This window comes from Cygnus olor, chromosome 17, assembly GCF_009769625.2.
Source record: "Cygnus olor isolate bCygOlo1 chromosome 17, bCygOlo1.pri.v2, whole genome shotgun sequence".
Classification (NCBI taxonomy): domain Eukaryota; kingdom Metazoa; phylum Chordata; class Aves; order Anseriformes; family Anatidae; genus Cygnus; species Cygnus olor.
Genome location: NC_049185.1, coordinates 944,122 through 1,015,318, shown reverse-complemented (window position 1 = coordinate 1,015,318; position 71,197 = coordinate 944,122). Strand labels below are relative to the sequence as shown.

The 71,197-nt window shown below is 44.7% G+C and overlaps 6 long non-coding RNA genes across 16 annotated transcripts in view; 2 read left to right on the top strand and 4 right to left on the bottom strand.

Annotated features, from left to right (window-relative positions):
* The window catches only part of LOC121079587, a 14,644-nt gene extending 5,353 nt beyond the window's left edge, over nt 1-9,291 (bottom strand). Inside the window, exon 1 of the long non-coding RNA XR_005825103.1 lies at nt 9,031-9,291. This is a non-coding gene — a long non-coding RNA (uncharacterized LOC121079587). The remainder of the gene's footprint in view (nt 1-9,030) is intronic.
* Nucleotides 3,254-5,228, bottom strand: LOC121079582. Of its 2 annotated transcripts, none has more exons than XR_005825096.1 (2): nt 4,374-5,228; nt 3,254-3,292 (listed from the first exon to the last, which is right to left on the bottom strand). It is a non-coding gene; the product is annotated as an uncharacterized LOC121079582 (long non-coding RNA). The 2 variants fall into 2 exon arrangements; XR_005825097.1 differs by lacking the exon at nt 4,374-5,228 and adding an exon at nt 3,553-4,122.
* On the bottom strand, nt 6,206-8,577 carry LOC121079583. Of its 2 annotated transcripts, none has more exons than XR_005825098.1 (2): nt 7,707-8,577; nt 6,206-6,624 (listed from the first exon to the last, which is right to left on the bottom strand). It is a non-coding gene; the product is annotated as an uncharacterized LOC121079583 (long non-coding RNA). The 2 variants fall into 2 exon arrangements; XR_005825099.1 differs by lacking the exon at nt 7,707-8,577 and adding an exon at nt 6,885-7,396.
* A 9,239-nt stretch (nt 9,292-18,530) lies between the features above and the next one.
* On the top strand, nt 18,531-23,768 carry LOC121079634. The gene is made up of 3 exons (XR_005825114.1): nt 18,531-18,666; nt 18,787-18,960; nt 23,455-23,768. It is a non-coding gene; the product is annotated as an uncharacterized LOC121079634 (long non-coding RNA).
* A 1,977-nt stretch (nt 23,769-25,745) lies between these two features.
* Nucleotides 25,746-55,664, top strand: LOC121079518. Of its 9 annotated transcripts, none has more exons than XR_005825059.1 (6): nt 25,746-26,801; nt 29,643-30,222; nt 30,575-30,691; nt 31,250-31,358; nt 42,730-42,896; nt 44,339-47,794. It is a non-coding gene; the product is annotated as an uncharacterized LOC121079518 (long non-coding RNA). The 9 variants fall into 9 exon arrangements; XR_005825057.1 differs by having other exon boundaries at nt 25,746-29,733; nt 30,100-30,222; XR_005825058.1 differs by having other exon boundaries at nt 25,746-30,222; nt 42,730-42,844.
* Nucleotides 33,175-35,121, bottom strand: LOC121079519. Its single transcript, XR_005825061.1, has 2 exons — nt 34,891-35,121; nt 33,175-34,035 (listed from the first exon to the last, which is right to left on the bottom strand). It is a non-coding gene; the product is annotated as an uncharacterized LOC121079519 (long non-coding RNA).
* Nucleotides 55,665-71,197: the final 15,533 nt, after the last annotated feature.

Here is a 71,197-nt window from a genome sequence, read left to right as displayed (position 1 = left end):
CCTCTACTTTGGAGGCAGCTGCATGCCTGCTACCTACCATTGCCTCCTCCAGGGAAGCTTCGGAAAATGTTTGGGATTCTTCTTGCGACACATTTAGCTCTGGGGACCAGCTGAAAAGCCCTTCAGGGCAGGGACACCACAACTTTGGACAAGTTCTCAGGGAAGTGTATGCCTGGTAGCTACCCTTGCCTTCTCACCTCGGCATGCTTCCATAAAAAAAGATTTGGCTTCCGCCAAGAGGGATCTGTTCTTTGTGGATCCTAACTCGGATCCCTCTAGGCTAGGTAACAGAGAATTTTGCCTAATTTGGACGTGGGCACATGCCCGCTAGCTACCTTTGCCTCCACCACATTGTACTTAGGAAAAATTCTGCGTTACCTGCGCAAGTTCTGGAAAAGCAGCATACCCGTATGGGGTATCTACCTGAAGTTTGGCCAAATTCAGAACTACGTGCATGCCCAGTAGCTACCCGTTCCTCCTCCCAGGCATACTTGGTAAAATGTTTTGGCCTCTTCCAGAGACACAGGGACTTGTGGATTCAGTCCGCAGAACCATTCAGGCTAGGTACCTGAGAACTTGGGCCAATTTTGGAGGGAGGTGCATGCCAAGAGGCTTCTCTTGCCTCTAGCTGATCTTGTTTGCCAAAACTTTGTGGCTACCTCCACATACGGATTTAGTTTGGGATCCTGTCCTCAGATCGCTTCAGGCTAGGTACCCGAGAACTTGGGCCAGTTTTGGAGGGAGGTGCCTGCCTGGGTACATTCACTTCCCTTCGCTCATCTTGTTTTTCAAAACTTTTGGGCTAGCTCCAAATAGAGAACTCCTCGTAAATACGAACTGAAGACCCCTCCGCACTAAGTCCCTCACAATTTGGCCTCTACTTTGGAGGTAGCTGCATGCCTGCTAGCTACCATTGCCTCCTCCAGGGAAGCTTCGGAAAATGTTTGGGATTCTTCTTGCGACACATTTAGCTCTGGGGACCAGCTGAAAAGCCCTTCAGGGCAGGGACACCACAACTTTGGACAAGTTCTCAGGGAAGTGTATGCCTGGTAGCTACCCTTGCCTTCTCACCTCGGCATGCTTCCATAAAAAAAAGATTTGGATTCCTCCAAGAGGGATCTGTTCTTTGTGGATCCTAATCTCGGATCCCTCTAGGCTAGGTAACAGAGAATTTTGCCTAATTTGGACGTGGGCACATGCCCGCTAGCTACCTTGGCCTCCACCACATTGTACTTAGGAAAAATTCTGCGTTACCTGCGCAAGTTCTGGAAAAGCAGCATACCCGTATGGGGTATCTACCTGAAGTTTGGCCAAATTCAGAACTACGTGCATGCCCAGTAGCTACCCGTTCCTCCTCCCAGGCATACTTGGTAAAATGTTTTGGCCTCTTCCAGAGACACAGGGACTTGTGGATTCGGTCCGCAGAACCCTTCAGGCTAGGTACCCTAGAACTTGGGCCAATTTTGGAGGGAGGTGCATCCCAAAAGGCTTCTCCTGCCTCTCGCTGATCTTGTTTGCCAGAACTTTGTGGCTACCTCCACGTACGGATTTAGTTTGGGATCCTGTCCTCAGATCGCTTCAGGCTAGGTACCTGAGAACTTGGCCAATTTTGGAGGGAGGTGCCTGCCTGGGTACATTCACTTCCCTTCGCTCATCTTGTTTTTCAAAACTTTTGGGCTAGCTCCAAATAGAGAACTCCTCGTAAATACGAACTGAAGACCCCTCCGCACTAAGTCCCTCACAATTTGGCCTCTACTTTGGAGGCAGCTGCATGCCGGCTACCTACCATTGCCTCCTCCAGGGAAGCTTCGGAAAATGTTTGGGATTCTTCTTGCGACACATTTAGCTCTGGGGACCAGCTGAAAAGCCCTTCAGGGCAGGGACACCACAACTTTGGACAAGTTCTCAGGGAAGTGTATGCCTGGTAGCTACCCTTGCCTTCTCACCTCGGCATGCTTCCATAAAAAAAGATTTGGCTTCCGCCAAGAGGGATCTGTTCTTTGTGGATCCTAATCTCGGATTCCTCTAGGCTAGGTAACAGAGAATTTTGCCTAATTTGGACGTGGGCACATGCCCGCTAGCTACCTTTGCCTCCACCACATTGTACTTAGGAAAAATTCTGCGTTACCTGCGCAAGTTCTGGAAAAGCAGCATACCCGTATGGGGTATCTACCTGAAGTTTGGCCAAATTCAGAACTACGTGCATGCCCAGTAGCTACCCGTTCCTCCTCCCAGGCATACTTGGTAAAATGTTTTGGCCTCTTCCAGAGACACAGGGACTTCTGGATTCAGTCCGCAGAACCATTCAGGCTAGGTACCTGAGAACTTGGGCCAATTTTGGAGGGAGGTGCATGCCAAGAGGCTTCTCTTGCCTCTAGCTGATCTTGTTTGCCAAAACTTTGTGGCTACCTCCACATACCGATTTAGTTTGGGATCCTGTCCTCAGATCGCTTCAGGGTATGTACCCGAGAACTTTGGCCAATTTTGGAGGGAGGTGCCTGCCTGGGTACTTTCACTTCCCTTCGCTCATCTTGTTTTGAAAAACTTTTGGGCTAGCTCCAAATAGAGAACTCCTCGTAAATACGAACTGAAGACCCCTCCGCACTAAGTCCCTCACAATTTGGCCTCTACTTTGGAGGTAGCTGCATGCCTGCTAGCTACCATTGCCTCCTCCAGGGAAGCTTCGGGAAATGTTTGGGATTCTTCTTGCGACACATTTAGCTCTGGGGACCAGCTGAAAAGCCCTTCAGGGCAGGGACACCACAACTTTGGACAAGTTCTCAGGGAAGTGTATGCCTGGTAGCTACCCTTGCCTTCTCACCTCGGCATGCTTCCATAAAAAAAGATTTGGCTTCCGCCAAGAGGGATCTGTTCTTTGTGGATCCTAAACTCGGATCCCTCTAGGCTAGGTAACAGAGAATTTTGCCTAATTTGGACGTGGGCACATGCCCGCTAGCTACCTTTGCCTCCACCACATTGTACTTAGGAAAAATTTTGCCTTACCCGCGTTAGTTCTGGAAAAGCAGCATACCCGTCTCTTATTTGTTACCTGCCTGTGTCTGCATGTCCTGTAGCTCTCTCGGATTAGCTCAAATTGCACGGAGGTTCCCCAGTTTTTTCTCCATTTGTTGAGGTCTGGTTCTGTTTGCCCCTTAAGGCTCTTTCCAAGCATCTCTTTGAGCCTTTCCTTTTGGCATTCTCTGAACACAGCTGAAACCTTGGGTTGCTGCCTCAAACTCCTCCAAGGCTGTTGCTCTAATTCGTTTGTGTCCATCGGTGTACGTTCCCAACCCTGCAACAATGGAATAGACAGTTTTTGTTTGATTTTGTTTTGTTTGGTTCTTTCTTTTCATTATGACCTTTTCTTTCTTTGGTCTTTCCTTCAATCCTACCACTTTTGTTACTTTGAATCCTCCTCTTAGTTTTGTTGTTTCTTTGCTTTTTTCAGACATCAGCAACCGACCCCGTTTTCCTTGTGCACTGCCTCCCTCACAGAATCCTACAATGGCTGGGGTTGGAAGGGCCCTTAAAGACCATCCAGCTCGAGCCCACCTGCACTGGTGCCCCAGGACCCTGTTGGGAGCCGCAGGGCTGGGCTGGGGCCAGCTCTGGCTTGTGGGTGACTGAGGCTGTGCCTGTCAGCCCTGCACTGGGACATGGCGGTTGCCTAGCACCACTGTGGGTCACAATATGCGCTGCCCCTGACAGCACAGGGCTGCCATGTGCTCACGGTCCCTGTCCTTGGCTTCCCAACGAGCTGGGTCCCCATGCTTGGTCCTGAGCGAGGTGGTGCATGTGCCAGTCCATGAGTCCCCAAGTGCCACAGGGCGGACTTCTCACTCTTTCCCGTGGAGATGAACACTCTCTTTTGGTTCCACCATACCTGTGCCCCTCAGAAGCTCCACATCCATGACGTCCATGGCACAGCTCTCTTGAGCTCACGGCTGGGCTGTCCTGCCCCAGGGGGTCCTGACAGCTGCCTGGAGCACACTGGAAAAGTTTGGCCTACATGCCTTAGTTCTGAACAAAAGCAGCATACCCACGGTGTGCCAAACCCTCTTTGGGCATCAGAACAGAATCTTGAAGTCTGCGGTGCCCAAAGTGAAACCTTTTTCTTCATTCTTTATAAAATGAACATTAAAGTTAACTCTTAATAAGATAATGACATTAAGGAAGTACATGCTAAACATAGAAGACTATAATACTCAACTTTTTGCCCAAGTTATGCTCATTGTCATCCCAGGGTGGGACAGATGAGCTTAGGATAGAAAAGTGTTAGGAGGTAGTGGTAAAAAAATTAATGATAGGAAAACCCTAGAGTGAGGAAAAAAGGGAGAGCTGGGGGGGGGAGGGGAGAAGAAAAAATTGAAAACCTAGAAGAGGCAGTCGATGTTCTGTGCTCCTTCTCCACCAAGACAGGGACACCTCCTTGGTAAGCTCTGCACCTTCACCTTCACTTTGGTGAGGAATACCTGCGATAGCATTTATACCTTAAATAAACGTATTAACTGCCTATTGGATTAGTGGCATAGATTCATTTTAGCTGCCTATCGGGTCAGTGGAATAGACCCACAAGAAAGAGGAGAATCCCTTGTCATGAAGACCTCGGGGTTCTCCGATTTGGCTGCATCTCTTCAAAAACCAGCCTGCATACAAGCGATGCAGGAAAAGGATCTGTTACGGAGATCCCTAAAGCTAGCCCTGATTGATCTGGCAAGGACAACTCCCCCTTATTTGTGGCCTCCCAGACACCATAAAGACACATGTAGCTACTCTCCAAGACCACATACAAACTGCCTGTGCTATAAATGCTGCCCTGGATGCCACACAGCTGGCTGATCTTGTTTGCCAAAACTTTGTGGCTACCTCCACAGACAGATTTAGTTTGGGATCCTGTCCTCAGATCATTTCAGGGTAGGTACCTGAGAACTCTGGCCAATTTTGGAGGGAGGTGCCTGCATGGGTACATTCACTTCCCTTCGCTCATCTTGTTTTTCAAAACTTTAGGGCTAGCTCCAAATACAGGATTGTTTGTCAATACCAGCTGAAGAGCCCTCCGTGTTAAGTCCCTCACAATTTGGCCTCTACTTTGGAGGTAGCTGCATGCCTGCTAGCTACCATTGCCTCCTCCAGGGAAGCTTCGGGAAATGTTTGGGATTCTTCTTGCGACACATTTAGCTCTGGGGACCAGCTGAAAAGCCCTTCAGGGCAGGGACACCACAACTTTGGACAAGTTCTCAGGGAAGTCTATGCCTGGTAGCTACCCTTGCCTTCTCACCTCGGCATGCTTCCATAAAAAAAGATTTGGCTTCCGCCAAGAGGGATCTGTTCTTTGTGGATCCTAATCTCGGATCCCTCTAGGCTAGGTAACAGAGAATTTTGCCTAATTTGGACGTGGGCACATGCCCGCTAGCTACCTTTGCCTCCACCACATTGTACTTAGGAAAAATTCTGCGTTACCTGCGCAAGTTCTGGAAAAGCAGCATACCCGTATGGGGTATCTACCTGAAGTTTGGCCAAATTCAGAACTACGTGCATGCCCAGTAGCTACCCGTTCCTCCTCCCAGGCATACTTGGTAAAATGTTTTGGCCTCTTCCAGAGACACAGGGACTTCTGGATTCAGTCCGCAGAACCATTCAGGCTAGGTACCTGAGAACTTGGGCCAATTTTGGAGGGAGGTGCATGCCAAGAGGCTTCTCTTGCCTCTAGCTGATCTTGTTTGCCAAAACTTTGTGGCTACCTCCACATACGGATTTAGTTTGGGATCCTGTCCTCAGATCGCTTCAGGGTATGTACCCGAGAACTTTGGCCAATTTTGGAGGGAGGTGCCTGCCTGGGTACTTTCACTTCCCTTCGCTCATCTTGTTTTGAAAAACTTTTGAGCTAGCTCCAAATAGAGAACTCCTCGTAAATACGAACTGAAGACCCCTCCGCACTAAGTCCCTCACAATTTGGCCTCTACTTTGGAGGCAGCTGCATGCCTGCTAGCTACCATTGCCTCCTCCAGGGAAGCTTCGGAAAATGTTTGGGATTCTTCTTGCGACACATTTAGCTCTGGGGACCAGCTGAAAAGCCCTTCAGGGCAGGGACACCACAACTTTGGACAAGTTCTCAGGGAAGTGTATGCCTGGTAGCTACCCTTGCCTTCTCACCTCGGCATGCTTCCATAAAAAAAGATTTGGCTTCCGCCAAGAGGGATCTGTTCTTTGTGGATCCTAAACTCGGATCCCTCTAGGCTAGGTAACAGAGAATTTTGCCTAATTTGGACGTGGGCACATGCCCGCTAGCTACCTTTGCCTCCACCACATTGTACTTATGAAAAATTTTGCCTTACCTGCGTTAGTTCTGGAAAAGCAGCATACCCGTCTCTTATTTGTTACCTGCCTGTGTCTGCATGTCCTGTAGCTCTCACGGATTAGCTCAAATTGCACGGAGGTTCCCCAGTTTTTTCTCCATTTGTTGAGGTCTGGTTCTGTTTGCCCCTTAAGGCTCTTTCCAAGCATCTCTTTGAGCCTTTCCTTTTGGCATTCTCTGAACACAGCTGAAACCTTGGGTTGCTGCCTCAAACTCCTCCAAGGCTGTTGCTCTAATTCGTTTGTGTCCATCGGTGTACGTTCCCAACCCTGCAACAATGGAATAGACAGTTTTTGTTTGATTTTGTTTTGTTTGGTTCTTTCTTTTCATTATGACCTTTTCTTTCTTTGGTCTTTCCTTCAATCCTACCACTTTTGTTACTTTGAATCCTCCTCTTAGTTTTGTTGTTTCTTTGCTTTTTTCAGACATCAGCAACCGACCCCGTTTTCCTTGTGCACTGCCTCCCTCACAGAATCCTACAATGGCTGGGGTTGGAAGGGCCCTTAAAGACCATCCAGCTCGAGCCCACCTGCACTGGTGCCCCAGGACCCTGTTGGGAGCCGCAGGGCTGGGCTGGGGCCAGCTCTGGCTTGTGGGTGACTGAGGCTGTGCCTGTCAGCCCTGCACTGGGACATGGCGGTTGCCTAGCACCACTGTGGGTCACAATATGCGCTGCCCCTGACAGCACAGGGCTGTCATGTGCTCACGGTCCCTGTCCTTGGCTTCCCAACGAGCTGGGTCCCCATGCTTGGTCCTGAGCGAGGTGGTGCATGTGCCAGTCCATGAGTCCCCAAGTGCCACAGGGCGGACTTCTCACTCTTTCCCGTGGAGATGAACACTCTCTTTTGGTTCCACCATACCTGTGCCCCTCAGAAGCTCCACATCCATGACGTCCATGGCACAGCTCTCTTGAGCTCACGGCTGGGCTGTCCTGCCCCAGGGGGTCCTGACAGCTGCCTGGAGCACACTGGAAAAGTTTGGCCTACATGCCTTAGTTCTGAACAAAAGCAGCATACCCACGGTGTGCCAAACCCTCTTTGGGCATCAAACAGAATCTTGAAGTCTGCGGTGCCCAAAGTGAAACCTTTTTCTTCATTCTTTATAAAATGAACATTAAAGTTAACTCTTAATAAGATAATGACATTAAGGAAGTACATGCTAAACATAGAAGACTATAATACTCAACTTTTTGCCCAAGTTATGCTCATTGTCATCCCAGGGTGGGACAGATGAGCTTAGGATATAAAAGTGTTAGGAGGTAGCGGTAAAAAAAATTAATGATAGGAAAACCCTAGAGTGAGGAAAAAAGGGAGAGCTGCGGGGGGGGAGGGGAGAAGAAAAAATTGGAAACCTAGAAGAGGCAGTCGATGTTCTGTGCTCCTTCTCCACCAAGACAGGGACACCTCCTTGGTAAGCTCTGCACCTTCACCTTCACTTTGGTGAGGAATACCTGCGATAGCATTTATACCTTAAATAAACGTATTAACTGCCTATTGGATTAGTGGCATAGATTCATTTTAGCTGCCTATCGGGTCAGTGGAATAGACCCACAAGAAAGAGGAGAATCCCTTGTCATGAAGACCTCGGGGTTCTCCGATTTGGCTGCATCTCTTCAAAAACCAGCCTGCATACAAGCGATGCAGGAGAAGGATCTGTTACGGAGATCCCTAAAGCTAGCCCTGATTGATCCGGCAAGCTTAACTCCCCCTTATTTGTGGCCTCCCAGACACCATAAAGACACATGTAGCTACTCTCCAAGACCACATACAAATTGCCTGTGCTATGAATGCTGCCCTGGATGCCACACGACTTTCACAGAAGCAGGTCCCTGTAACTACCCGGAGTGACTTTTTGCAAGATATTGTGAATTACGGGTCTTGTATGGGCTGGGTCGGAATCGACCACTGGGAAAGCACCCAAGCCTCCCCAATGGCTTTTCCAGCTCCAGACCACTGAGCCCAAGCCAGAGTTCAAACCAAAATTCTACAAGGAGTATAATGACCTGGGGTGTACAGCCTTGGCTACAGCAGGGTCTCAAACGCCATATCTCCCACAAGATCTCTTCTTTGTTCATGAGCAGCAGGTCTAGTGGGGCATCCCCCCAGTAGGCTCACTAACCAGCTGAGTCAGAAAGCTCTCTTCCACGCACTCCAGGAACCTCCTAGACTGCTTCCTCGGGACTGTATCAAAATTCCAGCATATGTCCGGAAAGTTGACTTCACCCACAACAAGTGCTGGCGATTGTGCGACTTCCACCACTGCTTATAGAATCACAGAATTGTAGGCGTCGGAAGGGACCTCCAGAAATCATCAGGTCCAACCCACCTGCCAAGGTAGGTTCCTTAGAGCAGGTTGCACAGGTAGGCGTCCAGACAGCTCTTGAATATCTCCAGAGAAGGAGACTCCACAACCTCCGTGGGCAGCCTGTTGCAGTGCTCCATCACCCTCACTATGAAGAAGTTCTTTCGCATATTGGTGCGGAACTCCCTGTGCACCATTTTATGGACATTGCCCCTTGTCTTTTGGCTACTTGAATTTTGGCCGAATTGGGAATTATGTACATGCCCAGTAGCTACCCGTTCCTCCTCCCAGGCATACTTTCTGAAATTTTTTGGCCTCTTCCAGTGAGAGAGTCACTTGTGGATTCAGTCTGCAGACCCCTTCAGGCTAGGTACCTGAGAACTTTGGCCAATTTTGGAGGGAGGTGCATGCCAAGAGGCTTCTCTTGCCTCTGGCTGATTTTTTTTTTTGCTCATTTTGCTCACTTGTAAAACAGACGTAAGGATGCTGATTTTTGCTTCTACAGCTCTGTGAGAGACTTGAAAGAGTGACTAAGGGCTGCCATTACTGTAACAAATATTAAAACCGACTTGTAGAGCTGGAGCATTGGAGATGGGCAAGAACAAAAGATGGAAAGGTGGGCATGGTACCCTGGTGCTCCCAGGGAACTGAGGAATCTTGCCTGAAACCCTGGCCTCTGAGCATCTCCAAATGAGGATGATTACTATTTCCTGAGGACTTTTGCTATTCATTTCCGCCCTTCCCTTGCTCATTACCATGGGACAGCTCAGACTCCAATCCAGCAGCAACTCAGTTTTTTTAAAAAGGATTTGGCCAAACGTAAGGAAAAGTGTTTACAGCTCATGGGCTTGCTTTGAGTTTGGGCTCCAATGTCTGGTATTTAGAAGGCTTTCAACTATTTCTGAGGTTGGGCCTCCTCCCTTTAGAGTCTGAGAGTTTCATCAATGTAATTATCCCCACCAAGTTGTCTGTAACCAGCAGGCAGAGCTTGATCGGGCTTGTTAGCTGCTTGTTAGCTGGCTTGTTAGCCAGCAGAGAGAAGGGACAGAACTCTCAAATCAATTAACATCTAGATCAAATTGGTAAGTAATATTATTGCCTTCTCCTTCCTAGGAGTTGGGCCTGGGCAAGGTAGGGTCTCCCTGTCATACACAATTACTTCAAGGCTGAGAGCTGCAAGTCAAATTATTAATTTGTCTCCTCTCTTTGCCAAAAAGATCCCAACATTTTTGGGCTTGCATTTGGGATTGGCTGACAGCTTACAAAATGAAAGCAAGGAAAACTGCAGTTATTTTGGACACTTCTCTGATGACAGTACTAGCTCAGCGGGATGCAGTGAACATCACTGAAGGCTGCTGATGTGTGGCTGCTGAGCTATACCTCTGCAGCACGAGAAGGCAGCACAACAGACAATACTTCAGTGAGCAAAGCAATGGTATTTCTGGGGGTATGCAGGCAGTTGGGTGTCTCCTGTACGTATAGTTTCCTTGCTGTAATTCCAGACAGAATGAGGGTGGTAGGCAGAAACTATGGGCAAAGAGTTATGGAAAAAAATTCAGCAGATTATCAGCTGTGACTGGAGCCTTGCATGAATCAGAGCTCCGTTAGATAGACCTTGACAGAGCCAATGTTTGGCAAAAGCCAGCCCATATCTCTGCAAACCAGGCAGTGTTGCATGTTCCCTGTTCAACTGCAGACGTTTCAGAAATCCTAAGTCACTCCTGCAAACTGGAGCCAGGAAAGGCAAATCACTTTTTGAAAGTGCAGGGCAAGCTTTACCCATTTCAATGCATGTAGCTGAATTAAGTCTGAATGAGTAATAGTGAAAAACACAGTTGCTTTTTTGCTTTGGGAATATAAGAAAAAAGGTGGTAAATCCTTCAGATGTGTCCGTTAGTGAAAATTATTCCACAGATTCCTCACCTCCTCTTAAGTCCTATCTGCAGCAGTCTGAACCTCATCTGAACCTTCTTGAAAAGCAAACAGCAGGACCTGGCACACCTCCCAGTACTGGAATTACCTGCAGAAATGCTCGGCAATAGCTTCACATATCTTCTTAGTTTAAGGATGGCAGGTGAAGGCATTCTGGGATCCTTGGGTCTCAATGCTTTGTGCACCTCTCTCCTTGCCATCCTGGGGGCTTGTTCCTACTACAAAAAAAATCTCCATTGCAAGGAATGGAGACCCATCAGTACCCAGGACCTAACAGGAAGTTGCAGCCCTTTGAGCTTTTCAGCCTCTGGCCACTACTCATAAATTGACTTGAACCAGAAATACCCCACACTGAGGGGAGATTTCAGGTCCATGTTTGTGTTTTAGGATCAGGGTGCTGCAGTGTGTGCCAGAAAGGGGCTATGGTTTTCCAGACTGCTTTCTTGTGTTACTTGGAAAGGGCAAATTAAGACATAGACTTAGTTCCATTGTTCAGTCAAAGTGGAGAGTATGCAAATTATCATTCTAATTAGTATAATTACTTCAGAGAGAGCAGAGTTTTCCCCAAGAACCTTTGCTCAGTAGCTTGGCAAAGTAAACATGTGGCTAATTCAGGTGTCGGTGGCAGAGGAGCTGGGCGAGTGTGTCCCCAGGAGATGCTGGGAGGACCATGGGGAGCAAGACAGCCTCCTGTCCATGCGTATCCAGCACTGTGACACCGTTTGCCATGGGCCTTGTGCTTGTAACCTTTCAACTGAAATTGTGAAGCCTGGCCAAGGAAGGAAGCCAGCCAGCATGTGGTCAAGACCATTCAATTCTTCCCCTCTCCAACAAGGGTATTTAAACTAAGGGGGATTTAAATCAAGAGTTCAATCAAGTTTTAAATCAAGATTGATCAAAATCAATAAATTATTTCTTCAGAAAGGGTGGCAACAATCAAATACCTGCATGCCTGATGGATCAGCAGTGGCTAACAGTGCTGCCCTAGCACCAGTCATCCAGCCCTACTCCCTTGTCTATGTGCACTTTGCAGAGGGACCAGTCCATGCCCTCCTTCCCTGCTGTGCTTTGCTAGCTCTTTGCAGGCCCCTGGGGAGTTAGGCTCTTGGTTTCTTCTCCTTACAGGATGTTCCCAAGGGCTTTCCAACCTGTCTTTGCTGAGGGTCAGCCTGAAGCACCACCCATCATCAGGCAAAGCAGGGCTGGCTCCAGCCCCTGCTCACAGCAGTCTTAACACAGCCAGCCTTCACCAGCTGCAGCGCTGTTGTGAATCCACTGCTGCTGGCTGTCCTGCAAAGCTTGTCCTTCCAGCAGTCCATGTTCACAGAGTCACTCAGCAAACATAAAACTATTGCCTTGTGTTTACTGCAAGAGAGAAAAACACGGTGACATCTCTTTCCTTTCTCCTATTCTTGATGGCCCTTTCCCCATCCCTGCTGCCGGAGGGGTTCATAATCTCATACACCTTAAGCAGCTCTTCAGCCTCTCATGGCTACACGTAAGTCCCTCTGAACCAACTTTTAGCAGTATTTCATCAAAAGATGAGACTTCCAAAATGCATCTCACGTTGTGTGCAGATGTTCCCATCTGCCCTCCACCAGGTAGCAGGAAAACTCCTCTTATGTCCACCTGGGCAGTCAAAGTCATGTTTCTGAGCTGCAGATCTGCCTGGCTTCACCACAGCACTGTAGCCATGGGCAGAATCTGATTTTCCTTCCCCTTCCCTACTAGGGGGAATGGGAACCACACAGAACAACTCTTGCTCCTGGCTGGCCAGAGAGCTCTGCGGAATGCAAGAACATATTTGTAAGAAAGCAGGAATCAGCAGTTGTTTCTCCCTTGAGAAGTCTGGGCTAGACCCATTTTTTCACTGTCACCTTTTTCAACAGGACATACTTTCAACATGTACCACATTGGTTTAAGATTTTTCTTCTTTTTTTTTCCTTCTGTTTCATGAAGAATATTAAGCATGGTTTTTGCCCTTTTTGCACCTTTTCTACTGTGTAACTTTACAAATGTTTTCAATTCATGAAAGTGACACTGTGACAAATTCACTTTTATTTTTCAGCTCCATCACTTTTCCAAAGTTGAGAAAGTTTCAAGAATCTTCAGGTTTAAAAAAAGAGGGAAATGGAAGAGAAAAGAAAAAATACTGATTTTTCTTGTATTCATCTGTAAAGACAAGAAAAGGAAATCTGCCTGTCTCGGCACAACTCGATGTTTGAGGTTGGTGGGAGAGAAGCCCTTCTGAACACCTGATCTGGGACTGCTGAGGTTACGTTTCACCTTGGCCAGCTCCCTTAGCCTTTATTGCTACTTGCTGCTGCTGCGCTCAGATCAATGTACCACTGGCACTCAGCAGGGAAGCAGCAGCCCAGAGCTGGAAGGAGGAAAGAAGCAGCTTCTCATCTCCCTGCAGCTAGCCCTGACCCAGTGAGCAAACAGAGTCAGCGGGGCCAATCAGCCATTTATTCTCTGCACTTATTTCCACTCTGCATTTATTTCCCTTACACCTTCAAACGTCTCCATTATTCTGCTCCAATACAAAATCAACCAAGTTGCCTGAAATCACTGATGACTGGAGCAGATTAGGAACATGCATGGGGTCAGGAACTGCTGAGATGCAGTTAAAAAAGCTCCTTATCACCTCTCAGCTCTTTTTTTTTGCTGGCTGCCCAAGCAGCATAGAGGTGGCAGCACCAACTTGCCTGGAGGTTCTGACTCTCCGCTGTTTGTATGTTCCTGAGTGGCTTCCAGATGTACCGGAAGGGCTCCAACAGGAAGACCTGCCAGACATCCCACAGATTTGAGACCACAGCCTGACAGAGGGCACAGATATACTCTGTCATGGTGTAAATCCCTGCAGGGCTGCCTCCCTGTGTCTAGAGACGTTTCCCTTGCACTGTTGTGCAGCCATTCTCCCCTCTGAAATGCTGCCAGTTTGGGGCTGTCATTGTGACAATTTCTTCATCATGCAAATAGGTCCCCTTGCCTGCCTGTCATTCCTGTCTCTCTCATTCAGCTGCCTGCTGTATCTATGCACTGGAGACTCTTGCAGAGAAACCCTCTACACCCACCAGTTTAATAATCCCCTTGAATATGGAGTGGATTCTGCCTGTGCAGCCTTGCAGATCTGCTTATGAATAAATTAGCTCTGCTTTGTGAGACTAAATACAGCCGCATACTCTGGAAGCATCTGCAATTACATTTGAAATGTAATCATATGTTAGATGGGAGTGTGTTTGTTGCTGTTATTTTTCTCTTTTTCACACGCACACACAAAAAAATATTTTTTTTCTATTCTGTCCAAGTTGATGATCAGTAGTGGGAGTCTCACTGGTGTTTGGCAAGATGATGATGGTTCCTGGACAAGGGTGTCCTTCAGATGTGCCCATTACTGAAAATTATTCCACAGATTCCTCACCTCCTAAGTCCTATCTGCAGCAGTCTTCCAGACTACTTGCTGCTCTGAGCCATGTTGGCAAGCTGTGGTTGGCCAGGTAAGCTTGCTGAAAACAATGCTCACTCATCATTCTCACTCTGCTGAGAACTGTTCATGCTGGGATTTGCACTGCTCAATGCAAAACTTCCTGGGGTCTCCTGACTGTGGGGTGATGCCAGTGGCTCTCTGTTGCACAGTAAGTCCAGCCTCGCCTGTCAAACCCTTCAGTCCCTGTTTGTATCTTCCACTTGTCCTCTGCAAAGGTGAGTCCAGATCTGGCAGGAAGGGATTGCTTCCAGTCACTTTACTTCATAAAAGGTTCTTTGCTTTCTGCCCTGCTGACTTGCTCCTGATGGTTTGTGATACCAAGGAGCAGCATCTTATGCTGATTCCTACTTTGGACCTAGCTGTTTTGTTTCTGCTTCAGAGATTCATGAGCTCTCTTTGAGTCCCAGTAATTGTGAGGATCTGGCCTTGCAGGCTTTCTAATCTGCATGAATGCCCTCACTACTGTGTCATTAGTAATTCCACAATAGAAACTTCTCCCAGTGCAAAAATGCCATCCTAGACCTGAGAAAACAAAGACAATTTCTTCCGAAGCTAATAAACCTCCAACCTGGAGTTGGACTCAATGATCCTTGTGGGTCCCTTTCAACTCAGGATATTCTACGATTCTATGAACCTCCAAAAATGTTAATTTAAAGAAATGAGCATTATCCAGTGGAGGAATGTTCCAACATCCATTTTTATGTATGCACTTCAGGGCAGCATATTCACACCCTGCACGTCAGACCTACTGCTGCCCTATTGCAGCTGCTCACCTGCAGTTGTTATCACTGAGTGTCCTCCAGACCACAGCACCCAGATCCAGGGTCATGCCCAAGTGGTTCCCACTTCTAGGACTGGACAAGTCTGCTCAGGTGATTTCCATGTGCCCAGCTGACAGTTCATGGACTGCAAAGTCTCTCATGCCACGCAGTATCTTTCCAAGTTTGCACGCACTGCAGCATTCATTACCTGTTTAGCCTGTGCTTCTGCTGGGAATCCCCCTCTGCATGGTGACTTCCCTGTCTGTCTCAGCCTCACAGCACAGTGCTGCAGTTTCAGTAATGTGCTGCAGTCACTTGGGTGCACTTAGCAATTTCCTCTCCATGGTGTTTCCTACTGACTTATAATCAGTGCTTTTCCCAAAGGCAACTCAGGAAATAGCTCTGCTCCAAGGAGGGGGAGAGGTTTCCTTGCCTAGCAGAGCACAGCTTTCTTTTGAGTTTGCTTAAGGAGCAAATGATGCAGCCTGCCTTAGTGCTGCCATGCTGGCTTCTGCTGAGATACTATGTAGCTGGCACTGCTCCCCAGGCCTGTATTTAGGGATGTTGTCCCAAGTGGGGTTGTCCCAAGTGGGGTTTTCTTTACTATACATGGGCTTTTGTCCATCTCATGAAGTGTCTTGGACGCTGACTGTTAAGATCTCACAAACATCAGAACATATGTACAGAGCGTGGGGAATGGACCACACATATTGTTGGGATGTCTGTGTGCTCTTGCTTTAGGCATTTTGTCAGCAGTTTTTAACTTCTAAGAGAGCTTAGGTGTATTAATGCACTTTCAGTCTACCTGCACCCGGCCTGACGTCCCAGTCCAGTTACTAGTCCTGGCATTGTTACACTTTTGACTCAGCCTTGGGTGGCACTTATGTGCATTGCTGTTCCTGCAGTACAGCTCTTCGACATCAGTCCCACTGCTGCAGACCTGCACTGTGCAAGACGAGCTCAGCACTCCAGCATTACCAGGTAGGAAGTGACCACCCTAGCCACATGGCTTTCTTAAATCTTTGTCCTGTAATTCCTTGCTCTCATTTTATTTTTGGCACTGGTGATAGCTGCAACCAATATGAGCTCCAGTTAAGTTATTTTTCTCTGGGACAAAGTAGAGAAGACATCTTTCATCTTTATCTACAAGATTAATTTTACTGAAGAAATGCTAGAAATGGTTCTGGAATTATGCCTGCTTAATTGAAAAAAAAAAAAAGAAAGAAAGAAAAAAAAAAAAGAACCACTCCTTGATGCAAGGAGAAGAGTCTAACAGATTCTTTTTGGCATGGAAAGGTGTCCAGTTTTCTCTCTTGCAATTCTGTAGATATTGTTTTTTCTATAAGCTTCTGCTCTAGCCTTGGTGGAGCACTAGTGTGAGGGGTAAAACAGACTTTGAATCAAGACCCCACTGAGCACAGCTGACTCCAAGGGAGTCACTCTGGCCAATGGATGTGGTCAGAACTGTGGGCTCTGGAACTCATCCTAGAGGAGGCATACGAAGCAGTTGCCTCACATCCTAAAAATGCCTATTTCCCTCCTTGGATCTCAAAGCATTCAATAAAGACCAGTTTAGCTGTAGGTGTCTTCATAGTAGACAAATTAGGAGAAATTAATTCCATTTTGAGTGCCCATGATACAGATTATTTTCTCTGTCTCTATCCAACATGAAATCTCTTATATGTTCTCTTTCCACATCAAATATTGATGATCCCAGGCTTTTCCACATCTCATAAACAAAGCCTCTGAGTACTGGAGACCCAGTTACTCACCTGCAATATGCATCCTGTTAGTCTGAACCACTCTGCTGAGGCATGCTGCTGGGTGGTTCCTGCCCATCAGTTCCTGGTAGGTGTGTTGGAAGAACTGCATCCCTCTGTCCAGCCTGCCAACATCACCACTGGATGGCTTCCTTACCCTTGGATCACTGCAGGCTCCTATTCTTCTCTGCCAGTTGTGCTTGGGTTTATAAAGTCTATACTCACTTTCAGATGCTAAACACCAGATTACAATCACAGTTTGAATCCTCTGTAGGGCAGTTACTCTTGCACCAGATTAGATCACCACTGAGCCACAAGCAAAGAGAATCACTGTAAGGAAAACACTTTAAAAATAAATAAATAAAAATAAAAAAGATTGTAATAAAGAAACACACCAAACCATTTTAATTTATCAAAAGCAAATATGTTTGTTCTCCTGTTTGTTGAAGCAGGTCAGGAATTATGATTGGAAAACAGACAAGCACAGCAACTAAAGGCACATTAGTTGTTCTTTCATTTCTATTTATGAATGTGTATTGGAAGAGAAACATGACAGGAAAAATAATGAATATGTGATATTTTTCTTTTTTAAATTAATGGTTATGGATTTCAGTGTGGCTCTAGATAAAGATCATCTATTTGAGTCTGGCCTACTGGGTGCAGGAGCTGGAACCTAACAGTGAAACTTCCACTGCTCAACCATGGCAAAGCTATAAAGCTTGTTTCCATGGAACAGGAAGCTGAGCCACAGTAATGTTAAGGGCTGTACCCCTTTTACTTCATTTTACACTTTTAGCAACTTGGCAGCTAGGTCAGACTATTTGCTCACACTCCTCTCTGGTCTCTGGAAATAAGGTTCTTATAATGAGTCCTGCTTGAATCTCTCTCTCCAGGGTTATAGGAAATATTTTTGATGTGGACAAGAAGCACACTCAGGCTGCTGACTATGATGCTAATTTTGTAACCACAGGAACATCTTCCCCCACACATCACATCAAGGAAAACGAGCCCCTGTAGAGGTGTGTTTCTGTAACAGGCGGCTGCGAACATGTCTCTGTGCTGGTAGGTGGAGACGTGGGGCTGAGGGTGACAGGGCATTGCCAAGCTGACATGAACCAGCATGTGGATGTTTGGGGAACCTGGTCTGAGGAGCCAAATGCAAAGAGCACCAAGCTGACAGTGTTGAGGTGGCCTGCTGGCTTGTGACTGAAACAGGAAGAGGTGGAGGGGCGGCTTTTGCTGCCACCTCTGTGGGCTGTGGGAAGGCTCTGCCTGCAGGCCCCTGAGACTGACTTCAAGTCGTCCTGGCAGAGTAATACCTTGTGAAGGTGTCCTAGTTTCAGTTAGGACAGAGTTAATTTTCCTCCTAGTAGCTGGTAGGATGCTATGTTTTGGATTAGGATGAGAAGAGTGCTGATAACATGCTGATGTTTTAATTGTTGCAGTGCAGTGCTTACACCAAGCCAAGGACTTTTCAGCTTCTCGCTCTGTCCTGCCAGCGGGCAGGCTAGGGGTGCAGCAAGAGCTGGGAGGGGACAGACCCAGGACAGCTGACCCAAACTGGCCAAAGGGGTATTCCATACCATCTGACGTCATGCTAAACAATATATAGGGGTGGCTAGCCTGGGGGGGGGCGGCTGCTCGGGGATAGGCTGGGCATCGGTCAGCGGGTGGTGAGCAATTGCATTGTGCATCACTTGTTTCGTACACATTATTATTATTATTATTATTATTATTGTTGTTGTTGTTGTTGTTGTTGTTGTTATTATTATTTTCCTGTCTTAATAGATTGTCTTTATCTTAACTCACAGGCTTCACTTTCCTGTTTCTCTCCCCCATCCCAGAGAGGGAGGGGGGAGGGTGAGCGAATGGCTGTGTGGTGTTTAACTGCCGGCGGGGTTAAACCACAACAGAAGGCTCTTGTTTTTTGATTAGCAAAGCCACCTGCAGGATCCACCTGCCACACCCAAGTCTAGACAGTTGCTGCTGGAAGCCTTCTGGTGGAATCCACAGGGGGAGGCCATTGAGCACAGGGCATGGGCCTAGCAGCTCAGCAAGGAAAGACAGGTAGAAGTGAGTTGGCAGAACATCTGGAGGGAGGAAGGGCAGGAGATCTGTACACACGTAAGGCCTTCAAAGGATCGGGAGGAAGAATCACCTTGCCTCTTTATTTGTGCTTAATACCAGGGTCTCTTCCTACATCTTTAATGCAGCCAAGGACCCTACCATCAATGCCGCTCCATCACAGAGATTTCCAGATGGGATCAGGTGGCAGTCAGGAAGAAGTGGATTCAGCAGTGTGGGCTTGAATGGTAACTACAGAGGATCAGAAGGGAAAGGAGGAAGGCGATGAAGAATGGGGTAAGAACTGGGAGATCCGCAAGCACACAATGGAGAACACGGGAAAAGACAGAAAGGAGAGAGGAGGGGAAATGCAGAAGGCAGAGAGGATTCTTGCTTTTCTGACTGCACGTTAGACATGTAGGAGGATGAGTAATGTGCCATGGTGTGGTAATGCGGGGGCTTAATGCAAAGTTGAAGTGCAAATACAATAATGACAAAAGTTATAGGCAAAATAGAGTTTTTCATGTAAAACTGATGTTTCTTCATAAACCTTTATTTATCTTAAAAAATGAAGAGCAATCCCTGAGACATGTAAGAACATTTATCACCTTGGAAGGGAAAGGCAGGAGAGTGTGCAGTTCTCTGGCTGGTTATTCGTGTAAATTGCATTCAGATTAGTACTGAGCATACCTAATGTCTTAGTTCTACAATCCAAACAAGCACTAGGCTTGCACTTGTTTTAAAAATGAGCATATCCTGAAGCTGTGATGCTACAGAGCTACAGAGAAAAAAAAAATCAGTCTTATAGCCTGTCAGGCTTTGTGTACTCTTGGAAGACTGGACTTTATATATGTTTAAGACAAAAAGCAAATTTGTTTGTGATTGAGAATTTTGGTGGTTCTGTGCTATGATTCTGGTGGCTTTCAAGCCTCTGTTTTTCACTGATGCTGGACTAGGATGGTCAGATAAGTTATCCATATTTAATACAGAGAATAAGATCACCCCTCTGTGTGACCTATGTCATTCTCTTGTCCAATTTTATATACTCCCCAGCCAGCTCAAGTTTTTGAGCTGCCCTTCAGGTCCCAGCTAGGGATTACCTGTCTCTGCTACCATCTGTAAAACAGGTGTCTGATGCCTACTGAAAAAATAAAAAATAAACAAAACAAAACAGGGAAATAGCATTAAAAAAAGACTAGCATCATTTTAATAATCCATTTTCAAGGTCACAAAGTCAAGTACTCAAAAATTAGGAAATGTCAGACTTAAGGATACCTGCAAATTTTTCATTTAGTGTCCCAGTGTGCATGCATTGTCCTAAATACAGTCCTAAATACAGTCCTAAATATGTGATCACTTCTTCTCTTTAGACAGAATCCCTTCTGCACAGAATAGACTTGCTTGCTGAAAGAGCAACTCTTCAATATTTCATTTAGTCTCATCGTTCAGCGTGTGGCTCAATGCATTATTTACTGCATACAGCACTGAATACAGAATTATTAATTTCTTACGGGGCTTTTCTCTGGTGCTTCGCCATAAAATCTCTCTTTACAAAGTTTAATGAATATATTTTCAAAGTATAGCTGATGGTTGAACTTGACGGTAATGCCTTCATTTTACCCAGGGGTAAATGATGCACAGAAAATTATTGAAGTCAAAATAAGCCAAATTTTCAAATAGCTTTTGGTTTACGTTTTGATACTTTGACCTGACTTTCCTGAGCACTTTGATGTTTTTAGTTATGTGTGTGCTTCCAGAGAAGGTCATGCTAAAGTTTTTCATAGCTGTGTGGTCACTGCTTCTCCGCATCCAGAAGTACCAACCTACATAGGATTAATCTTACTTTTAAGCGCTTGTAAGTCAGCAGAGAGCTAGTTAATAGAGTCAGTGGAGTTTAGGGTAGGATTCATCTTAACACAAAATAGATATCAAAACCAGATCCTACTATCTTTCCCTTAACATGCCTTCTTCATGTGGAATAAGGGAGCCCAAAATAAATAGCTGAGAGTTTGGCAACTAATTTTAGGTTCACTCTTACAGGTGAATCCCATACTTCTGTAAAATAAATAAACAAAAAATCCCAAGCAATTCTACAGCCTTATATTTGCAGAAGCTTAAAGTTGGGAGAGTCAATGAGACAAACAGTGGACAATTTTAGGTCCTTCAGAATTCCCAGGCAGTGCTCAGGGAACATGCCTTAACCTTTTATTATGCTTTCTTTCAGTGCCCACTTTCTATGAAAGTTGCCTCTTGCTTTAAACATATGTAGATCAGCTGAGTCTTGATCACCACAGGCTCCCTTCACAGCCAGTGACGGATTCATTTAGCTAATTCTATATACATTCTGGCTTTAGAGCGTACTAGTCTTAGCTCCATTTTATGTAAGATGATCAAGGGATATTTCCACAAAGTCAAAGTATATGGCAGAAGATATTTTTGGCTGAAAGAAATGTTTATTTCCCATAGAACTGCTTTTGACTCATTTAATATGAATTTATATTTCCCTTTTATACTACAGGTTCATATGGTGGTATAGTGTGCAGTTCTTTATTCTGCCCCTTAAGGTGTGCTGCACAGAGGACAATACAGCCTCCACACGACAGAAAATTAAGTTAATGTTGAACTGGATAATGACATTTTTTTAATATATATAGTTCAACCAAATGGAAAAAAGTAGTCCGCAGCAGGTGTGCTGGAAAGTTTACTTTCATCAGACACATCCAATATGTTTCTGCATTTAAGGTTCATGTGATTCTGCAGTGTTTCATTCAACACAAACTTTCCTTTTAAAACTTCATCCCCAAGTGAGATAAAACAGAAGATGAAATACTAGAATTTCCCACTGGGCAGAAACTGAAGATGCTGCCAGAGGAGCAGGCAGTGGCAGGCTTTAAGCTATTTGGCCCTGACTCACTCCAAGGGCAGCAAACCTGTCACTGCCCTCAAAGTTAAGTAAAATGTTTGGGGAAAAAAGCAAGAGTATGGGAAAGAAACAACGGAGTGATCATGTTGCTAAAGCTCATGCATGTGCTCAGGAGGACTGAGGTGATGTTGCAGAGAATATTTTTCCATTTCTGGCATTTTCTAAATGCTCTATGCTTGAAGTAGCTGTGTTAGTATTCCTTCAGGATAACATTTGGATCTAAAATGCATAGCTTTTACCTTGCAAGCAATGGGATTGAAAGAACCCTTATAATAGTCTGATTTTTTGTATTGAAAGATTTTGGTCCAGTTGGCTGTGGAATGAGCATGATAGCTTATGTTTAACCAAACCATCATCCAGAACAGCATCCAGGTTTTATTCAGTGGAGTCTGTAATTCTGACCCATCAGGAGGCTCTCCCAGTTGCTAATACTGTTATTTCTAATTGGAATTTGTTCAGCTTTACCTTCTGACTGATGGTCACTTCTTCTGGTGCTTTTCATATTTTCATATTTTAATTTCCTGTGTTCTCTCCTTTAAGACGCTATTTTCACACCATATAGCAAACAATTTCTGAATCTTTTTCTTTGGTAGTCAGAAGGTATTGAACACATTCAGTGTTTCATGAAAAGTCATTTTCCAGCCTTCAGATAATAGTATCACTGTTCATTGTGCTATCTTCAATTTTTCACTTGACTAAATGTACTGTTCCTACATTAGTCCCACCAATGCCTTGTATGCCTTGTATAGATGTACAATAACTCACTAATCCCTTGTTTATCTATCTGCAGATCACACAGAAATCATTTTATCTTTGCACTGGGTAGACTGTGTCAAAATGCTCTCTGTTAAGTGGGGAAAGGGTATTTTTTTGCATCGAGTACTCATTCAGCAGCTAGCACAGAGGGTTGTACTCCTTGGCAAGGGCTCCAGTGTAACCTCACAAAACTGCACCCCTTGCTGGTAGGGTAGCAGCAATGCTGATGGGCCGCTGTGATGGTTTGTTGTTATGTTGTGAAGAGGTTTGTCACAGGTGCCTGACTTCACTTCATGTTTGCCAAAAACTGTGATGTATCTTCTTTTTTTTTTTCATACCTTTCCATTTTTCTTCGTGCTGAAATACTGAAATACTTAATGATGAAATAAGACATCTACCACTGGGACACGCTAGGGCTGCTACAGTGGCAGCAATTGCCAGAAATGTCCCAGTCTCAACAGAAAAATCCCAGTCAAGATTACCAGTATTGTTTGTAGGGTTTTAATATGCAATTTGTATTGTATTTTAATCTCTTGATTTATAAATTCTTCTTCATTAGGAATTCTTGTAGGAGTTAAACGGATAAAATGATCAGCAGATACTAATACATCTTTAATGATCACATAACTCAGAACAAGAGCTTCCATTGATCTGCTCTCTCTGGTACTGCTCTCTTTGTTGGCTGAAACCAGGGTTGGCTGAAACCTGGTTCAAAGGGCCAGCTCAGGCATCCATGTGGTGGTTCAGAATGATCCTCAGCATGCTTCGGTCGCATAGTCCTTCAAACGCCATGTAACATTGTCCAGTACTTCAAAGCAGGGAAACACAAGCCACAGCTAATTAGTCCCCTGCTGCAGCTTGGAAACTCTTATGAACTGTTTTCATATGATCCTTAAATTTGGACTGCAGCCTACAGATCAGGACAAAGGGGAGAAAAAAAAAAAAAAAGTGTCCAGAATTAAAATCTTAAGGAAAATTCCCAAAAGCTCTATATATGATGATGATTTTAACCCTGAACCTAAGAGCGAGAAACACTGAACTTGAATCTAAAGATGTTAAGGCTACTCTTAATGTGATCCCTTATGTACTTGCATGTCTCTCTCTCTGCCTAGCCTTCAGTGCTTCAGAAGAAGGGAGGAGAAAAGCATACATTCTCAGGAGCCAGGTTATGAATGAAGAGATCACTCCTTCCTGAAATTGGCAGGCAACCAAAGGAAGTTCTGAAGTAGAAGACTCATACAATAAAGTTAGTCCATCACAGCTGATGGAGATTTCTGTGGTGTAATGTAGCCATTTACTCTCTGTGGACTCCCAGATGGTACGGGTAATTTTACCTTAGAGGAGTTGAGAGCATCATAAATAAATTCGACTCAAATGTCTTGATCTAAAGCTTTTTCTCCTCCTTATTATGGAAGACATCAATGAAGGTTTACAGTATGTTGTTAAACTAATAACCATTTGGAGGATTTGTCTCCAAGCAGAATTTTACTGCAAGTCTGTAAAGGACTTTCTGGAGTTCCTTTAATATGTTTATTGATGACTTGGATGAGGGAACTGAGTGCACCCTCAGTAAGTTTGCAGGTGACACCAAGTTGGGGGAAGTGTTGATCTGCCAAAGGGTAGGAAGTCCCTGCAGAGGGACCTGGACAGGTTGGATCGATGGGCAGAGACCAATGGCGTGAGATTCAACATGGCTAAGTGGTGGGTCCTGCACTTTGGTCACAACAACCCCATGCAACACTACAGGTTTTGGGGCAGAGTGGCTGGAAAACTGTGCAGAGGAAAAGGATCTGGGGGTGTTGGCCAATGCTCGCCTGAACATGAGCCGTCAGTGTGCCCAGGTGGCCAAGAAGGCCAACGGCATCCTGCCTTGTGTCAGGAATAGTGAAGGCAGCAAGACCAGGGAGGTGATCGTCCCCCTGTACCCAGATCTGGTGAGGCCGCACCTCGAGTACTGTGTTCAGTTTTGGGCCCCTCACTACAAGAAGGACATCGAGGCCCTGAAATGTGTCCAGAGAAGGGCTGCGAAACTGTTGAAGGGTCTGGGACACAAGTCTTATGAGGAGTGGCTGAGGGAACTGGGGTTTAGTCTGGCGGAGGCTCAGGGGAGACCTTATTTCCCTCTACAACTACCTGAAAGGAAGTTGTGGGAGCTGGGGATCGGCCTCTTCTTACAGATTACTAGTGATAGGACAAGCGGGAATGGCCTCAAGTTGCACCAGGGGAGGTTCAGGTTGGAAATTGGGAGACATTTCTTCTCAGAAAGAGTGGTCAGGCGTTGGAAAGGGTTGCCTATGGAGGTGGTTGAGTCACCATCCCTGGGGGGGGCTGTTTAAGGAAAGGTTGGATGTGGTGCTTAGGGACATGGTTTAGTGGGTGACATTTATAGCAGGGTGATGGTTGGACCAGATGATCTTGAAGGTCTCTTCCAACCTTAATGATTCTATGATTCTATGAATCTTTGTGATGATGAGACTGTTGAAGAAAGGTGTGATTAGCAAGGCTGTTGCAAGACATTTTCTCAGAGTTTTGCTAAATGTTTACACTGCTAGGCACCCCCCTCTCCAGTGTGCACAAAACTGCTTGAACTCCTCAGCTTGTTGGATAATAATAGGTAGTGTCCAAAACCTTGACCCACAAAAGACAGCAAATAGATAACAGCAGTACAAATACCTGGTTGCAGACAATTTTGACAGTCATGACAGATAAATCTGCTCTGAAAAGCACCTATTGCTGCTGATAATCACCTAACACAAAGATGTGAGTGTTTCAGAATGGTCTGAATGGTGAGTGCATACTTTCCAAGTGGGGTTACGATTGATGCTAAGGAACAGGTATGAGTGGAGCAAGCCTCTCCTTACCTGTGGCTCTAGAACTACTGAGACCAAAGAGGTACCGAGTATTTCACAGACCTCATTGGAGCATGAACCTGCCCAGTCTCATTTTGAATACAAGTAGACTTTCTGTCTTGCACAATTACCTGTGGCAGATTCCACAAGGTACCTCTGTGTTGCACTGAGAACCTCCCTCAAACCTTTTGTTTGTTTTGAATCTGCCATCTGATAGCTGAGAAATTATTCCTTAGGTGGCCATTCCCTTCCTCTCATGCTTTTATAGATATCTATCTCATCTCTCCCTTCTGCCTCCTCCTGTCCAGATATCTTTCAGGATGAAGAATTATAGTGTATGTAGCTGTTCTGTGAATAGAAATCACTTTGAACATTTCATCACATTTACTGCGTTTTTTTTTTTTCCAAGTTCTGGTTTATCCTTTTTGAGTTGGGGATCACAGAGGTCCACTGGTAATTGCATCATGCTTGTTGACACAGTGACACTCTGTCTTTTGTTATCATAATTTCTGTTTGTTTTTGTTTGTTTGTTTGTTTTTGTTTGTTTGTTTTCACAGTTAATTTCACTAGGAATCACCATCACCTATGAAAGTTGGTCATTTAATTACCAACACGTTTTGTATACTTTAAACAATTTTTATGAGGACCTTCCCCCTGTTTCCATGATATCTTAATTTCTTTTTTTTTTTTTTGTAACTTTTTAAAACACCTTTAGAAATGAAAATACACTATCAGCTGGATCCACCTTACCCCTCTTTCTGTTGACTCCTTCAAAGAACTATACCAGGCTGTAAAGTATGATTTCCCTTTACAAAATGTCATGGACTCTTTCCCATTATATTTTATTTATCCATGGATTCTCTTTTCTATTACAATTTCTATCAATTAGCCTAGTACAGATGGGCTACCAGCCTGTAGTTTCTGAATCTAGCGTGGTATCCTCTTTAAAAAAATGAGACCACATTAGCTATCTTCAAGTGTCTTGACATTGAGACAGTTTTACATTTCAGCTTGCACACCAATTGTTAATTCAACAGTTTCACAGTGGAGTTTCTCAGGTGCTCTTGGGAGAATATCCTTTGGTCTTGGTGATTTCTTATAATACCTTTTGATATACTTCATGACCTCCTTCAATATAAGAGAGATCCTCTGATGTGTCCCCTGTGCTGGAGTCTCCTCGACTTCTTCCATAGTAAAAACAGCTGCAAAAATTGTATTATTTTTTCTGCAATGCACTTATTTTTCTAAACCTTGATTGTCCCTTTGTATTTTTAGTACTCTTTTTGCCTCTGTGTTTAGTCATGCTGGCTTCCCTTGGTCTTTCTGAAATGCTTTTGGCTAGTGGTATGCATTTGTTCAAAGCCCCAATGTGGTATCTTGAGTTTTTACACCATACCCAAGGATTTTACTTTTCTAACCTTCTTTTATTCTCTCTTTAAACAGGAGAGATAATAAAGAAGAATTTTAATTTAGTGCCCCTTTTTGAAGCTAAACATACTGCAGTAAATTTCTTTTTTTTTCTTTTTTTCTGAAAGTCCAACATAGGTGCTGAATATGAGCACTTCATGACAACTATTACAGATGGCTTTCTACAATAACATTTCAGTCAGGTACTGTGCATTGGTTGTGCTGGATGCAACCAAGTTAAGAATTGGTTTTACTCTTGCAGATTCTTTGAGTAATTTTTCTGTTTGACATGGCATCGTGCTGTAATGTGACATTTATCCAATACACTTGAGTGAATAAAGCTGAAAGAGAACAGTACCAATATCAGTTTATTGGTTTCTTTGAGTCTAATGCCATTCACTGTGAGGCTAGCTTAGAATAAGAAGAAAATGACCTCTGGCTTCTGATAATAAGACATGCTTGTGGCTGTGAAAAAAATAGGGCCTTCTAGCATGTAGCAGTTGCCATTAGCAAACAGGTACTTCTTTTTCATGATCCAGGAAAGCTATGGCCAGCATTCCTGAGGATTGAAAGCTGAACAAAATAGTTACAAGTCCGTAAGTCCTTGTCTGATTCCATTTTTGACATAAAATTCCTTTGAAATAAATCCTTTTTCCATTACACAAGCTTGACTGTTATGAAAAGAGTAGGTGGGGTTACAAAAATATCTGTCAGGACAGCTCAGTGCAGAATAAATATGAAACAAATAAATACAATCAGCAAAATAAAAACAACAAGCAAGACAGCTTCCATACTCCATTTTCCTCCAGTAGAGTGGCAAGTGAGTCATGTAAGAACTCATATTGCCCATTTCATTTATTACTCTAGGCTGACCCATATACTGCTTTACAAGCTTTCCTATTTATTTATTTATTTATTTATTTATTTTACTTTAAGCTCCTTGCCCTTACTGTACTGTTTGGAAAGTCACTCCATGAGATAATGCCTTAGATGTTTTAGTTTGTTTCTGCCTTACAGTCTAAATTTATTTATGACAGCTTCAATCTTATTATTCTCTAGCTTACATATTCTTGTATAGCTTGTTATTTACTTACCCAGTATATTTTAAAGAATCATATCAATTCTGAGCCATCGTTTTGCTAGGTTAAATAGGTCTAGGAACTTTTTAAGTCATTGGAGCCAGAGCCAACACAGCAATGTCTAAAAGCGAGTGGGATTTTTATTCTGCTGTATGTCACAGAAGTGGTATCAGACCACTGAACTTCATATAGGAGTCACATGGCTAACAGTCTAAATAATAGCAATTCTGTACTGGTTCTTTATTATCCTTGAGTGTCCTCCAGTTATGCATTAAAAAATGGGACCCACAATTTCTAACCCTTTGTTTTATAATTCTATCAAAAAGGACTTGATGTTATTTAATTGATTTGTTTTCCTGTGAAAATCAAGTGTCATTACCTTTAATGTCATTTATAGTGATAGATGGCAGACAGCCCTGCTTACAATCGGTATCTTGAGACAGTAATTTAACCATTAGGTGCTGTACAGACATAAAAGATGGCATTGCCTCTGCCTTGGGTGTTTGCACAGTTATACATCCTCCCTCTGCCACTGCAGGCTGACCCTTCTGCTATGGCTGAAGGGTCTTAAAGCTGAGATACTGCTCTCCTGTTCTTGTACCTGAGACCAAATAATTCATTTAGCTGTAAGTCAGTCTAACAATTCATTTCTTGCTGTAAAGCTTCCTGGGAGATGAGTGCACCTCTGAGTGCTCAGGAATTCTTTGTGTCCTGGGAGATTCCATTTCAAATGAGCCTTTGCAAGGCTCAGAATGAGTTCAGCCTGCAGTCTGGCATGAACTGTGGATACATTTAAAGCTCAAAGCATCACACAAATAAAGAAGGAAAATGGGATTTTGATACTACCAGCACAAGGAGGATCCCTGAATTCCTAATTTCTGTGGTGTCCTAGCATCCCTTTTTTATTCCTACCATCTCTTCCTCCTCTCTTTCCCCTACTCCTCTGCCCACCCTTCCTCCCCTTGCTACAGTCTGGATGGGATGCTGTCCATCAGGCAGAATTATTTATGAGAGTTCTGCAAATGTAGATGTACTGTTTCCAGCTAATAGAACTCAAATCACTTGCACTGCACCATTAGAGAGGAAACCTACCCAAGTAAATTATATACAGGCCATAAATGGAAGCAGTTGTAGTGTTTTTATGAGTCTATAAAACTCTGGAAGTTTATTGCTATTGAACAAACATGTAATCTGATTCTTAAAGCTGAATATTAGAAACCAATAAGGTCCAAAACCTTCATTTACCTTCAGATCTATTACCATGCTGATCATACCATGGAAATTATTTTTCAGTAGCAAGTTTTGAGAACCATTAATAAATCCAGGACTACTTTCTAGAATATCTATCAGCTGCCCAAAACATGGGGCAATATCAAAATTCAGTGGAGCAAAGAAGTTGCTCCAGCTTAGTATGCTCTTGTCTCTAAAGAGGTCCTTTGAGGACTTCAGTGAAGAGCTGAAAAGCAATTGAAAGGTATTTTGAACTTCTTAAATTCAGTCTTCTGCAGACTGCTGCCTGTGAAGAAGTGAAAGCACAAAGTTTTTTTTTTTTCTGTTTCATGAAGAACATGCTGATAAAACATGGCATAAACAAGCAAACCCAGGCCAAGATGGAATATTTGAAATTGGGGTTGTTGACCTGACTTGCAAGTGTTTGTAAGCCATTGTCAGTGCAGCTGATTTTTCTAAGTTTTGGTGAGATTCATCTGAATAAAAATGTATGCGCAGCTGTGCACTGAGCTGAGCTATGCCCTGTGGTGATTAGTGGTTCATCAGTTCTGTGGAGGCAGGAAAGTTATGTGTGATCAAACCTCTGATTCATGATTTCTTTTCTTCATGCTTCTGCCCCATATTGTTATTTTTACATGCACTGTTTCCATTTGAAGACAGTCTGGCCTTTCAGTAGGGTGAGCTAGTAGGAAGATGTTTGAACTGCTCCATGTCTCTGTTTTCTCTCTTTTTCAGGGATATTCAAGGCTTGTGACACTTTGTTTTTGTTCTCATGGCCTACAGTTTTGTGCCAGCAAGGCTGCATCTCTGGGAGCAGAGGGAGCAGGTACAGCTCTCAGGGAGCATCTCTGAAGGTTTAGAGGAGAACCTCTGGGCTGCCAGCTGTGGATAATGTCCCCTCTGTCAGACCAGTTCTTTGTGTCTGGGAAACTTTGCTCCTGTAGTGCCCCACTGCTCTGGAACCAGCATACCTTTCCAGATGCATCTTGCTTTGGTAGGACAAATGCATATCAGCCAAGGGAATGAGAATAAATCATTGCAAACCCTTGCTGGGGGAGGATTCAGAAAAGAAAGGGTAGGGACAGCCTTCCTGCGCTGTTCCAGCGTCTGTTCTGGAGGGATCGGAACACCCTAAGCCCTTTGTTCAATCATGAAGAGCAGGGGGGGCCAAAATTTGGTTTTCTGGTTACAGGTTTATTCCTAAGGCCTTCCTACAGCAGCCTGGACGCCTGGTGAATATATGGAAAAGCTGAATGTCTGCTGTGACGTGGCCCTTTACACAAAGTGTGCTGGAGTGATGGTTGGCATGAACAAGGTGACATGCATAAGGGAAGGGCCTGGAGCAGGAGGATGGAGTGGGTTGTGGTTTAGTGCTTGCACCCCTGTGTGTGCCAGATGAAGCCCAGTATGCTGGTAACTGGTGGAGCCCCTAAGGCCATGGGTGGATCTAATAGCGGCAGTCTAGACATATCTGACATCAAGTAACATTTTTCCTGTTTCCTTTGGAGAAAGAGTTATTTTCCTGGTTAAATGCTGAGATAGATAATATATGGAGGACACTTCAAGTACTTTGAGATATTTTTATAAATGTTTGGTGGTTTCTTACACTCCAGCAAGGGCAACAACAGACTCCTGAAGGCCATTTAACTGTCTCCATTTGCTATTAGATGCATCCTGGAGAACCCTCCAAGCTCCCCTGCAGAGCTGACTCTGTGGCTGGCCACTTGCATCTGTATCTGGAGAGTCAAAAATCTCTCTCAAGATGAAAAATTTCTAACTCATTGGTACTAACAGCAATCTATAATAATTTAGTAGTAACAACAGCAACAGTAGGTAAAGCACTGTGGTGGTGATGATAAGGGAGAATCAAAAACAAGGAAGCCTGTTTTTCTAGCTAAGGGAAATATTTCAGTGACCAAAGATCAACTCCCCACTGTTAGCTGAGTTGGAAAATCATTTCAAGTTTAGCTGTCACGAATAATTAGCCCCAAATATATCATTGAAGAGAGAGTCAAATTAACGGATAAGAAGTTGGAGAATTTGTTCCAGCGAGGCATCTTCAGTATACATGTTTTGAGGGGGCATCAGCGATTCCCCAGTCAAAAGTGTGCTCCCATGGCCCTGTGATGGTGTGTGGAGCAGGTCAGCAGGACTCAGACCTCACATCCAGCTGGAGAGGGGCAACAGCTTGCAGGAGCTGAATGCTGCAGTCGTTCTGCAAATGGCCAGTTCTATCCTGCAGCTCCTAGTCATGGTTTCAGAGTCTCTATAGATGTTTTTCTTACTGAAGAACCAGTTTAATTTTAGGAACACTTTTTTTTTTTTTTTTTTTATGTTCCCAGTGCATTATGAAATGCACATGGCAGCAGCTGTTAAGCCTAATGAAACCCACAGCAGGGAAGAAAACAAAGTATCACCTACAAAAAGAACAAGCAGGGAATGTGGACAGATGTAAGTGGCTGAGAATGGTGGATTTCCAAACAATATAGCCTTTTTTTATAATTTCACTGTGGGGAAGAGGAGAGACGACTGGGATGAATGAGGCATGTGACTCCTAATTACCAGAGAGTTTTTTTCAGAGCAACAGATCTTTCCCTAAGGAAATACCTCCAAATAGCAAGGACAGATGAACTTTCCTCGCACAGGATTAACAGCAGGGAAAGTGTGGCTACCCTGGGTCCCTTTGTGCACCCACTAGAGCAGAACCATGATAAAGGCTCACTCTAAAGGGATGCAGGAAGCAAATTTACAGATGGATAAGGGAAAATGCAAGCATTATGATTCAGTTACTTTTGTGTGGAAAACAATAAATACAAAAGGTAGAACGAACAATGTTTGCTCTCTCAAAAGTAGGACAAGGGAATAGTGGAAGGGAGAGCTGTAAATGTTCTGGTTGTGCAGCTGCCCACAGCCTTCATAAGAAATGAAACTGATCAGTGCAGGCAGGGACTGGAGGTGTCCAGCAATGTCCAGTGAAGAATCCACAGTGTGAACTCCTTTGATCCCGGCTGTCAGGATGCCTGCAGTACAGAAGGCATCTGCCAGACATTCACTTTCTAATTCTGCAAAGCTGTCACCAACTCTGTTACCACTGAGTTGCTGAACACGTGGAAATACAAACTCAGTAATAACGGTAAGCAGCAATGTTAGACTGAAGAAAGGCGTCCCTGTACAAGGACTGTCAAGCCATCCTAACAACACTGGGCATAATTAGGCCATTGGTAAAGAAGCTATGAAGCAGAAGGTGTTATTGCCTAGGGAACAAGGGAGCTAGTATTCAGCAGGGCAATGAGGCCAAGCAGTACTGTGGCATTCCCCATGTAAAGAAATAGGGGCAGAAGCTATGCTGAGGTTTAGGCAGCATGCAAGAAGTTAGAAATAGACACTGATGCAGCCTACGTGACAGCTGGAACACGCTGCTCCATTAGTCCTGGTGGAGGAAGGACTGGTGAGTCTTTCACTAGAGTCCTCCTTTCTCCTGTGGAAAAATTTGCAGAGTGAGCAGCATCCAAACAGTAGTGAGGAAATGTCAGCAGTGAGGCTCTGCATCCAGCAGAAACTACTGAACCTTTGTGAAACATGCTTTTCATTTACTGTGCCTGGGGACCCATGCCTAGGTAAAGAAAGACCAGTCTTCTAGAGAGCATGTTCAGAAACAGTGTGAAGAGAGCTTGAAAACCATGAGACCCCTAGTTTTAACCAAGGCTTTGCAAGGCTTACCCATCCTGGAGACCCACACAAACTGCCACAGATGACACTTCTACTTCTGTGGGAGCTAGTTATTTTTCTGCTGAAAAGTTTGATCAGCCAGTTTTATGTAACACATTCTCTAAGGGAAACAAACAAACAAACAAAAAACTGTACTTTGATTGTGCAGCTGGTCAACTTATTTAACTCAGATAGTTCAGGGATAAGCTTCATGTGACACTGCGATGGGGATAGAATCTGTATTTGTATGATGTACCAGAAAAATTGAGTCAAGTGATGGTGGTCACGTTTTGAGGCTCCTGAACTCCATAGAGGCTGTGCAGGAAGACAGAAAGCATAAAGACAGGTGCAGGTACAGACATATAAATCCAGGAAGCATGTCGTGAATTGGGGTCTGGGACTCGGAAACTCAAGAGAAATAATACAGGATGATGTATGTGAACAAACTTGTTCTGCCAGGAAAGCAATCTGTGTATCTCTCTGGTGGTTGATTAAGCTCTCAGTTGTAAATATTTACCATACTTCCGTGCATTTAAGAATTGAAAGCAAGATAGCTATGACACAATTGGGTTGCGCTTGGCTTGGAAACAGAAACCAAGTACTGAGATAATAGCATGTGGAAGTGTGTAATAGAGATGCTGGCAGTGGTGCCAGGGCATGCATTAGCCTGTTGAGGTCACGGCTGCAGGAGCTGTACATGTCAGGCTGGCAGGGTGGCTGGAAGGAGATAGATGGATCTCTCCGGTGTGAGATTCCCACAGGCAAATGGGGAGAAGGGAAAGAGCACAGATAGATCTGCAAGGCTGAGACTGTCAGCTATGCGTGGGTGCTTGTGCACATGGAGGTAAGATGGCCCTGGGTGGCCACACCAGAGTGGTTATTGTCCCAGGGTGTTCCAAGGGGCAGGCAGCATGGAAGGCCACTGGGTAGGAGATGCTTTGAGACAGGGGATGGGGGTGAGGGACAGACAAGTCTATATCTAATTTCTCATCTCAACCAGGAGGGTGATATAATGCTCACTTTCCCTTGCCTATTCTCACTGCAGACTTGTCTGAAAAAGATGATGTGCAGAATAACCCACTGTGTCCTTCATCACTGTGCCTTGAGGAGACAACCATGCTAATCTGTCCCATGTTTTGACTGTCTTGGGGAGGCTGGGGGGGTGGCATCTCACTGCACCAGCTAGCTGTACTTTTGCTTTGCTCATGATGCAGTTTTTTATGCTAATATTTGGGTTTCCTGGCAAAGAGCTCAAGGATAGAGGGCTAGAAAGTGATGAGAAGAACCACGGTGACTTTCTGTGGGGCACATGCAGCTGGCCACATGCAGTCAGAAGAGCTGTCCAATATACTGCCATCATGTACTCCATGGGACTGCAGCTGTTCATTGTGTTGTTCACCTGGAGAGCAGCAGGTAACACCTGGTGGGGGAAACAGTGAAATCCGCTGTAAAACTGAAATCAAAGAATCACAGAATCACAGAATTGCAGGGGTTGGAAGGGACCTCCAGAGATCATTGGGTCCAACCCCCCTGCCAAAGCAGGTTCCCTAGAGCAAATTGCACAGGTAGGCGTCCAGATGGCTCTTGAATATCTCCAGAGAAGCAGACTCCAACACCTCCCTGGGCAGCCTGTTGCAGTGCTCCATCACCCTCACTATGAAGAAGTTCTTTCGCACGTTGGTGCGGAACTTCCTGTGCTCCATTTTGTGGCCATTGCCCCTTGTCCTGTCCCCACAAACCACTGAAGAGAGGTTGGCCATATCCTTTTGTCTCCCACACTTCAGGTATTTATAAACATTAATAAGATCCCCTCTCAGCTTTCTTTTCTCAAGGCTGAACAGACCCAGGTCTCTCAGCCTTTTCTCCTAGGGGAGATGCTCCAGGCCCTGTATCATCTTCATGGCCCTCCACTGGACTCTCTCCAGAAGACCCATCTTTTTTGTACCGGGGAGCCCAGAACTGGATACAGCCCTCTGTTCTGCAGGTGAGCAGCTGGATCAGCTACTACCCTTTGCAGGGACTTAGGAGGGGGCTGCTGGGCTTCAGTAGGGATAGGTTCACACCTCCTGTCTGTCTCCCTCAGAGACTTCCAGGAGCCCCTCAAGCTGCCGATTTCTCACTGCAGCCCAGCCATCTGCTCAAGCAGTTCCTTGAGCAGGGCACACCTGCACCCATGACAGCTCTTTCTTCCCTCAGGACCCAGGGGGGCCTCCAGATTCCAGAGCTCCCCACAGTCAACAGTCTGGACTGCCATGTCACCCCACAGGGGATCCACATGGATGCCCCCACAAGCCCAGAGAGGCTGTATCTCCTCACTTTGGGTTGCTGCCTTGGCCCAGCCACTGCGACGGGTGCCTACCATAGTGAATTAATTATACGTTATAGTAGAGTTCCCAAAGCAGAGGGAGAGGATCCTCCGTGCGCTCCTCCCTGCCCCACACATCCTGGTTGCGGCGCTCCTTGCTTGCGGCGCTCCCTAGGGCCCGCTTTTAGACAGTCGGGGTGTACTCACCTGCCTCGGCGAGTGGCTGCAAAATGGCGGCGACGCCCGACGTAAAAACGGCCTGTTGCTGCCGCTCCTGGCTTCGCGCACGGCTCGGCAGCCTCTTTCGTGAGGTCTGCCGGGGCTTGGCGGCTCCCTCGACTGCCTCAAGTGGCCTCGATGCCGGGAAAAAAGCCCTGCCCGCCTCGACCCCCCCGCTCTGCTGCAGAACGCGTCTGCACCGGAGCTGATCGCCTCAGCGAGAAATGTTGTCTCACAGAGGACTTTGCTCCCATCTCACTGAAAATCAGAGCGTCCTAATGCTGTGTTCAACTGAGAATGGGCTGTAACCTTGTCAGGTTTTTTTTTTTTTTTTTTTAACTTTGGATGGTTGCTGTTGTAGCCAGAAAACCTCTTTCTTAAATTTGGGATTCATTTTAAATCCTTAATGAAGAGCTCTCTTGGTATCAGTAGGCTTTGTGTTAGCACTTCTGTTAGAGGGAGAGATTAACAAGAGTGACAGTCATTAAAGGAGCCTGTCCCTTGCTTGTCTGTAGCCCAAAACACCACTGGCAATGACTGCACTGACCCTCAAGCAGTGACCCTTGACAGAAGAGGAAATGTAGCTGCCTTTCTTTGGGGCTGATTTTCATCCTACAGTTTATATGTCCACAAGGAGTGGCTGGCAGTGGATGAAATTTTATGACAATGATTTTTTTTTAAACAAAAAAGCTGTATGCAAAGTATCAAGGCCAGGGAGAAGTGTTGTAGATGTTACCTTAGCTTCTGTGAGGTAGACCTCTTCTTTGAAAGTGAGCACCACATCATCTTTAGAGCATTTCTTGCATGGATTAATGGTCAGCTGGCTGACAAAATAGCAGTCAGCAGGAATACGCATGCAATGATCCTCTTTCTAGTCCTCCAGTTTCTTACTTGTTGGTCTTATTCAGCACTGATTTGGGATGACAACTGTAAAATTATAGTTAATAAATTTATAGTTAACACAGTGATTGTAATAATAATATACAATGAAGATTGCAGATCATAGATACGGAACAATTAGGTTTGATTTGATGGATAGATGTAAAACACAAATACAGACAAGCACACTTAGAAGAGGAACTGTAAATATGGTGGACACAGTTACAGGGTAGGCTTGCCACTAGCATTGAGGATTGTCAAGATGGCTTTGCTGGGAAGGTCTTTCCATCTGCCACCCAGCTCCAAAGGTGGAAGAAGGGAAGGTGTCTTGATGTGGCTGTCTGTGGCCCACTGCTGCGCCTGCCAGCAGTATCACAGCCCCTGGGAAGTTGTCTTTCCAGGTCCTGAGAGCTGCTACCTTGCACCTCAGGGCCCCATACTCACTCCAAACTGCAGGAATGGAAAGGTTTGCTGTCCAAATCATTTCCAGAAGAGTATTCTCCTGCCAGTTATCTGCCATCTCTCAGCACCAGGCGATCTTAAAGAACAGTATTTGTCCTGGTAAGGAATTCAGTTCTTGATTGCAAAATTGGAAATACAGAGTCCTCTGGTGGCCTAAATCATAGTTAGACTGGCTCAGTTTGGTGTCTGGGCTCCTTTACCATCTGCAGAGAGAGGAGAGACCCTCCAGAAGGCAGTGTGCTCATCCTTGGGTACCAGTCTTAGGATAGGGTGGGCTGCTCTGGAAACACTTCTCTCTCCATTGTGTATAGAGGGAACCTGGGCAGCTCAGATGGGACATGTAGTGAAAATGAATCCAATTGAGATGGTGAAATCAATCTCACTCAAAACCAAGCAGAGGAAATGGGGTGTGAGTTTGTTCCCCCATGGCTGCTCCAGCCATGGTGGAGGTGGGGATGGGGTGTTCCCTGAGTCCTGGCCTCCTGCAAGGCCCCATCTACCCTGTGCCTCTGATCAAGATGGAGTCTGTCTCCTCTCAGCTCTTTCATTATTTATTATATTTGCCAGTAGTGCATGTATTTTATCAAATAGAGCTGTAATAACTGAATATTCTTCTACCCTCTGCTATCTGGGTTTGGAATTCCTCCTCTTTCCGTGTTTCATGGAGCTTAGTTATGAAACAGAAATACAGCAAATGAGTGTTATGCTCTTCCTGGTCCTTTGTGGATTTGATACTTTTACCCTGCTACACGATTAGTGCATTCCCTTTTACATTAACTAGCCTTTCCTGAGACTTACAACATTTCCATGGCTGTTAAGAAACTTCGTAAGTCATGTGAAAAACAAAGCATAAACTGCCCATGAACTCTTCCACAAAAGGTTCCCACTTGAAACAGTATTAACATTAGGGGTATCACACGAGATCCGACAAGCATGAATAAGGCAAGGCTGCTTTAGCTCTGTGCCGCAGGTCCAACCAGCGGCGAGGCTGAGTGTAGATTCCTAGACCAGTCCTTTTTATCCCCTTATTCCTCTATTTTCCCACAGTTATTCCTCCCCAGAACACCTAGATCCCCCTTTTCCCCACCTTTGATTCCTCTCTAAACACCCAATGTAAGTCCCACACAGTTTCCAAATGCTCTTCCCTGGTATCCTGTTAATGTGCCCCATATCCTCAGGCCCAAAGGTTCTCTGGCGTTACTCATCATGATGGCTTTCACACCTGGACGGTGTGGCTGAGGCTGGCCTGGAACAGCCCAAGGGGGTGGGGGCCTGGACAAGGGGTCCCATCCCTTGAGTCCATAATTTGGGTTCCCATCTGACTTTGTCACCCCATAGGCTCCTCTGGGCCTGTGGAAATGGGCCTTGCATGTGCTGGTGGCCCCTGTGATGGCCTGGGAGCAGCTGGGGCAGGTGATTTGGGCTCCCCCCTCATCGTATCTCTGTGCCCTTTGTGGGGGTGTAGATGAGCTTTTATTACCTAACCCAGCAATTAACACAAAGTATAATCTTGGCATCAAAGTACATTTTCCCTTCCACCCTCAGCTACCTTCTGTCAGTTTTGGAGCCCCTGCCATTACAGATAGAATTTCTGTTTTTTAATGCTACTCTTTTTAGATGGCACAGCCCCCTTTACACTGCTGTGAAGGTCTTTTTGTCTTTTTTTTTTTCTTCCTCGCAGATCTATGCATCCATTCTGCCCATGTCTCTCATCTGCTACCTTAAGGCAGGTTTCATGTCAGTTGTGTCCAACTTAACCTTTTACCTGCTCCTTTAAAATCCTTTTGCCTTGTTTCCAGCTCAGATAGAGTTGTGAAAGATGGTGGAAAAAGTGGAAGAAGGGCCCTCTGTGACCTCTGGATTCAGCATCCTCCCCTGTAGAAGGGATGTGGAAGTGCCAGAGATCTGGTAGGGCTGTGTATGGGAGTCATTAATGTTGCTCAGCTAGAAACGATGAGGAAGCTGAAGCAATTCATCCGTAAGGAGGCAATCTATTTTTGTATAGAAATAATCTATTACTGTGTGCTTAAACTAACCTCTTACCATTCATGTTCTCTTACGTGAAAAAGATCAGTACTGGGTGAGAGAGTTGGGCAGAAACTCCAGCAGGTTTGTGGTCTGAAAGGTTAGCGTTATTCTTGTGGAGATTTCTGAAGCGTGTCTGTGTAGAAGAGGACCCAGGAGACGAAGTGGGGCTGATAAAGGCAGACTGGCACAGCCATTTCTCCTGGCACTGGTACACAAGTACAACCCTGAGAGGTGTCAGGACTTACCAGCCTCCTACAGCTCAGCTGGGACCCAGCACCATCCATACCTCTGCCTTCCTCCGCCCCGTAAGCATCCAGCTGCTCCCCCTCAGCCCTCACTTGTCCTCTCCGTGTTTGCTCTCATTTTGTACCTTTGCCTACATTTTCCTTGACCTTGATTCTTCCTTTTATTTCTGCAATAGCTGAACTTAAATGTTAGTAATTCCAGGTGGCAAACAATCGCTGACCCATATCCAAGAAATTGCCACTTACTTAAAATCTTGCGGTGAAAGAGTACCAATGAAATCAGATGATGATCTGATCCCATCTCTAATAATTCCAAAGCATGATACATACCCTCAGAGTTATCACTGCCTCTTTCAGCCATCATTGCGCTGAAATGTAAGCAGTTGAGCATATAATAATGTAACACCTGACTTATGTGTTTAATAGCAAGCATGCAGCCAGGAGACAAAAAACAAGCATCAAATCTATAAATTATTAAATTTAAAAAAGGAAAGAAACATCTCTGGCCAGAAATAAGCAAAATGCCTCCTAATAAGCCTTCTGCTGAAATCTCCTGGTGTGTTCACAACTCACTGACACCCTGCCTTGAATTGTTGCTTCAATTCCTGTTTTGGTTGTCACCACTCTCAATTATTTTAAAAAAGAACCTAAAATAGATTTATGTTTCTCAGATTTTATTAGACAGTAAAAAAGAGAAGTCTGAGCTGCAGCAGTTAAATAATTTATGGCCTTTGCTAGAGGGGCACGAAGACCTAAAACAAAAATAAAATACATGTATTGGAAAGAAAGGTTTGGGATCTTATTGTTTTTCCTGCCCACTGTTTTTGCTGGATGCAATTTTAAGACACATATTTATTCAATTGAGAAGCTTCTTTGCTGTCACACGGCTACTTATTATCATCATATTCTAACCACCAATTCATAAAAGACCCATCTCGATGGAGCTGATCTCTGCTTCAATTTCATGGTGATAAAGCTGAGTTAGGAAGCAGGTGGTGGGTGTACTTTTTCACATGAAGAGATATTTATTGTAGGTAGTGTACTTAAGCATTAAGCAATATGTTTCTTTTTCACACAACCTTGAAAATCAATGTTCCCCCACAGTTCCTCCAATGCTGTCATTAGCTGTCCTGCAAAAAAGGCATTGTTAAACAGCCTTTATGCACAGCTTTTATGTAGCAGGTCTTAACTCTGCCTCATATACCCTAGTCTCTTTCTGCTGATCCACGGAGGACTTCAGTGAGGCCCTGAATTGGTTTGGACGTCTGCAAGAGACTCATAGGTGCTGCAAGTGTCAGGGGAACTTCAGTCTGTCTTAACTCTCCTTCAGGGGCCAAATTCCCAAATATAATTCAAGTTTGGCCCCTGACTGATACTATTAAAATCTGAAGATCTTTTCTTTTGTGCCCAGAAGTGCCAGTGCCAACCTCCAGCCTACAGATACCCACACAGGACTTTTATTTCTGCTCTGAGGACACAACTACAGCTAAGACAACGTAGATCTACCTGGTGACTTTTTCTGCCAGCCATGGTGAACAGCACCATATGGAATAGATGATGTCCATATTGAGCAAATGTTCAATGGCATGCTACAAAACTACATCTTTTCTCTCCATGGGACTTAATGTCTGATATAATTTGTGAGCAGGAACAATTCATTCCTCCTAAATACATATTCTATCTCATGCTCTCGTTAACACCTCTCCCTTTCTCTCTCTTCTTGATAAGTTCTTAGTCACTGACATGTCTTACAGCAATGAGTTTCACAGTTAATTATCTATTGTGGAAACCAATTACAATAAAACAAACAAAATCCTGTCGCAGCTTCTGCCCAGCTTTCCTCATTAGTCTTCAATCTGATGTGTGTCAATAAAGTGTAATTCTGGACGAGCGGAAGTCAAGACTGAGTACACCCAATTGTCCTCCAGTTTGCCTAATGTGCTCTTATTCCCCAGATTTCATCTTTTAAGCCATGTCATGAAAATCTTGTTGCTGTTTTCCAAGTCTCTAACCGTTCTGTTAGCTGTTCCTACAGTCTCTCTTACTCTCTCTTTTATAAAAGTTCACTTTCAAGCAGAGGTCAGGATAAGGTCGCCTTGCTTGTAGATGCATTGTCATTGCTGAAGTATTATTTACTTTTGTTTGTGGTTTTTTGGTTTTTTTGGCAACAACCTTGTATGATGCTAAAAAAAATTGCACAGATCATAGGACACAAGACTTAAAGGAGCCTCAGGAGATCATTTAATCTACCACTTGAACTGAAGCAGATCAGCCCTTAATAGATGTTTAATGTGGTTCTCTCCTGCTGTTGTACCAGTACAGCTGTCCCTAGCCTGTTTGCTTCTCTCTCGATGGCCAGTGGTGTGTGTGTGTTTTCTTTCTTTTTTTCTTTTTTTTTTCTTACCTTGCTGAAATCTTTTTGATGCACAATCAGGTATTCATTTTTTGCTCTTTCACCCTATGCAAGATAAAGAGCAAATTGCTGCTGCTGTCTTTGAAACTGCTCTTACATTGTGGAGGACTGCTTTGTCTTCCCTCACTTCCGCTCTTTTCTGGAGAATTTCTCCCATTTCAGGCATGGGACCTCTCTTCCTGCTTTCCCTCCAAGCTACCAGCATGATTACTAAAGTGCATTAACAAGAAAAGCCACAGCATTAAGCTTCTGGCCTCCCATCTCCTTTTGGTATATGCCTGTTGTTACTACATTCCAAAATCAAGTTTAGGTTGCTGGCTGCTGCTCATTTGTCTTGTTTTATTGTTGATTTTTGCAAAAGTATCCCATCATTGACTCAACCAAAGTAAGTTTAGATTGTGCTGCATTGCTACTAACTTGCTATTGTATTCATGGATTGATTTCTCCTTACTCAAAATATATGTGCATGAAACTTGACTTCAGCAATGGAGTTTTTCTGCTTCTGCAGTCTGGGCAGCTCATTTGTTTCTCCCTACTGCAGATCGTTTCCCCCACAGGTATGATGTTAGTTACTGTTTATAGGGCTGTGCTCTGAACCAGAACAGAGAAGTGAACTAGGTTAGATGTAACACTCTGCAAATAAGGAATAGATATTTTTATTCTGCTAAGGCAGAAGTGAGTAGATGAGAGATGAGGAAAGGGATAGAAAATTCTCAGACCAGCTTTGCTGACAAGGGTAATTTCACTTGCCTCAATCCCAATCTAAGGTGTCTGCATTTGTCTCTAGAGAATTTGATTGCATTTATTTTGGTTCATGTCTCCAATTCATCAAGATTATGTTCGGTTCCGATCCCATCCTCTAGAGTCCTTAAAAAACTTCCCAGGGTTTGTGTCTCAGAATCCCACAGTTCCTGTTTGTTACTTCCCTTATGAGCTATTGAGAGAGGCTGTGAGTGAACTCTGATGAAAGCTGAGACCACAACAGAAATCGCAACGTGGAAAAAAGTTGTGCAATTCGTATTTTTATACTGTAAAATGTTTTGTATATTTACAAAGCTTACAAGGTGTTAAGGTTACAAATCATCTGCAGAAGCAGACAGGGAACAGTTTATCCTGAAATACAAATCTTCCTGCTAAGGATATGAATAGAGGTGGTACCCTGATGTGACAGAGGTGCTCACAGGAGATGCAGGCTGAGGGAATTCCATCACAGGAGGTCTGGGAGAACAGTGCCAGGAGTGGCTCGTCCTGCTCTGGGACAAGGGTATGCATACAACTCCTCCAGCTCCTTCCCGGGACTATTTTTTCTAGGGAATACCTTTGATAAAGAGTGGAGGAAGAAAATTTATTGAAGCATCCAAGGTGGGGGAAGGAAAGAGAGCATTATCATAGGGATGGGCCAGCTGGAGAATATTGCCATCTACCAGTTTCCTATGGTGGTAACTCCAGTGTTCATCATGACTGAACTATGTGGGAGATAAATTAGATGTTCCTCTTGTAATGTGGTACAAATTTGATTGTGCTTTGTGTTTTATTTCACGAGTCTTTTTTGCTGTTTTCCAGAATTGATAAATACTCCTCTGAACCTCCCCCTGAAGTTAGGTATGTTTACTGTTAGGAGCCCATCTGACCAGTGACACTGCTGCTGCTGAACTGGGAACCCAGGGCACTGCGAAAGGTACAGACACTCTGAAGAGATGGCTGTGAGGAAGAGGTCATAGCACTGCAGGGTGAGGAGGTGTATTTTGGCTATCTGTAGAAGGTCAGGACAAGGTCTGGGCTGATAATTGCCTGTTTTGTGGATGACACAAGCACAAATCAACTGTATTTCCAATGAGCAGGCATCAGGTGTTTATCTCACCTGCCAGGGAACTGCCTGCATTGCCAGAATATGTTGTGGTAATTTTATTCTGTTGTAGTATAAAAGGTAAGAAAGAAAACATCTACTAGCATGCAGCACAAGACAGAGCCCTGTTTGAAAAAGCCTCTGAAGTGAGCTGTGAACTGCCTACAGCAATTGCCCAAGTACTGTTTTTAGGGTTGTTTAGCCACCATAGTCATTTCCTGCAGACTGTATTTCCCTAGTACACTTACAAGACTGCCCTGTGGGACTGTGTCATAAGCCTTCATAGAGCCAAGAAATATCACATCTACCACTTTTCCCTATCCTCTAGACCACTTACCCTGCCAAGGAGAGGAAATTAGATTGGTTCGACATGAATTGTTTTTGTCAAATCCATGTGGGCTCTTTCTTATTACCTTATTATCCTCCAGATGCTTATAAACTGCTGCTTAACAGCTTGTTCCAGTAGTTTTCCAGGTACTGAGGTTAGACTGACCTGTCTGTATTTCCCTAGGTTCCTCAATTACCACCTTTTTAATGGCAAAGGTTCCTCTCTAATCTTCCAAGATGCCTCTCTTCCTCCATGTGCTTTCACAGGCAAAGGCAAATGACTTGGTGACTGCTGAGGCTGCTCCTTTCATGGAGCAGGATGAAATCCCCTTTTCTTTCTTCCTTTCTCAAAATTAATTGCATTAATAATTGCTAAAAAAATATATATATTTTTAAGTGAAGGATGCACTGAATACTTAAGCTTTCTCTGTATCATGTATTATTTACACTCTGTGAAACTATCCAAGGATTTATTTAATTTTCCTCATTCTTAAATAGTTATCTTCTTGCTACTTTTTTTGTCCCTTACTCATTCACTTCTCTCACATACTGACCTTCTTCTAATATATTCTCACATTTAGTTTCTACTTGTGTTATGTTCCCTTTATTGTTTCCAAGTCACTGAAAGTTACACAATTCAGCCAAAAGTTTCTCCTAATACAATTACTGTTTAAATCCCACATTAGGGTTGTTTTTCATTGTACTTTTAAAACTCATTATTAGGTATCTTTCATTCCTTTTTCTCTTATGCTCTTTTCCCATGAAATCATATTTTCTAAGTTTCTTGAGTTTGCTTCTTGGACTTTCCATTCACAAGTGGCTTTTAAAGGGTTAAGGATTATATTAGTATCCAGAAAATCATCCGGAAGAATCTAAAATATCCCGTGTGAATGTTCTTTGAAAACAATTTAGAATGACAAATGTTCGTAAGGAGTAACCTACACAGATGGAAGTGAAGAGCTTTGCAAACCAAACTGCCTCTTACTCTGTATGTTGCAGATGGGTCCTTCCTCCAGCCCTGCTACCACTCCAGAAACTTCTCCAAGTGTAAAAATCGCAATTGCCACCAAGGACCTCTGAGAAGTCTCTTTTTTTCACCAGGTCTGAGGTGTGTTACCTTTGGTCCTGCAGGCTGGGACTGTGCCCTGCCATCCTCACCCCACACTACTGCAGGCTCTGGGCTAAAAATGAGCAAAGCCTGGATCTTATTTCACTCCAACTCTGCACGGAGGTCTTGGGAATCTGCCTTCCCCATCCCTGTTCTCTCTGTGCCAAGTGATTTATGGTCTGCTGGTGAGCAGAACATGATTGTAAACAGCCCAGCCCCTTTCTAAAACTGACAGCCTTTCTGACCACCAGGGAGCTGTTTCTTTTTAACTACACATCACAATGTCTTTAGCAAACATCTCGATTTTCACTCATAGCATTCAGTACTGATGTATCAATAGACTTGTCCTACATGTGGTTGGACAGTCCTTCTGCTTGCCAAAGTGCTGCTTGGGCTCCAGATCTTCAATTACTAAATTACTTTGTGCCTTCAGACTACTTTTGGAGGTCCTCCTTTCCCAAATCTCTGGATGACTCTCATTGCATAGTGCAACACTGTCTTTAAAGGAACTGAGGAGGTGGAGATGGTTCATTACCTTGAACGTTAAAATGATTCAGGTCCTTCCATGGCTTCTAGCTGAGACTCAGGAGAGGCCAGCATTGTGCAAGAAAGAATGGAAGAAAAGATTTCCTGCCAGTCACCCAAGCAGCAAAGTTATTCAATATCTAATATTTGCTTAATGACAGTCAAATCCTGCCTGAAATGGCAGAGGTGTCATTATAAACTGTCTCTAGTCCTCCCTTCTTGGAAGCTCTTCCTTCTGTACATACAGCTTGCTCATGAAAGGCTAGAAGCTGGTGGATCTTTCCCACATCGTGCTTAACTGTCTGCTCTGAGGGTTTTGAGCTTCTACACAAGCATCAGTGCCCTTTCAAGCCTGTGGACCACCTCCTTACTTCATCACAGACCCAACCTCACTTGACAATCTGACAGAATGTTGAAGTTGCTGCCACGGGAGAAACTGCAGGGAAAGCAATGAAATCTGGTGATGAATTATATATGGAGAAGTATCAAATACCAGAATGTGATTCAGCTCTCCAGAATGAGAATTCCTCTGCTTCTCCCTAATTTGAGACCCATCAGCCTAAATACACCACCTGTCCCACCTAATTGATGCACAAATCTGTGATGAGGAGGTTTGTGCTCTGACAAGTAGCACTGCAGCTTTGTAATTCTGCTTGCTTTGCAGCAGCTTGAGATCCTGGACCAATTTTCTGGTAGTAGTAAAAGGATCAAAAGAAGGTACAAACTGGATTCTTCAGAAAATTTTAGCCCATCACTCTCAGCATCATACAGTTCCTTACAGGTACACGTTAAAAACAAAATCTTCCTCTTGTTTTCATGGAGGTAAATTTTTGGCATAAAGCAGTATGAAAACATACTGAAAGCCTCTGAGGTTGAATGTGACATGCTTCACAGTAGGATCTACACTCCCTGGGGAGAGAAACCAGTGCAAAACAAAGCAAGAGGAAGTCCTAAAAAGGATATTTGCCAAAGTAAAAGCAGGCAACTTCCTGTACAAAATATGTTTGTTCATAGGCCACAATGATAAAGTAGGTTTGATCTCTGCCTGCAGCTCATCTTAAATTGGAAATGAATATCCCTAGACATTTGTATGAGTATATTAAAAGCAAACCAAACCCCAAACCCAACATGACTCTTTGGGATATAGGAAGAGTGGTAGCATGGGAAGTGTGGCATAGCTTTGTTCAGAGTTTTTGCAAAAGTATGCATGCTTAATAAATGTGAGTCACAAAGTACACAGTTAATGGTTCAATTGTCTGTGAATATTTCATAAAATTGTTATTTGAAAAATATTTGTTAGTGCCAAGATTGTTATGTGAATTAGTACACTGATTAATGAGCTGGCTGAACAAAGATCTGACAATTTGAGACTATCCATTTAGAAACCACGAGTGCAGGTCATGATGAGCAGATAGGCAGGAGTAGGGGAAGGAAAAAGGGGGAACTTGTGAAATATTAAGTATGAAAAGGACTTGGGAGTCTGATGGAAACATATGGAATGTGAATGTCCAATGGTATACAAAAGCAACATTTACCCAGGATCTGGATTTTATTCTGAAGATATGTTTCCATCTCCGTGAGTAATTGGAGAAATAGTTGCCAGAAGGTATACTTTATCTTCTGAGCAGGCTGCCTTCATGGCGTACATACTGGGGCTGTTTTTGTATAGGCATCTTTCAATGATCCCTGGGCTCGAACTCTACAGTCTTATGTCCATACCTAATAATTTCTTATGGTTATGCACATCCAGACAGTACATGATACTCTAGTGTTAAAAATCAGCTTTCCTTCCATTTCTAGCTCTGCAATAAATAACTGTTAAGTGAGTCTAGTAGCCCCTTGAAGTAGTAGAAGAGATCAAATATGTACAAAATAGTTTAATATAACAAGCCCTTCTCAAAAGAAAAAAATAAAATATGCAATCCTTGCAGATGATGGATTCAGCTTCTTTGAAATGATATGATTTACAATTATTTTTGCTCACTACCTGCAGCAGTCTCTGACTTTGGCTTTATGTTTGAGTGGCTTTCCTGGAGACAAGACATGACCACAAGATGGTTCTGCTCAGAGTAGTAGCTGCTGCAGGTGCAGAAGAGTCTAAAAAGAGAGGAAACATAATGATACTTCCCCAATATCTCCTTGTAGCTTCCAGTGACTTGCAGCACAAGGACCCCATGAGAGAAGATGGTATCCCTGTGTTTAATGGTTTGGGATAGTTTTTTCATCAGTGGATTTTTCTGAGGATTCGCGTCCAATTTTAGCCTTTGCTGCATTTGGTGATGGTGAATTATCTTCTGTTGGTTTAGTTTGCCACCATCTATGCTAGTCCAATGCCCCTTGTTTCCTGTACTATATGAGTTATTTACCCTCTCTAGTCCACTCCCAAATCTCATTATTTTCCCCTCACTTTTTTTTTTATATAAATGAAGAGATCTAATGTGCTTCTTATTCCAGACTTCTGATCATATACGTTGCCTTGTCCCTGACCCTTTTCCAGCACTACTCCATCCTTTTTGAGATGCTGACTCAGTGTTGAGGATGGGATGCAGATACACCAGTGATGTATGCAATGACAAAACTCTCTTTTCAGTTTTGCCCTTTTTTCCTTCCTTAATACATTCCAACATCAATTTCCTTTATCTCTGAGTTGATATTTTCATGAGACCATGTGTTATAAAACACCAAATCTCTTCATCCACTATGTCTTCAAGAACTCTTTCCTGAGCAGTAATAGCTATCTGAAAACCTATCATTATGGATGTAAATGTAGGGTTTTTCTCCTCATGTTGCATAATTCTATGTTTATCTATGCCAAATTTCAACTGTCATTTTCTCATCTAGTCAGGGTTTGCAGAGTTGTCTGTGATGGTCTCTTTAAAACTCTGAATCAGTTAATACCAGCAGCGCTATTGTCTTGCCATTCATGGTCCTTTCCACTCATTTACACATATCCCGAGCCACTGCTGACTTCCAGCATCTGGTATGTTATTTTCCCATCTTTTAAGCACCTACCTGTTTATGTCAGGACAGCCCTTCTATCCCGAGGTGGCTTCATTTCTTCAACTATCTCTGGTGAGGAGCCCTCCTGGGAGAGCTATGGAAATCCAAGAAGAGTATTAGGGGATCTTTGCCACCCCCCTGCCCCACTCCCCATATTTTTCCCAAAAATCCTAGTAGACCTGCAAGGCATATTTTTTTCTTTGATTCATCCACATATCATAATTCTCTGTATGTCCATTTTTTAGAATAGTTTCAACCAGACCCCATTGGTGTGTGCTTCTCTGACAATTCAGGAACGCTTTTTTTAAAATCTGGATCATACTTCTTGTTTTCCAGTACTCTTACTACTGAGGCAGTTTAAAAGGGAGAAATTGTACATCACTGCTAATACTTCAGCTCTTTCAGCCTTAATTTCCTCCGGAAGTGTTGGATTGAAGAAGGATTTAACCTTAGGCTTTAGATGTCAAGACGTTAGCTCTGAACTCAGATTTAAAAATCTGAGCCATAGCTAGTCTTGCCCTCTAAAACCACTGGAGAGCCTTGAGCCTCTGCAGATGTTCCAACACCATCTTTTTTTCCCTATTGGTTGTAAAGGGAACCTGCAGCAAGCAGTGTTGGCACAGACAACTAACCTGGATGTGTCCGAGTCACAGCAGGTGAATCCCACCCTCAGGATTCCTGTTCTTTCCAGGAAGCCACTCACTGCTGTGACAATCAGCAAGTTCTACATGGAACTCTGTATTGTGTACTGTTTTGTCTGGAGACCACTCATGTTTCAAGGGTGCTGTAGAGTAAACTGGCTTCCCCATAGAAAGACTGAATTGTTGCTCTTTGTCTTTCCTATTTCTGACATCATTCTTTGGCACTCTATTCTACATGACTATTTAATTCCTGGATTCAGGTTAGTTTAAATGGTAACCTTATATAAACTATTGAATCTTTCCATGCTTAATTTGTGCTTCTGTTGTCTGTCATTGAGGTAGTGTAACAAGTGTTTGTTTTATATGTGAGGCTTATTGGTTTAGAGGCTGCAATGCAGTGAGTCTTGTCAGGTATAAGCCAGAATCCAGCAACCTTTAATTGAAACTGTTTCCTTTAGTTTGCTTATATGCCAGCATTGAGTTTTGGAGTTGGTTGTGAATGGGCTTTTTTCTTTCTTTAAAAAAGAAATAATCCTAGTTGCTTATGTTCTTTGTCTTTTACATAAGGCTTGGTTGTTCGGTGTTTTGTTGTTGTTTGTTTCCATTTGTTGTTTCTACACTTTCATTTAGCTCTGCTTTCAGTTTATTTCTGGAGAATCCTGTCCTCCTATACCAAGATCTAGTGTTTGTGTTGTTTTGCATCACAGAGAAGGAAAAAAAAAAAAAAAAAGCAAATATAGGAAGGATGAGTGTTATGAGCTTGTGTTTAATAGACAAGTTTTTCTCTTAAATCTACTGTTGTAACTTGGATATTACATTACTGTGCACACCTGGGCCTATCTACACTGAAGGTGATGTGAAAGTCACTAAATGACTTTTGGTACTTTCTAGAAAAATATTTTATTTTTACTGTGCAGAATATCTGTACTTAGCTCTTTTTCAGCTACTCACCATCTGATAACCAGCTTTCTCTTTTTCAGTCAAGTGTACACTTCTAAACAAATCCTGTGCTTTTGATCTTCCAAAATGAAAAGTAGTTCATCTTCACGTTTGTAGCTCACTTGACTGATAAAAAACAAACTTCTTTGAATCTCTCCTAGTTGTCTTTTCATTTCTGGAATGCTCCAGTCCTTGATCTGCTGAGCTGCTCTGTCTCCTCACAGCATCATTTCTTCCACTCTTCTGCTTCAGGATGCGCTCCTGTTTAGGCACTACATCTGCTTGGTGCCATATCGTGTTCCTAGCTGGTGATTAACGAGCAGTCTGAGCGTGTGCTTGCAATTATGGTGAAAATAAGCATCTCTTACTGGAAAGATACAGAGAGGGGAGGATCTGCTCATCTGATGAACTGAGTTGCTATATCAGCTTATTCAAAGTGGACATTTCCAAGACTCTGAAAAATGCTGATTCATATAGCTTCCCTCCCATGCTGCTTACCTCTTCACACCTACCTGCAGGCTGCATTGGTGGCCAAGGGTAATGGGAGGGGATATCCAGCTGATTCCATTAGAAGCTTGGCCACCTTACAGAAGAGGCTTTATGGTATGTTTGTTGCTGTGGAAGACACAAGCCAGTGACCACGGAGGTCTGATCCAGCCTCTTGCCTCAGGCCCCTTTGGAGGGAGCAATGCAGCACGTTGGCAAGAATCTTACTTGCCCTCAGTCCTTCAAACACATGAATGTCTGACCCTACATGCAGTGTCATCATTTTTAATGCAGATTAGAGAACTCTGTTTAATAACGATGAACAGGAAAACTTTCTCTGGCCTTTCTGAGTAGCTGCTGGGGCTCTGACCCATGAATGGCTAAGATGTCCTTGGAATGGACATCCCTGAGTGCCAAATGCCAACCTGTGCTAGGTAACCTAGAGGAGGTTAAGAACAGGCTATTGCTGCAACAAAATGCAATAGCTTGCAGTTTGTATTGGCTTTACATGGCAAGGTTTTGGTAGTGGAGGGGCCACAGTGGTGGCTTCTGTGAGACGAGTCCAGAAGCTGCTCCATGTTAGATAAGGGCCAGTTTCAGCCAGCTCCAAAGGGATCTGCCACTGCCCAGAGTCAAGCCAATAAGCAATGTTATTTGTGCCTCTGTGAGAACAGATTTAAGAAAGGGAAAAAACAAACAAACAAAAAACTGCTGCATAAAAGCAGCTGGGAGAGTGAGGAGTGAGAAACAACCTTGCAGACACTAAGGACAGTGCAGCAGGAGGGCAGTATGTTCTCCAGGCATGCAGCAGCAGTTCCCCTGCGGCCTGCAGAGAGGCCCCTGGTGGAGGAGGCTGCGGCCCATGGAGAGCCCCCGCAGGAGCAGGCCCCGGGCCGGAGCTGCAGCCTGTGGAGAGGAGCCCACGCAGGAGCAGGGGGTCTGGGGGGAGCTGCCGCCCGTGGGGGACCCGTGCTGGAGCAGTTTGCTCCTGGGGGATGGACCCCTTGGTACAGACCTGTTTTGGAGCGGTTCTTGAAGAGCTGTTGTCTGTGGGCAGCCCCCGCAGGATCTGTTCGGGAAGGACGGCATCCCGTGGGAGGGACCCCGCGTGGAGCAGGGGCAGGGAGTGACCGTGAAGGAGCGGCCGAGGCAAAGAATCAGGGACTGACCGCAGCCCCCATTCCCCTGCGCTGCTCAGGGGGAGTATGTAGAAGAGGGTGGATGGGGGGAAAGTGTTTTTAGTTTATTTTCTTTATTTCTCACTTCTCTAGCTTGTTAGTAATAGGCAATACGTTTTACTAATCTCCCTACTCTGAGTCTGTTTTGCCCATCACGATAATTGTTGAGTGACCTCCCTGTCCTTATTTCAACCCTTGAGCCCTTTTCATTATATATTCTCCCCCTTTGTCTTTGAGGAGGGGGAGTGAGATAGTGGTTGTGGTGGGGCTCAGCTGCTCACCTGAGTAAAACCACCATACAGTTGAATGTAGGACAATGCAATTACGTGTCACAATTTTAATGAATTAGTATGGAGCCAGGAAGTCACCTAGCCAAAGTGCTGAGTGGTTTTCAAAAGGAGAATCAAAAATTTTGATGATGTTTTTCTCCCATCATTATGTGGGGTATGGTTAAATTATACAAAAGGGAAGTTTCCTGCTTTAGGCATAAGCTGTTTTTACCTGGAAAGGGGACATAGTTTCTTCTCTTGGTTGACAGCTTTCCCCCAAGACTCCTGCATTTGGCCCTGGACCTGATGGACTGCAGTCCCAAAGGACTCCTTTCCTTTGACGCACTCTGAAGAGCGTGTTAGCAAGGGAAGAACAGGATGCTGCTTGTTGCCCCAAAGACAATGTTTGAGGTAATTGATGTTTAAGGAAATTACTAGTTTTATCCAAGGAATTAATTTTTAGTTAAGACTACTGCAGAGATGGACACAGAAGAGTCTACGTGGTATTAGCAAGAGTCTAAATGAAGGAACCAATTCATTTCATTACTGATAATAGTCATTCTCCCAGAATAGCAAATGAGGTAAGATTGGCACTTTGAGATAAGTCCCTGATTATTGTCTGTGGAATCTATTACATTCTATTATTTCTCCCAGATAAAACTTTAAGTCACACTTCTTAAATGCAGTTACTTCTTCCACAGAACAATGTTAGATTATTTTTGGAAGTTTTCCATTCTTTTGTTCTGTTGTTTTTTGTTTTTGTTTTTGTTTTTGTTTTTGTTTTAATACAGTGGAGAATATTCAGAAATTCTGAAGCTAAATTCTTTACCTAAGCGTTGGGCTCTAACAGTCTGCTGGAAGAACTTTATTGAGTAAATTATTAAGTAGCACTAAGCCAATTCATAATTCATCATTACTGATATTTATACCAATGGCTGCTGGTGAGGAAGGAGATAGAAGAGGATGGCACTGGTCAGCTAGTTGGGAAAGTAGAGCAATGTACCTTCAGGACCAGAGACGTCGGAGAAGTCGAGATGACCTGGCAGGACAGCTGGCATGTGCTTTGTGATGACTGCAGCTGCTGTGCTCCTGGAAGATTTAGAGGAAGGTCTACCTCACTGGGAGAGGGGAAAAAAGAAGGGTAGATTTACGTTACAGCTGTAGTAAATAGAAATGAAATTACATGAGAAAAGAGTCAAGAACAGAGTACATGAGGAGGAACTGGAATGAGGAGCGAATACAGGGAAAATTGGTAAAGCTGAGGAAAGGAGAAAAGGGTGAAGAGAAGATGCTCTAAGAAGACCTGGCAACTAAAACTTTCACTGCATCAATAGGGAGCATCAAGAAACTGAAAGGCCTTTGGTGTGCTCTGCTGCAAGTGCACTACAGGTAAAGCAGATATTTATAGGGTGGAGAAATGAAGAACAGTGTGTGAGGGTTGGGGTTTGAAGTGGGGTAGGGTGTAGTACACGAAAGTGATGGGTCAAATCTAGCTCTTTGTAATGTATGAACTTCTTCCTAATGGTTGTGTTCCTACCAGTGTTACCCTTTTAAAAGCACCCTAAGCAAAGTCTGTGGAGATTGAATGACAACAGCCAATCCCCTGTAGTGACAGCTCCTGCTAATGTCACAGCAGACAGTTCTTACCATGACGGAAACTCAGGGTTAAACTGGACTACTATGTGTCATATAAATGTCCCAGGCTGCTCGCATGTCTCCTTGATAACTTGCGTGATGTTTGCCTTGCAACAAACCCTATGTGAATGAAGCTGTATGGCTGGAAGCCTTCCAGATGGACTTCTCCATCTTACTGCCTAATTGCCAGTATCTCAGCATCTGCATCCATGCTGTTTGTGGAACAGCAGCATAGGATCCCAAGTGATCTTTCTGTCTGTCAGATCCTTCCTTGTCCACCCACGCTGCAGGAGGACAGACTGCGTATGATGTTGCTTTTTATGTACTGTCAGTCAGGAGTTCCAAGGGACTCTATTAAATTGTGATTTTAAATGTGTATAGACACCTTTTTAGCAAGTTTGCTTTCAATTAGCAGCTGTTTAATAAAGTTTTTCTCATTGACAAATCCCCTTTTTGCTTAACCTACTCCTCCATGAAATTGTACGACCCACTTCAACCCACTTAGCCCTCGATCTAATACACGTACTTCTAGCACTTTTTGCAAATACTTAATCCAATTTGGATTAGAAGGATTATAGATGGTCTTAGTCCTCACTGATAACACTTCATTCTTACCCAGCACTTTCAATTTTACCTAGTGTTCTGAGATTCAGAAGGCAAACTAGGAATGCCTCATTGTAAATGATCCTGTATCATGAGTTAGTATGAGAATTGCTGCTCTTGTTGCAGAATCAGGGACAGTGAGAAATTCTGCTTCTTGCATGAATGAGATGACATTTATTACAAAAAAGAAGTGAACAGATGAATTTTATGTTCAGAGGCTGCAGCATTAAAAAAAAATAGTGGGGGGAAAAAAAAGAGAGAGATGTGAACTTTAAGGAAATCTTTATGGGTCACATTATCAAAAGTTACATTTCAGAGCAGCTGAATGGATGTTTCAAAGCTCTGATCCCCAACATGCACTTTTACTCTGAACTGATGCTTCTCTTAAATCATAACATATTTAATAACATTTGTGTAACTTTCTCCTCCGACCTCCCAGCTCCTGAATAACTTGCACAAGCATCCATACCTTTGATGAACTGTAGAAGAACAGTGTTCATTATTCATGCTTTGCTTTTGCTCCACCTACCTCGATAATACGCTGGTCCCCATGACTTCCCACCCAGATTCACATCAGCAAGTACCCCAGCCAGCCTTGCAGCAGTGGCGATGTAGTGGGCAATGCAATAACAGAGTCTGCGGGGATTTCTGCAAACAGTGCAGATGAGAAGGAGTCCCAGCTGCACTCACTCTGAGAGCTCCCCTACGTAACCTGCCCATATCTGCATAACAGGGCATGAGCAAAGAGGTGAGCAAGGATCTCCACTGCCTTTCCGATCCTTCTCCTTAGGTGGGCTCAGAGGACCATCCTTCTCACGTATCTGCCAGGGAGTTTAATGTGCCAGGAATTTTGGAATCTCGCAGCCCACAAAAACTAAATTACAAATGAGCTTGCAGCACTCCTAAGCCAGACAGGGTCTGAGAATGATTCATTCAGAACCTTGAGAACAACCTATAATGGCCTAACAAGTGATCTGATCTAGGAACTAGATCATACCGTTAATTGAAGGTGTAACTTATAAAAAGCTATCGTCCCACAAATAGTTAGACCAGAGTGAAGTGGGTAAATCGAGACCTGCCTGCATTTCTGCACACATTAGGAGGTTCAGGAGTACTGTTTTAGGAATGTGCTCCTCCACTACCAAGCTGAGAGAGTCAGAAAACTGTCCAAGGAAATTAAACCATAAAACCATTGGAAATTGCATTGACACACGGGAGTTAAACTTGGGAAATTAATTTTATTTTTCATTTCTGGAGAAGATAAGCTCTGCACTAAATCAATTAGAACAAGCCCCAAGCAAAGCTGGAGGCTGATTAATGGAGGACCAGCTTTGACTGCTTGGATCACAGTTGTTGACTGGAAATGGCTGGGAACTTTGTTTCCAAAGCAGAAGCAAGACAAACCTGCTTCCCACAGTGGCATCATCTTTACCTTTTCCCAATAAATAAAAGTGAGTCATCCTGGATGTCATTTTTATTCCAGTGGTGAAGCTGTGAAAGTTTACACTGTAGAATCTCACACACAAACAAGTGAAGTATCTGCCTACACCAAACATCCCTCTAATGCTCCACAAGCTTTGGAACAATTACACACTTGAATGCCTTTTTTTCCATTCAGCTGGGTGCTGTGCAGATAGGACATCTTGCATCGCTGGTGACACAGACATTAAAAAGCATAGAACACATGTACATTCTTGTCCAAACAGTTCTGTTTCCTCTTATAAAGTGTAGCTATTGATTGCTTTACCTCCTGTTTTTATTATGTATAATCCATATTGATAAGACAGCTCCAAAATCGTGTATTGCCAAATGCTAATAGGCCACTGCGATCTGATCTGCGTGTGGTTGCCCAGGGCATAAATTAACCAGCTGGCAGAAACTGTCTGCATTTCCAGGACGGTGGAAATGAGGCAATCAGATGGCAAATGGATAACTGAAAGGGAAGAAAAAAAAAAATAGTTGGAATCTCAGCCGTACGTGGATGTAGGAGGAATTTGCTTCATTGCTTTTGCTGGGATGTGGCCAGTAAAGGGAGCCCCAAAGGCGGATCCTTCCAGTGAAGAAGGGGAACAAAGGAACTGCAAGAACTATGCAGGACACCTGCCTGTCCCTTACTGGGGAGCCTCATGCTGACACCCAGACAGACCCAGCTCCCACCTCTGCATTCCTTCCAATTTCCTTCCCCTCCTCCTTGCAGGGAAGAGAGAACAGATGCATTTGCATGCAGGAGAGATGGACAGCCTGCTGTCACCATGGTGGGGACCACCTGCCAGGGACAGATTCCCTGGGGAACACCTGGTGGCCCTGAGAGCCTCTCAAGGGACAGCATCTGCTCACGTGGGAGAGTGCATCTGCCCACGCTGAATGCAGTGGGGCTTGTGGGGAATTCAAAGAACAAGCACTAACATCAAGTGTGCAGGAGTGAAGATTTACTGGCTGTTGAATCGATTGTGGTTATCCTGGGTACATTTAACCCAGCAGAAAACAAGAGGAGAACTGGTGTTGTTTACTAATCAGCTCAATGAGGTCGTGGTATAAAGCAAAACTTTGTGAACAGCTTGTCCCTCTTCCACGCTCAGTGCTGCCTTGGCCCAGCAGAATAAAACTTACAGAGTGAAGTTATCATTGTGGAGGAGTCTCCAAAGACCCATTTCCTTACTTGTCCCTTCACAACCCAGCACATTTTATTCCCACATTTACTCTGAGCACTACGTGACTATAAATCATGCAATACATTTGGAGTACCATATTCCTGTAGTCCATCATGAATTAATGTGTACTGACATAACTACCACATTCAAAACACCACTAAACTCTGTATTTCAGCAAAATCCATGATGTCAGGCTAGCCAATAGCAGAAATATCTTAGCAAAATAGCCTCATCACAGAGTCTAATCATATCCAGTCCAACAAATTAACACATTCCAAGGCTTTATTGTCTAAGTATCCAATTAACAAAAGCCTAATGTCTTCAAATGCATTGGTGTCAAAAAATTACAGGCATCATTCTGTTAAACCAAGTCACAAGGCTCCCAGGCAGCAAGCTTTTCATGAAACATGTCCCATCTTTTTGCAATTTCCAGAAAGCTTTAATCCCATCAGCAGGCTCTAACTTGACCACAAAGGGGCATATTTGTCCATGGATGCTGCAGGGTGCCTGCTAGACACTAGAATAACACCTTTGAAAATCACTAGGTTTGGCTGAAAATCAGGAGGGTTGTAGGGACACTCAAAGGAAGGCTGTAATTTTTATTTTTTTAGGCAAGAGAAAATAAAATATTCGGTCTGAGAAAAGGATTAACAGTTTTTTATGTAAGACAAAATGGGAAAGTTGCAAAGAATTTTTTTAAAAAAGGTTTTATAAGAGTTGACCACCTTAGCCCATACCTATCCCTAGAATCCCAGCTGAGAATAATTTATTTTGTTGTAGTTCCTGTAGAATATTCTTTTTATATGTTTTTCCAGTGGGAAATGGCTTTGCAACCAACAGAAACAGCAGAAGTATGCTTCATTTTCTTCCATTTGCTTTTTGCTTTTCTTTTCTGCTACCTTTAAGAACTTATTTTCTCTGAGGGGTGGGGGGGGCAGACTAAAACACTTTCATTTTTCCAAGCAGCTGAACAAATGTTTTAAATAAAATATACAGAAAACACATTTCTGATGAAAACTAACATATCAATAAATTCAGTCCAGCAAAACTGAGCAAACTGTGGCTGTTTTCATGGTCATCTTTGTGCTTTTCTGTTTGCTTTTCCTTTTTCAGCACGTAAGTGTTGCCAGGACCTGGCTGCAATTGTAAAGGAGTAAGCCCCCACCTGGAGGCCTGGTCAGAGGGAATGGGACATTCAGACACTGGCTCAGCAGTGCAGGGACCCAGCAGTGGTTATCAGCTGGAGCTACAGACACTCCACCATGGCTGTAAGCGAAGGAAGATGACAGGAGGGTGTTGATGCACAAACTGAACACCCCTCCCTGGTTGGATGGGCTCCTTGGGAAATGGGGATCAGACACGAGCCGGGGAAGAAGGAGAAGCCACTTCTGCACCAGCAGCTGCTGGGGTCCCCGAGCTCCCCTTGTGAGTGGCAGTGGCCCAGGGACAGCTGTGACCGGTGGCTGGAGAGCACACGTGGTGACCACCCTCTGAGGTGGCAGAAGCAGCAGCTCTTCCTGGGGTCCTATCAGCCTGCCTGGAGCTGGTGTGGACACCTGGAGGAAGGTGCTGGAGGTACACGTGGGGGCACAGTGGCAGGAGACAAATCTATTTCCATCCCCTTTTTACTCTTATTCTGCCTTATCTTGTCTCTCCTTTAAAAAGACACCTCTTCCAGCTTCTGTTCATATGAAACCTACCTTTCTAAACTTACTCCTTTTTAAGGGGAGTGTCCTTGTTAGAAAAGGCTAAAGCATGGCCATGGCAAACTGTGTGGTTACCTCAGGACCAATTACAGCTCTGCAGCATTTCCACTCAGGAGGCTTAACTGTATCTCCTGTCCTTGCCTAATTTAGTGATTTCTGCACCCCAGGGAAGGCATTACCATTAAGGGACCTCTAGCACCCATGGGCAGAATTTCCCATGCCAGATTTCCATGTCATTGCATTCCCAGTTGTGAGGCCCAATTTTTTAACAGAAACTTTCCCCACAGAGCAGAAAGAAACAAACAAGCAAAAATCAAGCAAAGAAACAACAACAAAAAAGAACACGTAATCTGCATGTGTTTCAGGACTTCCCTTTGTCTTGCGTTCCCAGCAGAGCCTTCTCCCCAGGGCATCCCTCCCCACTGAGCTCTCTGCAGGGGCTGTTCCACCCCACTCCCATCACACATCAGTGGAAATGGAGGGCAGAAAAGTGCTTTTGATGGACTGTGTCTCATGTGTTTTGACTCATAGACCATATTTTTTTTCTCCCAAAAGACGAGCATCTTCTGAATTTTCTGCAGGATGCATAAGCAGATCTTATGGGAATGAGATAACCCGGATGGCCAGTTTTTTTATCCTGGTGTGGCTGCTCCCACAGAAGATACCTTTGCTTTCCCTGTTTCTGTCTCTCAAAGCCTGCCAGTTCCCATCTTCAGGGCACTTCGCTTTCCATCAGTCTCCACACCAGAACATCCCATCCTTATTCCCCACCCTGTCAATCACCAGCTACTGCTCCTGGAGGGCTGAGCTGAGAGATCAGGTATTTCTGTTGAACACTGTCAGGCATCAGCCCAGAAGTGTATCTGGCAACGCCTCACAGGCTGTGTCTTCTCTCCTCAGCTCTAGTTTCCTATCACTTCCAAAAGAAGGAAGAGTTTCCAGCTTAATGGCATGCTGGCATGGCCATCCCCTTACTGTTTCACACCAGGTAGCACTGCTCTTCCACACAAGCTCAAGCCCCTCTGGCACAACCATTTTACTGCTCTCACACCTCTGCATCTGTCTCTTGCATCTGTCTTGGTGCACTGCTTCTGCACTGGTGTGTCCCCATCCAATTACACCCGACCAGTCCATACAGCTCCGTACATGACAGCTCCTGCAGATCTATGCCAATGTCCCATGTGCTTGTGCATCCTCCCCACACACAGACACTGACTACTGACATTTGCACAATGCGAGACCTGATTTTCCAGTGTGACACTATGTTTATGAAGGTAAGAAACCAGAAAATAAAGACTTTCCACCAACAGTCTGGGATTCTTCTGAGGTTACTTATGGAGCAAGATTTTCCTCCCTCCCCCCTTGCAACATCCAGTCAGTATTTGAGTTGTTAATAAAAAGCTGTTTTCGGCTTCCCTAACTCTGTTCCTCTCAAGAACAACATGTGCCTTGTGTTTCCTTAGCTTTGCTTATCAGATCTTCAGCCAAAATGAATGGCCAAATCTCTTACAAACAGAGAAATTAAATGAAAACAACGCCAGTGCCAAGTTCTTTGCAAACAGAGAAGTGAAATGAAAAATGCCAGTCTCTGTAGGTTCACCCAGCACATTGAATTATTATCTGTCATGGCCTGTTCTTACATTTGTCCTTTCCCTCTGGTTGATAAATAAGACTTCCCACAAGTTCTGAAGCTGTATCAGGAGTTGCGTAGCAGATAATGTTAATAAATCTTAAGGGCTATCTCTCTGACTTGTCTGGCAGCCTAATAGCTCAAAAGTCTTGTGGTTTCTAATGTCTTGCTTCTTTAAAATGTATAACTTTGAAATCTTTCTTTCCTTGACCACAGGCCCAGTGGTCAGGCTGACAAGGACGTGACTTCAAGTCCTGATTTTCAAGGCAAGGTCTTTGGGCTGACATACCATGATTTTATGCCTGGAGTTTGTGCTTTCATCCAGGCAAGAGATGCCGTCCCTGTGCTGGTGCTGTCTGCAGGCTCCATGCCCATGGTATGGGCAGCTGAGGCTTCACTACAGCTTAGCACACTGGGAGCCAAGCAATGTGCTTTGATCCACAGCTGCCAAGAGACAAAATGGCAGAAACTATTTGCTGACAGTCTTTTGCATGTGGAAACTCTGGTGAGGAGATGCTGTTCATGAGTCAAACCCTGTCTCTCCTGAAGGAAATAGTGCCAGGGCTGCAGGGCTGCGTGGATCCCAAACAGCCAGTAACCGAGTGCCAGATCCAAGCCGGGGCAACTTGGCCACATTCCCTGGTGAAAAGGAGCAGTTTGGGGAACAGCTCGGAGTTCAGGCACACGCTGAGCTGCCCTGGGGAGCCGCCAGCCCGAGTGCTTCAGCTGCTGGTATGTTTGCAGTGTCCACACGTAGCCCCCACCTGGCCCCAGCACAAGCTCAGCTCTTGTGTCAGCATCAGAGCAGCAGAGCTAACTGCCCGCTTGGGAATGCCATGCTGCTGGTGCTGGTTTTCTTGTGTTTCCTGTGTCCCCAGAAAATGGATCCAGACTTAAGAGACAGACTTCTACAGTCAGGGGCAATGAGTGGCTCAGATGAGTTACCCTGCAAAGATGTCTGCCTCTCCCCGTTGGAGGGGCCTGAGGGAAACAAAATCAGACTCGGACAGCTAATTTATAGACAGCTGAAATAGATAAGTGAAATGAAGCCCAGACATGCGATGAAAGCAATAAAACACAATCCTAGATCACGCTTGACAGGATTCCTCCTAGGCCACTTTGAAATTTTTGCTTGGAAGCAGACCCCTGTGAAACAGGTCTCCAGGCACAGGAGATGAAGAGCAGCTTTCTGTAAAGTTCAGTAATTTCTAATCGACCAGATCCCCAGCTCACCTGACATTTTCTCACTGCCCTTCAGCTGCTGCAGACTGCACAGTTTCCCTGTCAGGAATGAGGACTCCAGCTGAAGACTCACCAGTTCCTGCTCCACCAGCACTCATGGAGTGATGGCGTTCCAGCTGCCTTGTAGGCTGCACTGAGGTCTATTTCCACCTTCTGCTTGTCTTCTGGACACCCACCTCTAGAATACTGCCATAGATTTGGTTTGCATGCTGCCAGGTCCCTTCTGTATGTTTCTATTACCCTGCATTGCAATAAGAGCACTGGCTACCAACAGCTTCCTGCCCAATGATGGGTTTTCTCTTGTCCAAAGACCTCGTAGGCAAGATCACATCTTATTTTGTGGCTTCTTCATGCAAAAAATACTTAATGCACAGATTTGGTCTTTAGAAATATGCTTGAGGTACTTCACATTTCTCCCATCTGCCAATGTTGCGGGAATTATATCCCAGTTGGTTCGGCACGCTGGCGGGTACAGGACTTGTCATCAGTTAGTAGCAAAGCTGAGAAACGCGTGGTTGGCAGATGCCTTGTGGAGACTGTCTCTGGATCTGCTGAACTCGCTCTGAAAAACTCTTCCAACAGAAACCCAGATTCCTGTGTGGCTTTGTCATCTCAGAATTGAGTGGCATGAAATAGGGTGCGTGTCCTCCTTCCATTTGTAATGCTTTCTGCAATACCTGCTGTGCCCTTGATGCTTACAGGGACAGCTTGTGACCAACTCCTGTGCTGTTGCAGCCTGTGCTTTGTCCTGTACTGGAGGACACCCAGGCAAACCACTGCTGTCTTGCTGTAGTTTGCAATCAGGTGCACTTACCTGGAGTTATATTTGCTTCCCCAAACCACTTCCACTTTAAAGGCAAGATTACATGTCCAACAATTATCTCATCTTTAAATAAGGAAGCTTTTCCACTTCCAATGTTAGATGTGGATGCCAAGAGTTTTGCACTCCGATGTAACTACCTATACCTCTATTCCTGCTTTTGTTTTGTTTTGAACTGAGAATGGTATCCTTCTCCCGTCTCTTCCTGGCTGCAGCTATGTTGTTAATCAGACATATTTATTACCTTGTCTAGTGACTTTGCTATTATTCCTCACAGAGTTTTCTCACTCCCTCTAGTTTTTGTTCCTTGACAATATAACAAAAGCCTTACTTTTGCTGTCTCATTTTTATCCCTTCTCAGCTTCTCCTTATCACACTCTTTTCTTGTTTCTATTATCAACACGCTTCAGCAAGGTCTTCTGTCTGCAAATCCAGCGGCTGTGCTCTGAGTCTGTCTGTACAGCCTGTCTGGGGGCTTGGTAGGTGCATTTCTTAAAGTTGATCTCATTAGGCTCTGGTGCTCACATGCAGTGTATGAACTGCCTTCATATTTCGAATATTGTGCATTAATTTCGAATCTGTGCATTAAGTACTTCTGAAAACAGTCCAGTTCAATTAACAGCACAGCTCTGGGCAAACGTCTGTCCATAGAGGGATCTCCATCAATCTCTCTTTTCCTTCGTCTACATTTTTTTTTCATCTTGCTGCAGCAAGGATTGCTGTCAGCAGAGAAGCAAACTGCAGGACTGAGCTGTATCTGGACTGTGGGGAACCCAGCACTGAAAGCCATGAGCAGCCCCAAGGAACAGGACAGGCTGAGCCATTTGGCTGTCGTTCCCCATGTGTCACGCAGCCTGTGCAGCCGCCTGCTTGGTGTCAGTCCTTGACTCCATGCTGCAAGCTGAATATCTTCGACTGGGCTGAAGATGGCACTGGTTGCCATCTTGTGTCTGGTTCAATATAGCAACACACACATGCTCGTGCATGCACACACACACACAGCTATAACCAAAATGTTCATGTTCCAGGCTCTTGTGGTGGTATTTCCCCGTATTCTAAAACAACAGAGACAGTCACGTCTTGCTCTTTGTGGATGGAAAATACTACACAGTCCTGCTCCTAAAATAGTTTTTCTACATGCATGAAGTATATATGGTGAAGAAATCTGGAAGTCTAGAGATCCCTGGTCTTTAATTAAATAGTCACATCAATGGGCATATGGAACTACACTGCGTACCTGCGGGTAGGGACGCTGCCCTCAGAGGGTGCACTGATGCTCGGCCTCCCCCAGTTCGCAGCAGCTGCCCCTGAAATCACCAAGAATGATGACGTAGCCAGCCAGGCACAGAGACACATCTAACACGGGAAACAACCCATCCTCAGTCCAGCTGTAAAGTCCTGAGGGGGCTGGTGATAAATGGGCAATTCCCTGAGGGCTCAGGAGGGGACACACAAAGCCTGACAGCTTTGCACTGTCGACATAGGCTCAAGTCAGAGAATGCTTTTGCTGCTTTTGGGGAACTAAAGTTAGACAGCTCTGTCCACAAAACTTACTTGGTTTCCTCTATACTAAAGTGGAAGGTCATTTATCCCATCTGCAACCAGCTCACACAGACTCCTGCCCAGAGGAGCCTGTTTTCTTCCATGGACTTTAAATGGAGCACCTGGCAATGGGCTCAGACGCACTGTCTCACTCTTAAATCCATGAACTGCAGTGGGCATGAGTCCACCCAGGATCTTCTGCCTGTCCTCACCCCATGCTCTTTGTCTTTTGTGAGCAGGCATGGGGATGGATGCTCCTCTCTGATCTGCCTTCCATGCACATACTTCTTATGCATAACAGTGCAGTGGCACTTTGTAATAATCAAAACCATGCATGTCATAGGTCCATATTACAGCTTTCTAGTGATTTATTCAAGCAGCTCTGATGACGCTTTTACTACTCACATTCTTTGTAACAGGGCATCATTTCCATTATTAAGATTATTCACTTTAGAGCACATGAAAACATATTAAGGACTCAAGAGACGTTTCAAAAAACATATCCTTTTTCCAAACACTTCCATTTGAAATAAAGATGCATGACAGCAGACTGGTGCCAGAACAACAAAGAAGACAGAGAATAGCAAAGCAGTAAGCCTGTACAGTTGCTCACAGTCTGTGCACCTGTAATTACATCTCCCCTCCTGGTCACTTTGTAAGAGTCTCAAAGCCCCAGCAGCACCGGAGGAGTTTTCAGTCCTCTGCGAGGAGACGTGACAACCAGAGGAATCTCCATCACCACCATCATCTTTGGAAGGGAACCTACCCTTGTCAGCTGGGTGGGTGACTGGTTGGGAGCCCACATGCTGTTGTGTGGGTTGAGCTGGTGAATCAAGTGAGCTAGCAATAGGCAAAGGAACGATACTGCCTATCTAAAGGTTTCTCAAGCAGGCTTTAGTATTCAACCTCAGGGATTTACAGGGTTCTTAAGTTGTAATATTTATGTTGTCATTGTCCCCATATCAAACAAATTGTTAAACACAGCCACAATCCAGACTTCCATGAAATATTCACCTTCGCTTATTTTAAATTTCTTTTTTTTTTTTTTTTTTTTTTTGGTTTGGTTTGTTTTTTTTTTACATTTCAGTTACATGTGGTATCACGTGCCCAGGCTGCAGCCAGGGTCTCCACACAGCTTGAGCAGAGGGGAGAGGACCCTCCACCTCCCCTACACCTTCCCTTCCCATGGGAAGAGGGGCTGTGGGCTGCAGAATATTGCTGCTTCCCCAAGCCCCAAGCAGAGCCTCTGTTAAGCTGCAAGGGACAGTGCAGAGGAGGCTGCTGCCTTCACAGCAAACATTCATAGGGCCAAGGCTGATGTCTGTGGGAACAGTCAGAGATCCTCTGGTTTCATTCCTGGTGTGCTGCAGTGTGGCTCTGAGGAATGTCTTGGTCTCCTCTCCAGCTCCTGCATGGAGTGCTTCACCCTTTGTGTGTAACCTCCTCTGCCCCAGGGCAGCCTCACCTGCTGCACACAAGGAGCGTGTGTAAGCATACGCCTCTTCTTCCTTTCTTTTCCTCTCCAGTCCTCCTGTTTATCTGTGGGCACTTCTCCTCTCCCTCTGATGGAGCCCACTGGTACACCTGGGCTGGCTTCCTCCTCTCTCCTTCAGCCCCATTACATCTGTTTTTCTTCCTTTTAATTGGACTCAGCTGAACATTTGTAGCAAGCCTTTGTGCATGCAGCAGATCACAGGTCCACCAGCCCTCTGTGCAGGGAAAGGTGTCTCCCATCTCTCCTTGCTCCCCTTCCCTGCAGGGGATGCTCCCCACCAGCCACCTCCAGCCCCAAACCTGGTGTTGGGTCTCACTCAGCAGCCCCCCAGGACTGGACTGGGGCAGGAGCCTGGAGAAGAGGAAGCATCTCTGCAGATGCAGCCCTGAAGCCCACCACTGCCCTCTTGCTTTCAGGTTGTGAAGAAGACAATTTACCCCAGAAATACCGAGGGGAAGGCATACAGAAAGAACCAAGCAAACATCCTTTTCCTGCTTGCCTCTACACATTTCTGATGCTGGGTGACAGGAACAAAGATGTCTTATGGGTGAGGGAGATGCAGAATTTTCTACGCAGGAAAGCTCTAGCAAAATAAATCAGGGCATGAATATAAAAGAGCTGTAGTATTCCTCCCTCATTTACCGAGCGGGTTATAACAGGGACTCTGTGGGACAAGTGTGCACCTCCCTGATAGGAAGACAGCTCACGGTCTCTCAAAAGGAATGAAGAGCCCTTGACAGCCTTCCTAGCAGAGCAGGCTGGGGAGCTCAGTGCTGCAGGCACGTGGCTGGGACAGAGATGCTGGAAGCCAGAGCGGGCAAGCAAAGGAGCTGCCACAACGAAGCAGCAGCTTCAAGAAGTTGCTGAAATGACAGCACCTGGGAAAGGACCACAGAAGGTATGAGAGCAAAATGAAGGTGCTGCAAAAGAGAAGTGATGGGTGCAATGAGGCAGCGCCCACATCTAACAGGTCCCGAGGATCAGAGGGGCTCATGGCCATCACAGGGCACTGGGATTTGGTTGCTCCTGGAAGAACAGCCGGGGCAATGGGGCTGCTTTGCACTGGCAGGTGACGAAACACACAGACCCACATTTGGGAAGGGGTGTTCAAGGTGAGAAAATAGTGTGAGGAAGTAATTAGTGAGGTGAATCCTAATCAAGCTGTGTTAGTGGTCAGAGACAGTTTGGAGCCAGAGGGGAAATAATCAGAAGAAGAAGAAAACATGAAATATGTTTGTGGCTGCAGTAAGAACAGCGTTTTGCAAGGAAAGATACTATGACTGGTTTCTATACAGCCCAGGAGGGCTTTTTTGTCCTGACTGGGCACCACAGGATAAAAAAAGAAAAAATTGTTTAATTTGTTTCTTTTGGTACCACAGGCACTGAAATAGCCTAATCGTGGCTCTAGATGTATGGCTTGATATCACAACAGGGCAGACTGAAGGTCATTTAAGTGCTCTGCACATCAATTAATTTTCACATGTAGAAACTGGACTTGTCTCTGGAGTAGACCTAGACATTTCTGGGGCACAGCTCAGCTCACCTGTTTGGGAAATGGGGTACATTTATGTCCATGGAAAATGTCATGTGTGAAACAGCCCCACGGCTACTCCACATAACCTGGCTTTGTCTGCGGTGACTTCTCACACTTGGACACATTTTCCCTTGATCAGCATTTGCTAATGTGTGCAATGCTTCTGTGTGAGGCCTTCTTCAAGCTAAACAATGATGGATGATGGGTGTAAAGGTGATGGATGAAGTATGGTAATTATATGATTACAGGGGAAAGTGGGAAATGGTGCTGGTAAAAAGTAAGCAAAGTTACTTTGCAAGTTGATATTATCCTGGTCCAGAGGTGGAAAACACAAAATAGGACAGGACAGGGCTCTGTCCTCATCAGGGCTCTCCTGAAAGCTTGCCCAAGCTGACCCAGTGCCTTTGGTCACTGAGAATGGGAGGGATGTATATTTGCATTGTATCACCCGGGCTGCAAGATCAGTTTTATACTTTTATATGTGGTAATCCTGCTGAAGGTGGAAGCCCAGGCTGGGTATGTGCTCTGACCATGTTCTGTGCAGGCAGAACAGGAGCTTTGGTTTAAACTCTTCTATTCATAAAATTATAAGTGTATAACATGACTCAAGCAGATGTCTCAAGAGGTCTTGCACCCAGAAATAACCCTAGGAGCTTGGGAACCCGGAGGGACTGTCAAAGAGTCCTCTGGGATCCATTTTCTGCTCACATTCATGTGCACTGCATTCAGCTCACGTATGAAATTGTTGTCAAGGTTGCGAGTGCCCTAGTTTCTGTAATCAAAGCCTTCCCAAGATTTGCATCCTGAAACGCAGATGCTGAGAAAAAGCAGATTACATAATAGCCAGCTTTATTTATTTGCTTAAACTTGAGCGTGTATTACATTTGAGAACAAACGCAAAACGGTTTTCTCATTTTTTGCTTTCTGAAATAGTCTGAGGGCAGCGTGCAGGAGTGGGTGCCCTGCCAGCCGCAAGCCCCTGCCTTGATGCAAAGGTCTGGGCTCACAGGGGGAGCACGTGGGATTCCCCACCCTCGTACCAGAGGAGGTTGGGGAGATTACAGTGAATTAGTGTAAGCATACACCCTTGCAGCTCACAGCTTTGCCAGGGAGATGCAATTGAAAATTCACTTGCTAATCCAGAGGGCTCATCCAAAGAATGCATTTACATTTACATTTCTCTGCTACCTTTTATCCTAGAGGATCCCCAAAGCACTTTAGAGTTAGAGCATAGTGTGATGTTTCCACGTACAAAGAACTTTAATTCCCTGTTGGATTTCACTGGTGGGTGGGTGTGTGTGTGTAGAGTTAAAAAAGATTTCAGACAGATGCATGCACAAAAGTTTTCTGGGAGGAAGCACAGGATGTGCTTGTGGTGAGCCCTGCAGAGGGGTAAGCCTGGCCCATGCACAGGGAAGACCAGGAATTATCTTTTGCAAATTTGGTAGGAGAAAGGGACGCATGTGTTTTGTGACAGAGTAAGGAAATGAAGTCCTGGATAGAGACCAAGCCAGTGGGCTCTTCTCCCAAGCCAAAGGGAAGAAAACAGTGACTTTTTGCAAATTGATTTATAACTCAGAATACTCCTGTCAGACAACTGGAGGCCTCAGAAGGGAAGAACAGCATCATCCCAATACTGTGGTGCTGAAATTTCTGTTTTTGTCAATGCTTGTTAACTAGATTTGAAGATGCATGAGGGAAGATGGCTTGGAGATGAAGTCCTGCTTCAAATAGGAAGACCAGTCAATATGGTAGTATCAGGGAACTAAATAGGAACCGTCTAATATTAAGAAAGGAAAAATAAGGTAAATACTAGAGAAAGCTTTTGGTGTTGAGACTTGTGGGGCTGGGAGCTGCCTGAGTGGGAAAAGACCTGGAAGCTGCACCCCCTGGGACCAGGGAATCCAGCCTGAGGTTTGTCGGAAGAAATTTTCTAACTGCTAGAAAGATGTGAATATGAGCTCCTGGAATAACCTACTAGTAAAGGGTACTGAGGTATGAAGCCTACATGATTTTGAGGTGTTTCTTTTGTTTGTTTGTTTGTTTTGACAGAAGCATCTTCTGGCTCTGGTAAGGAAGGGGCAGGGTTGGATGAGCTTAGAAGGGACAAGCCCACAGAGCAGCTGCACTGTGTGGTGCCCCGATGGGACCCAGGGGTTCCCCGAGGGTTCCCTGCTCCTGGGACTGCCATGATAAGACACAAGCCATTTTTTTCCTTGTTCTCCCATACAGCAGCACATGCAAAGCACATGGCCTGGCTACAGGGGCAGTGGTGTGCCCCTCCAAACCCACAAGAAGAGCAGAGGTGGCTGTGAGCTGCAGAGCAGGAAGATAAAAGGTTTTCTTGAGTCTGATGGAAGTGGTGTGGGATTGGGGGTGGGGGCCCTGCAGCTCTGTGGGCACAGCAAGGGCAGGTTGGTGCCTGCTCCAGAAACACTTTTGCATCCAACCTGACCTTTAGCCAGGGCTCAGCGGTGCTGATCAATAGGTTTTCAGAAGAGCTGAAAGGAAAGTGAACTGGTTTAATGAGAGGGGTGTCCTTTCCCCAGGCCTGGGATGGCGTGAGAGTGCAGCCTGTGCTGGAGGGCTGCGTGGCTTGGGAATGCAGCAAGGATTGGTAGGTTCAACCTTTGCTACTATCAACTCACTTGAGGCTTTGCTAAACTGAGTGGAAAGGAAAAAGTTCGCTTTTGGGTGACAGCATTTCACTGATCCAGGTGAAAACCTTGCGGTGTTATCCAGGACTGGGAGATCCTATCCAAGTGGACAGAGGGGATGAGGCTGTTGCTCGCACAGAGACACACACCCGAGAGGAGAGAGGGGCTTTGCCCCCACGGGTGTGTTCTGCTATGCAGACACGGCCCCCTACTCCTGACACACCCTGGTGCACCCACGTCTCAGCCCCATGAACCTCTCCTCTCACCCCAGCACGCTTGCTCCAGGCTTTACTCTATCCAAGGGGGTAATTCATGCTAAAATTGTGCAAGCAGCTTGCTTGGCTCAGATAGATCTACTAACGGTCTCTCTTATTTTATAACTCCAGGTTTTACTGGGTTGATCTCTGTCAGGCACAAGCACTCAGAAATACCCTCACAGCCCCTCTGCAGTGTGTGCTGGGAATACAATCCCGGTGCGACATGGTGTGGTTGCAGCTTTGTGTTGCTGCAGGTGAGTGTCTTTAGGCTGTGATATGTCAGCAGTAATTCTGCTAGCATGGGGTTGCCTCATACTGACTTTCCCTGACCATTTTCCTAGCAAGATGTAGCAAAAGGCTTTCCTGGGACACTCTGCACAAGCTCAGTTGTAGGATCCACTACAAGCCCAGCTCGGATTTCCTCTATTTATTGATAACAACACTTGGCAGAGATAAGAGGAGATGGTACTTTTCCCGAAGAGACTGCTCAAGTGTTGCCAGCATTTAGAATTCAGAGAGAAGAAGCCCAAACTCATTTCAAGATTTTTTTTTTCTTTAATAATACTTTTTAGTTTCATTTTCCTTACCTTCTCTTTTCTGTCCCTCCAAGATATACTAGGGTCACATTCCGAGTTTATTTTTTCCCCTGCCAAGCACATCTCAAGGTGCACTATCTTGGGGGCTCCCCCCTCCCTGCTCTCTTTTTCTGCCTTGATGGAAGCTGCACGCCTGAATCCAGGACCTGGGTCTTGCAGCAACAAAAGGCAAAACATCACATAAATTATATCATGAGCAGGAGAAAAATGAAAAATTAAACCAGCTACAGCAACAGTGAGGATGACAAGCAAGCAAATAAGCAGTAAAAGCATTCTAAATTAATTTCTTGTTAGCTGTCAGCTGTACTGTGCTGCTCCATCAGGGATACAGGGTTTCATTTTCCCATACCCTGACCCCTCAGCAATTCCCTTTCTGCACTACTCCTGGATTTGATTAGGTTGTCTCAGCCCAGAGACAGAGAGAAAAGGATATTTTAGAACAACAACAACAATAATAATAATAACAATAATAATATTTTAGTTTGAATTGGTTCTGTGTTGTAGAAGCTAAGAGAGGTGCTCATCAGTCATGCCCAGTAGATTCCCAAGCCCTGAATGACTGATTTTCCTCCTCTTTGTGTCTGGGTGCAGCTCTGGTCCCACAGGCAAGCCCACAGCTGCCAGACACCCTGTTTCCCCACCCACCCTTAGTCGTGTTTCCCTGACTGACCCTGCATGCATGTTTTCCTGACTGACCAGCATCAGGCACCCAGACATCTCCCTGAACTGTATTTCTCAAATCAGATTCTAAAAACCAAAGGCAGGTGCTGAGTAGGAATAACTTAACTTGAGATGTCTGCAGTAGAGAGGTCTTCACCTCAGCTCATCATTTAGGCTCCTGAATGCAAGCAGCAAGAGAAACGGGCACTGCTGGAGCCATTCATCTGACTTGTTCTGGAGATCTATCTTAAGATAAAACAAACCATGCCCTAGAAAATGACGATTTTTCTATATCAGCACTTAAAAGACTTAGTTCCTACTACACCTCTTCACAGCCAGCTGGTAGAATTGGGCTCACTCCAGAATATTCTGATAAACTTGCACCTGAGACATGGCCAACTGATAAATAATGCAAAATTGTGCCAGGCCTGTACTACAGCTACAAAATGAATGAAATCCATACGGAACTGGTTACCCAATGAAGTAGCTCCCAGAAGAAATGTTGATCATTGTGTTGGTGTTCAGGACATTCAGGTTCAGGTGCCTGGACTATCACTGCTGCATGCTTAATACCTCCAGCATGAGTAGCATCACAGGCAAAGAGGCACGTAAAGAAAAGCTGTGTACCCACAGTAAAATCTACAGAGAGACATGCATATATCCACGGTGCAGCCCTGCACATAT